This window comes from Helianthus annuus, chromosome 1, assembly GCF_002127325.2.
Source record: "Helianthus annuus cultivar XRQ/B chromosome 1, HanXRQr2.0-SUNRISE, whole genome shotgun sequence".
Classification (NCBI taxonomy): Eukaryota; Viridiplantae; Streptophyta; class Magnoliopsida; order Asterales; family Asteraceae; genus Helianthus; species Helianthus annuus.
The window spans coordinates 77766749-77838837 of NC_035433.2; the positions used below are offsets into that span (position 1 = coordinate 77766749).

Sequence of the window (72089 nt, forward strand, 5' to 3'; positions counted from 1 at the left end):
ATCTGTGGTTTCAAACTTTAACTTTATATTGACTGCCTTTTTTAATCGTTCCTTATTTGGCTTTCTGGGAGAATAAATTTCCCAGATCGGAGGCGGACACTTGTTATACTTTACACTTTGTTTCTTACCAGTATCCGTATCTTCTGACTTTTTATCTTGAAAAGCTTCAAGACCTGCAACAGTAGGATAAACTCTGTCAATCAAATAATCACAAGTTGTATAACTCAGTAGCAATCGTTTGATCTCTCATTTTCAATCTTTTCGAGTTCCAAATCCTGCTTCAGCTTTGCACAATCTTCAATATACTCATTGATGACCTTCTGCTTTGTCATTAGTGTTGAACTCATCATTGTCTGAGCAGCTCCCATTTCTAGGTTTGTCTTGTTCAAATTATCAACCGTTCTGTTCAGCACATCATATGATTCTTTTACATACTTCACATCAAACAACAATTTTTCTTTCAACTCTTCTAACTCACTATACTTCTTGTCTTTTTCTTCACACTGTTTGTATGATTCCAAACATTTCTGACAAGGTTTTGTGACTTCAATAATCTTTTCAATTTCAAAAATCTTTTCAACTATCTTCTCTACTTCAACAATTTTCTCCACCACCTTCTCTATCATTGGTTCTTCATCAAATTCTACTTTTACTTCACACTTTTCATCTTCGACCTTTTCTATCAAATTTTCTTCAACTTTTTCTTTCTCGGCTTCCATTTTTTTTCTTTTTCTTCAGCAATCTTTCTTGCTTCCAATTCTTCCAATTCTCTCTTCAGACGAACAGCCCTTTTCTCTTTCAACATCTCAATTTTATCTGCAAAAAATAAATTAAAACTGAATGAGTCTAAGCTTTTTCTAGCATTATTAATGTAATCTTCCTCATCATCAGTATCTTCATCACTTTCTGATGATCTGAAAATCTTCGTTCTTTTTTACTTAGATTTGACTGCTACTTCTTCCAAGATTTGAGCAACAAATGCTGAATCAGCCGGAACGTATTTGTCCCAGCTAAAACCCTCTGCTACTTTTTCATCATCTTGATTAACAAGATAAGCTTTCTTCTTTCCATCCTCAATAGCACGGGATGATGACGGTTGTTGAGCAATCTGATGAAAAATTGATTTTTGATAATAATCGTTCTTTCCAAACGGATCTTGTCTTCCGGTTGCTTCTTTATTTTTACATTCTAGTTTAAAATGCCCCTTTTCTCTGCAACGAAAGCAAATAACCTTTGATTTGTCAAAACCCTATCGGAGATGCAGCAATATCACGAAAATCATCTCTTCCGGTGATTTGTGTGAATTTTTCTGTTCTTCTTACAGCACTGGCTAAACACCACTTGATGTCCATCAACTCAAGTTCCTCAGAATCAATCTGGTCATAATCCTCTTTAGTAAGCATTGGATTTCCGATTCTTTCAGTAACTAAACTTTCATAAGACTCTAACATAGTAACAAGTGATGCCATGTGTTGCTTAGCCACTTCTGGAGAGAGATTTTGACCATTTTGAATATTCAATGTAACATTGAATTGCAGATTTGTTGAACTCTGTCTTTGAGAACTTGGTGTTGTGAAATTCGGATCAAAACTTGAATACGATGACGAATATCCACCACTCTGAGTTGTAGTTCTAACATTTGTTCCAGAAGAACCGTCAGCACTGAAAGCAGTTTTAATCTTCGGACTTGGAGTAGTCTCAAATTTGCTTCCTCTGTAATATAAACTAACATCTTGTTGAGCATTTGGATTATTCATGATTGCAGTTTTCGGAACATCCAATTCATGTTCTTCAATCTTCTGAATGAACTTACTCAAATTCATACTTTCAGATTTTCTCATATGTTTCAAAATCAACAAGTACGTTCTCCATTTATTATGTGGTAGTGCATCAGCAAGCTTATCAACCCATTTGTCGTCTTCTTTCTTGATCTCCAATCTTCTCATTTCCTAAACAAGATGACAATATCTATCGATAATCTTCTTAGTCGTTTCATCTTCAAAAGCTACAAACATATCAAATGATTTCTTTAATAATGCACGTTTATTTTTTATCATACCAGCACTTCCCTTAAATTTCTAAATCAACGCCAACCAAATTGATCTAGCAGTTTCCTCATGTTGAAGCAAAACAAAAATATCTTCTTTTACTGCTTGTTGGAGAATGCTAATCATCATTTTTTCACTGGTGTATTTTAACTTCTCTTGCGTTGAATATTCACTTAAAGGTTTTTCATTTCCACAATCATCTGTCGGTTTAACGTAATCTACATCTAACGAGCACCATGCATCAAACTTATAAGCTTGCACCCAGTTTTCAAACCTATTCTGCCATCCTTTAAAATCCTCAATGTACATAAGCTTCGGAGGATTTTGAAAACTTCCCGTTTCATTTTCGATTTCAATAGTTTGTGACTGGGGCAGGTGGAGTAGTAGCAAACGCGTTGTAAAACTCTTATTCCATGTCTCGGTAAAATGTTTCACAAATTCTCAAAGTTCAAACGAAATGCAAGTTCAAACGAAATGCCTTTGATACGAATTGAAGTATCTCAAACGAAATAGATGTTGATGCGAAATTGCCTTCAAGCGAAATGACAACTTCAAGCGAAATGGCGACTTTAAGCGAAAAGGAGATTCCTTTCGTGCGAAATGAAGTTACTTTCAAACGAAATGGGCCAATTCTGTCTGATTCGTGCGAAATGATGTATATAAGGTCCAATTCGTGCGAAATGGAATGCTGATTCAAACGAAATGGACCATTTCGTACGAAATCATGCTGATGTCACACTATCGAGCAGATTTTTGACAATTTGATCAAGATTTAGGTCGATTTTAAGACTGATTCTTTCAAGGATTGATTAAAACTGTATTACGCGTGTTATATGTGAAATTCAATCCATTTTAACCATAAAATCTTGTTAATTTTGAAAAAGAAGGTGTAGAAGTCAGAATTTTTGGTAAAATCAGGCTGATTTGGCAAGAACTCTTCCTCCTGAGCTCTGATACCACTTGTAGGATCGTTTGCACGACCAAAACGAGTCGTTTAGAAGAATTCTAATCAATATGAGAGGCGGAAACAAACATATTGACTTCGAATCAGCTTGATTTACACACAGAATCACTTTTAATGTATTGTATATTGATATAACAGCTTATTACAGGCAGTAGACACCTCGGTAGCACTTCGGTACCGGAATCAGAACTCTTTCAAATGAATGGTATGCACAGGTATTTATAGAAGTTGCATTTCGCACGGAATGGACAAGGTTCATTTCCTGAGAAATGGCCATTGTCCATTTCGTACGAAATGACCAAATCCCATTTCGTGCGAAATGGTCCCACAACTCTAATATCCTGTTTTCTAGCCTATCAAGTTCCATTCTTTCTAATCTAGACACAAGACTCGATACAAGACGAAGTCGACAGACATATGCACCAACATTTCTCTTTGTATCTCTCCTACATAACAACCACCATCCATCACCACCTCCACCACCATCAATCTCCACTACCGCCACCATCTATCTCCATTTCCACCACTGCTCAACGTCACACCCAAATCACCATCACCATTCGACTCAGAAACTCCCCTTCACCCTGATTTTTTAGAACTGAACCTAATCATATATATATATATATATATATATATATAGGGAGAGAGAGAAATACCAAAAAGGTAAGCAACTAGTTCGTTTTATGTTGGGGGTGCTAAACAAGTCGTGTTGGCGGGTTCAACCTGATCCAGACCCGAAAAATTTAGACAAACCCGAACATGACTCGAATATTCATTGGTTGACCCGAATACAACTCTTTTAACCCCGACTTTTTTTATTTTGTAAATTATTTTATTAAGATTAAAATTTTTTACTAAAACAATACAAATGTATATCATACAGTTACATTTTAATTATAAAATCTTATGTAAATTTATCTTTGTAAGTTGTAATTATGGCATAAAATACACACCCAATTTAATTTTGTGATATAAAACATATTGAAGAAAATATAAGTCTTATAACATTCTATACGACTCGTATAGATGGAGACAAAAAAACATTCTCTAGCGTTTGTGTGCAACATTATCATATATGACTCGTATAACCCTATACAGATCTGTAAAAGTGTGAAAAGAAGATTTTAGGAGTATGAAATAAAGAGAGTGTTTCACTAAATATAAAATAATTACACTTGTCTAACATTTATAAAGTATTATTCTTCCTTAGGGTGGTAGGGGACGGTATGGTGAAGCTGTGCGGGGAGAGGTTCATCATGCGGGCACGGTGCTGCCGGCACCCTTGCAGTGTTCGGTAAGTTGTTTCCACGGTGACTACTCACCGATGAGAGAGAGGAGGGAGAGGGGGTTAATGGCGGGCCATACTCTCTTCCAACCAATCACACATTTATTTATTTTTTTAATGAAAATTTTTATTTTGGTGAAGCACCTCAACCTTTAGTGATTGAGTGCAAAATAGGGAGCAAATAGTGGAGTTGATATGACATGAGCTGATTAGATAGATAGAGAATTTACCATTCCCTATGTGTTTGAGCACTCATTTTACCCTTAGGGTGTAAGGGGTGCATGCCTAAGGCTAGACGGTATGGGGGTCGTCCCCCTCCGTCCAGGATCGTCGCCGACCCAAACACCACGCCCCTCCCCCCGTGTCCTCGTCATCCCCGTCGCCCCCTAGCCGTTTGAGACGCAACACAAAAGGACAAAAATTGTGGGGTTTCGATGCTTGATGACCGTTATAATATAAAAAAATTTATTTCCAATTTCAAAAACCTTTCAAACGGCTACTTCCCACATTTTTACCTAAATCCAACCCAAAATTATAAATATTCCCCATTTTTCACATTTTTTCATCCACTACAACTCATCTCTCTATCTCTCTCATTTTTTATAAACATTCTTCCCTTTTTATAAAATACTATTCTACCATGGATCCCTTCAACCCGAACGTCCCCAACAACCCGAACCCACCGAACATCCCGAATGTTTTTTCGGTGCCGGGATACTATCCGACGACGGATCCGAACCAATTCGGTCAATTTTCCTCAAACGCTTTTGCCGCTTTCCAAAAACTCACTGAATGTTTCTGCACACACGCAACAAAGTCAAGCCATACAACAATTGATGATGAGAAATGCTTTTAATATCCAACCCATGCAACCCGAACCGAACCCGACGCAACCCATTTGATCCGAACCCGACGAGGATGTTATCGAAGTTGTTCCCGAGTCCCAGCCGCAAAAAGGCAAACGAAGAAAAGGCAAACAAGTTGCGGGTCAGCAAAGCCAACCTTCCAAACCAAAGCCGAAACCATGGACGCAACTCGAGGAAAAAGTCTTAGCGAAGGCTTACATAGGCACGTCCACACACACGATTAATGGTACGTAAAAATAACTTGTATTTTTTTAGCACCCCTTCTACCCTTAGGGTGTAACGGAATTAGGCAAAGTTTACTCCTACCAAATCATGTTGTGCCATATAATTTGTCTCTTATTTTTGTCTATTGCCCAGAAAGCATAAGGGGCGCATGCCTAAAATGAGATTAGACAAAACATTTAAAAAAAGGCTGTGTTAAATACACCTAAAAGTCAACTTTTAAAGAGGGGTAGGAGACAGAAAAATGTAATAGTAATCATTAATTATTACCTAACTATTTACTACTCAATCATTAGCCTCTATTATTAAATTTTTTTGCTGCAAGTTTTATAAAAATTGAAAGACAACTTTAAAGACGTATTTTTTTTAAAAGAATTGATTTGAATTATATAAAAGAGTAAACTGCCATTTTGGTCCCTGTGGTTTGGGCACTTTTGCCATTTTAGTCCAAATCTTAAACTTTTTTAATCTGGGTCCCCGTGGTTTCATTTTTATTGCCATTTTAGTCTAAAATTCAAAAACCCCCCTTTTTTTACTGTTGCAACCTGTCTATTTTGTCATTTTACTCACCTGCCCAACTACCCACCCCAAATGTAAAAGGTTTGAGATTTGGACTAAAGTGCCAAAACTGACCAAACCACAGGGACCAAAATAGCAGTTTACTCTATATAAAATATAAAACATAAAGTTAAAAAATTATTTTTTGAATATTAAAATATTCTTTTTGTTAAATCTACTTTGGAAAAAAAAGTTAAAAAATTATTTTAATAATCAGTCAAATTTATATACGGTAATTTGTGTATTTCCTTTCATCTGAGCCCCCGACGTCTTTTTTTCTAACCAAAAGGGTTGGAAAAAAGACGTTGAGGCTCAAATGTTAGAAAATTCTTTTTGGACTAAAAGGGTAAAAGTGATATAACCACAGGGGCCGAAATTGTAATTTACTCTTATTTAAATCACATGTTATTTAAAGATTTTTAGAAGATTTTTGAACGAAGTGACACGTTTACTGTTTTAATGTCTGCACGTTTACTTTTTTATTAGAGACTTTTTATTTATTTATGATGAACTTTTTCACTTTCGTGTTTATAAGAAAGTGTATCGATTATTTATTTATTAATATTGATATTAATACTAATAATAGTATAACAAAATACAAAATAGTAACAAAAGTATTATAAAATAAAATAATATAAATAACATAAGTATTGCTTTTGATTTTAGAATAAAATAATGTATTAAAGTACTTAATCATTATTAATTTTGACTAATTTGGTATACTAATCCATATGTTGTGTGTATTTATCACATCCCTAAAAAACCTGTGATTGGTTGATTTGGGTATGGGCCCCAGCACTTCTCCCTCTCCTTCTCTTAGCCGCATGCGACAACTGCTCGCCGAAATCACATCTTCATCATCATTGCCGATCGGCACAAGGGGGTGGCGGTGGACATGCCTCTCGGCATGTGGGTTGTCGATGGGTTTGCCTAAACCCACCCGTTCACCCTTATATATATTTTTTGGGAAGAACAAAAAGCTAAGAAGCAGTACAAAAGCGTGTTGGAAGGATGCGGAATCTGAATCACGGAAACAAACAATCAGAAACTCAGACCATACGATATGATACGACTCTGCTTACTTTTAGAGATTGGATAATTGAATTTCTCGGTTTCTTTGAAATATATTATTTATTCTTTTAATACTAAAGTATTTAACTGTTTTTATAAGGAGCAGAAAATTAAACTAAAAACAAAATCCATGAAAGGTGGGAAAATATCTTTGGTAACAGGTTATTTTCTTTGAATAATTGCTTTAATAGATATTGTAATTAGAATACAAATAAACACACAACCCTACACATAACGCAACTACATAGAGCATGTCAAATATCTTTGAAAAACTATTTGAGCCTTTCCTTGACATCTGACATTATTGTCTTCATTTTCGCTATCACACTATGTGTGGTGAGCGCTAAATAGCCTAGACCACTGTCACATCACCCCCATGGGGCATCATACGCCGCGCCGCACCACCTTTTAACGAGAGCCAAAGCTTAGGGTGTTGCCCTCTTAACGAGCGTCAAAGAGAGATTGAACATGTGGAGGAAAGTGGGCGCCAAACACCATTAAACACTTTAATTGGTTTAGTTAGTAAGAGTTCCACTTCCTATATGTCAGTCACTTTTTAACTTTTTAATTAAATCACTATACATAATCTTAAACTCACAGTTTTCGCCCTAATCATCCTCCCAATCACCACTTGCAACCTCTATCAAAGTTATTAAATTATAGCCCATTTTGGGCTTATAGAATTCTAATGATGCAAGGATGGAAATTATTTAAGGTGTTTGTTTGTGATGGTTTTGGAGGTATATACGTAATACATGTGACTTGTGAGTGGGCTTTGCTAGCTTTTTATGTTATTTTGCATACAACTTAATGAATATTACTTTGTATAATAATAGTTTATAATATTAAGTAGAGGCCGGAATAAGGAGTAGAGTTCGAGTTTAAGATATACTACTTTGAATATAATATACAAATATCTAAGATTATCGAATACTGCAAAGTTGTATTTTTTATAATTGGAAAATATGTAATTATGAAAATATTCAAAATGAAAAATACAATGTATGTATTTTACATTATCACAATTCTAAATATCACTGATTTCAAGTAATATAATTTAGAAGATAGATTAATACTCAGGTCTTTTATTTCATTGTTAGTTATTTATGTTACTTGTAAATTACCACATTTATTAATTATTATTACTATTATTATTATTACTATATATTAAAATTACTATATATTAAAATTATTATTATTACTATATATTAAAATTACTATTATTATTACTATTATTATTATTATTATTATTATTATTATTATTACTTTACTATATATTAAAATTAGAAAGCAAATGAACAGTAAGTATATTATATAATAATAATAATAATGTATTAACCAATAATACTAATTATTATTTTAGTTGGATAAGTTTGGTGTTAACCAATATTGGTATCGAAAATACAGGTATGGTCCGGTTCATTATCGGTACATGAAGGTACAAATCGGCACCAGCCTGATACAGAAAACGCCAAAAGTCGTTACCGAATTGAGTTTGAAAATCTTTTAGTTCGGGAAATTTGGTACTGCTACACGGTACCATTTGCTCATCCCTGATTATGGGTGCCGTACAAAAACAATGGTATCGTACAACTTTTTTCTCTTGATTTTCTTCAACTTCTAATGATTTTTTTTTTTAGTTTCAGGGGTAGGGATGAGCTCGGTAGCAACCGATACCGAAAATACCGGTTACGGTACCGGTATATGAAGGTAAAAATCGGTAGCGAACCGGTACTAGGAACGCCAAAAGTCGGTACCGAATTGGTACTTAGGATCCTTCGGTTTGGGAAATTCGGTACCGGTAACCAGTATTATTTGCTCATCTCTGACCACGGGTTTCATACGAACAACATCATTAACGTACAACTTTTTTGGTTGATTTTCTTTCGATTATTTTTACTGTTTTTTACATTTTCTTTTTATTTTTGTTAGTGGTTCCGCGTGCAACGCACTCGTAGTGATTTTAAAACACATGTAAACACAAACTAAATAACAAAAGAAGTTCGCCGCAACGCGGCTAGGATGATAAACCTAGTTACATTAAAAAATATGCTACAAGACACAATATTCTTTAAATTATCACAAGTTTACATATTAACTCCAACATTCTAGCTACGTATATAGCCACACGTCATAATACATTATAAAAGATATGGATAAAATAATGTCTCATAATGTTTCAAATTTAAGCAAGTGGACAATATTGGATTTGACGTTAAACAAAGACTTGGAAAACGATAGTAATGGCCACTTATTTGACTTATCAACATTTTAAAAGACATTTTGGATTGTAAATATCATTTACAGAAAATGTAGTAAAAAGAAAATTAAATACGCACACATCGTTTAGGAACAAACAATATTCTGAAAACAACGAAACCTTTATAATTAAGTTATGAGTTAAATGTCATTTTAGTCCATGTGGTTTGAGTCATTTTATCAGTTTAGTTCAAATGTTTTATTTTTCACCTATGGGTCCAAAAAGGTTTCGCAGTTGTCATTTTAGTCCACTGGGTTAACTTCATCCGTTTTTTCTATTAACGAGAAGGGCAATTCGGTCATTTTATATGGTCGAATTCCTCTTCTAGTTAACAAAATTACAAATAAAATGACCGAATTGCCCTTATCGTTAACAGAAAAAATTGATGAAGTTAACCCAGTGGACTAAAGTGGCAACGATGAAACTATTTTGGACCCACAGGTGAAAAATGAAACCTTTAGACCAATGTTTTCAGAACCGGATCAGACATCGAACCGGACGCCTTACTGGTTCATTGGTCGGACCGGTTCGACCGGTCGGACCGGATTTACGAACCGGATGACGTAATAAATATTATATATATATATATGTGTGTGTGTGTTAAATACAACAAAAATTTTCCAATAGTCGTAGAATTTCCAAATTCAATGGAAAACATCCCACTAATATTCAACAAAGACAAACACATTAATATCATTTAAAAAGCATCATCCAAATTCAAAACAACAAAAAACAAGTTTAATCAAACATAATCCGGTTTATGCAAAACATAAAAAAAAGTTCACAGACTTCAAGCATTAAGAGGAGTTACTTCAACAGTATTCCCATCTCCATTCCTATCTTCAGGTAGCGTCAAGTCATCATCATATACACATACAATTTAAAATGTAAATATTAAAAACTCTACAATAGTTATCAAATATCATTGTATTTGTATGATAAAGAATACTAAGTTACTAACCTTCAAATTCATTATTTTGAGATGTAGACGGTTCAAAGTTATGTGGAGGCTCTTCATCTATCATATTTTCCAATTCATCATAATCAAGCTCGCCTCCCGGCTCTTCATCCATCACCCAAAAACCAGTTTTATCAATGCTCTCATAATCAACCGGGTAGTATGACTTGTTTTTCTGATTGGCCCTAATGAATATAATTTGATGGACTTAGTGTTTTTATAGATAAAATATCATACACAAAATATAACTAACAAAGATGCAATTAGATCATACCTATTTTGTAGAAGCAAGTTGTAATGAACATATACAAGGTCGTTAAGCCTTTGATACTCCAATCGGTTCCTCCTTTTGGTGTGGATTCTTTCAAAGACGCTCCAATTTCTTTCACATCCGGACGAAGATGTAGTTTGACTTAAAATTCTAATTGCAAATGATTGCAACTCCGGGACATCTCCACCAAATAATCTCCACCACTCATCTAAAAATAAATTACAATAATATTATACTTCGTAAATTGATAAAAGTAAAATCATAAGTACGACTAGAAATAAAATTTAGGTTACCAGGAGGATCACTCTTCACGGAAGCTAAAGCAAGTGGTCGACTAAATTCTCCTTGTCGATCACGAAATTCACGTAATTGTGTTGAAAGCTTCACGGGATCAAAATTCATTTTCTGTTCAATCTTATCCATCACACTTGAAAGCGCCGCCTGCGTCTCCGAAGAAGATTCTGGATCATACTAAAATATTGGATTTAACCAATAAGAAGCAGCATGAAGACTCCTGCGCAACATCCTATCCCATCGATCATCAATAATATTAGTATACGTTTCATAATTAGTTTTTTTCCTACGAAACAAGTCTTCAACACCTTTTCTTGCCCGCTGCATTCCTTCATACACATAACCTAATGAAGGTTGTTCATCAGGGTCACAAATGCGTAAAAGCTTCAAAATGGGACTCATCACCTTCACGATAGGAAACAATTATTCCAAAAAGTTTGATTTAAGATAGTTGACCTGACATCCTTAGCTTTTGCCAATTTCAAGAATTTCTTAAATTCACTAGATGTGACCATAGCTTCCAAATCAAGCCTGTGGTCATATAAGCTTCTCAAAGCAATGAATGTGGTACCGAATCGAGTGGCGCCTGGACGAATGATCTCTGTCCAACCTGGTCTTTTCCTCAACCAATTCAGAGGCCACTTATGATTATAAATGTAAACCGTCACCCTAGATGCAAGTTGAACCACTTCATCAACTTCTTTTATCTCAGAAATATCCTTCAAACTCAGATTAATACAATGCGCTGCACACGGAGACCAACAAAGCAAAGGATATTTCTCCACTAACATTCTTCCTGCAGCCTTGTAGTTGGCAGCATTATCAGTAACAAGGTGAACAACATTCCTATACCCAACATGTTCAACTATCTCCGCAAACAAATTGCATAAATTATCAGCATTCGTCTCAATATCCGATGCATCAACCGATTTGATGAATGAAACCCCTTTTGGACAGTAAACTAAGAAGTTAATAAGAGGTCTTTGTCTAGCATCTCGCCATCCATCGCTCATAATAGTGCAACCGGATTCCCTTCTTTGACCTTTAATTATCAATGAAACTGAATTTTTAGCATCCTTCAATAGGCTTACACGCAATGCATGATACGAGGGTCCCTTATATCCATGTCCCATAGACGCGATTTTGCTCATTGCGATAGGGAAAAGAGGTGAATTTACAGCATTCATTGGTATGCAAGAATGATAAAACCACATGGCAACGGCTAGGTCTGTATCATGTAACCTCTCTTTACTTTGCCACGCTGATACAATTGAAGGTTGTGAAACATCATGTATACCTCGGGGAAAATAGGATGACTGGTTTTTTGATGTAGAAGAAGCTTTCCTCTTTGACTGAGTGGATTGTTGGCTAACTGTAATCACTTCATCACTTTTGTTCTTTTGCTGACTTTCTTCATAAATATTCTTCATAAGAAATTTAACATCAACGGGAACCTTTTTACATGCTGCAATATTCCCTTTTACTCCACCTTGGTGTTGCTTCAACCTATTGATGCCCCCTCCACGAATATTTTTTTCACAAAAGATACAAACTATAATTTTTTCCCTGATTCATCTCGACCCTCAGTACCATATTTCCAAGCTTTATCTTGCTTCATAAGAACATTTGTATGAATAGTAGGTTCCGTTTCATCCGGATCCGATGGATAATCCGAGGAAGCCATGTTCTACAAAAACTTACACAAATTCAGCAAATAAAGATTGATCATTCAAGGTGAACATCATTGACTGTTATTACTTATTACAATTACAAATTCAGCAAATAAAGATTGTTCAACTAAAACAGGGTCACTGATTGTTCAACTAAATCAGGAACTACACTACATCAATGAATTCAGGAAATAAATTTCATATAGTTAAATTCAGCAAATAATTTTCATACAAGGAGTAGGGTTTTGTTTATTTGAGGTAAATAAGGTAAAAAAAACAAATAAAAGGGAACTTACAGGTCGAACCGCCCAAACCGGTTGAACCGCGAACCGGGGATCGAATCGAACCGGACGATATTTTAACAAGTTCTAAAAACAGCCAAACCGGATCGGATGAGGTGGCGAATCCCGGTTGGACCGGTTGAACCGACCGGTCCGATCCGGTTACGAAAACCATGTTTTGGACTAAACTGACAAAATAGCACAAATCACAGTGACTAAAATGACATTTAACTCTAAAGTTATATAGTGTACGAAAGATATTAAACTAGCACAAGAGAAAAAATAAAAGATTTACTTAACTATCTAATGTATCACAATCACAATTTCATATACAACTGAATTAGGTGGTTATCAATATATTTTAGGTTTTGAAATGAACGTTGTGTTTATATATGTGTGCTAACTTCTTAACAAAGAATTAAATTTAGGGGGTGTTTGGCCTAGCTTTTTTTTTTTTTTTTTTTTTGTTATGCTTATATTTTAAAGTAGCTTATAGTTTATTTTTTATCATTTTTTATGTGACAAATGGCAAATAACCGGAAATTCCGTACAGTCTAATCACTATTCTTAGTATATAATCTCATGCAATTAGCGTAATTTAATTACGTAACGGTGTCATAAATTAGACGACAATGTTAGGACAAGAAAACAATGATATAACATATATTGGTTTTTCGTTGTATTGCGAAACCAATTAAACAATTTCCTAAAAGTGTTGGTAAAAAGTATTGCGCGCACTATTCACGGTTACACTATTCATGCCAGCAAAACCGTGAAAACAGAACGAAACAAGGAAAAACGACACACGGATGACATAACTGAGTCCGTTTATATAAGAGAACACTAATACGAAAACATATCTTACAAAGATATAAGACTTTCCGGTACAACGCCCTAATCGCTAAATCGTCCGTTTCACTAAAAATAAGACAATTTTAACTTGTCCAAAATAATAATTTAGCATTTCCGGGACTCCGAAAATATGACAAATGATGACAAACATATGGAAACAATATGAGGATATTAATGGAGTATTCGAAACATAAGCTCTCGACACTGCGTTGCAACCCCCACAACTTGTCCGTTTCTGCACCGACAAGCTAATAAACGACATTACCAACATCAAAAACAACCAAATGAAAGCTTTAGTGAACTAGTTAAGCTTATTTTGGGATTCAAAATAACTTCATACATCTTTTTAATGCGGAATGTCAACTTACGGCAAACTTCCGTCGGTACGCCACAAAAGTGCCGTAAACTAGCCAACGACGAAACAAAAAGCATTCAAAGTATCAAAACATGATTTCTACTAGTTTAGTGAACTAGTTAATGTTAATTTATGTTTCGAATCACTAATTACCCTCTAATGGTGAAAGATTACCTTAATCACCATACTTAGCCTAATTACCAAAATATCTACATGTTTAAGACATTTTTATAAAAAATGTTACACTTTACCCCCCATATGTGCCGCAAATAAGGGGTCCCACATGGCCTTAATACTTTCCTAAATATCTAGATATTTTATTTATGTGCAAGTGGATCAATTTGGTGAATGATTATAACACTTAGTCTTATTATTTACTAACCACATTATCATCACTTTTCACCTTATTTTTCCCACACATAAGAACTCTTTCAATCTTCATCTTTTCACCAAGAACACCTTAAAAAAAAACCCATTTATTTTTATCACCTCCTTCATGATCAAGATAGATTTCTTTGGAACTTAAGGTGATCTAAAGCTTTTGTAAGCAAAGGGAAGGGTTTTCATCCATTCAAGAACCTTAAATCATCAAGATCATCATCTTATTAGTTCTTAATAATCTTCTAAGATCATCCCTAGCCTAGTGCTAGAAGTAAGCTTCTATATTTTTTATTTACATATATTATGTTTATGATTGTTATTATTGCTAATAATAACCAAGTAATCATATGTAATAAACATGAAAAATACAAAGAAGCAAAGATAATAATCATGATATATTTATGTTTGTTTATATTGTGATCTAAGACTAGTAATATGCATATTTGATCTTGTTATGATGTTTATGATACAAATAAATTGTTAGAAGATGTTGTAAAATATAATCTAACAATTATACATGTTTATGTTAAAGGGTGTTTAACATAAAGGTTGAAAGTAATGATCATAACCTTTGATCTTGTGAAAGTATTAAAGGTTTTTATTTAAAAACAATACTTTCACAAGATTGTAAAAAAGTAACATACAACTAGAGACTTTTTATAAAAGTTGTTAAAACTAGAATTAAACTTGGTTTTGAACTAGTTAACATATGAAATGATCATGGTTAAAACCCTACATGATTTGGACATCATCTTAAAAATTATGTTATAAAAGTCTCATATGTTTAGTTAAGATGTTGAGTAAATTGATGATTATTTGAAAGATATAGAAAATGATATGTTAATAAACATGGCAAAGTTCAAATATCAAAGGAACTATGGCCAATTTTTCTTAGAAAGCATATGCTAGAAAAATTATCATTTTTAACAAAGTCTTTACAAGATTAGAAAGTGGTCTTTCTAAAAACAAAAATAGATATAAATATATATTTTTGGGAAAATATATATATGTGATCTTAACAAGTTATGTACTATGTGTTTATTATTTGTATTAGTTATGTACAAAAGTTAGGGATTTGATAACAATGATACAAATAAATACAAGACACATTTACAAGTAAAGACTTACAAGAATACATATATACACACTTGAATACAATTTACGGATCATTTGGACATCGGATACAACTTATGGACAATTCGGACGACGGGCGAATCTTTGAACATATCGCCATTCCGAGGAGTTACTACGACGTTTGGACGATTTTTCGACACGAAATATAAGTATGCTATCGATAACAAATTTCGGATGTTTATAAACTTATAAAAACTAGTATGTTTTTATTTACTAACAATTATACTTAGAAAATTTTTATAAAAAAGGTTTAAAAAAAATGAAAGGCTTACACTTACAAGTGGGCTAAATTATAACAAATGGGCTATTTTATTTAATGGACTATTTTCTATTACAAATGGGCTTACTTACACTTAATGGGCTATTGTTTTACAAATGGGCTTATTTTTCATAATGGGCTTAACATAAATTCATGGGCTAAGCCTAAACACCAAACATATGGGCCAAGGCCCAACACTATTTGAGGCCCAACACTATTTGAGGCCCAACACTATTTGAGGCCCAACACTATTTATGGCTCAGCTCTATTTAAGCCCAATAACTTAAAAACATGGGCTTGGCCCAACGTTACCATTATTGGAAACGCAACTATACAATTGATACATATAAGACACGAAATTCAGCGGACTAGATCCGACTATACAACTCACAAGATACAAGATAACATTTATATATATATATTTGGTGAAAAATATATATATAACATTTGAACAATTCATTCATCGAATACACAGTTAACGAACAGTAAAGACATACAAGTCTTGCACATATTGAAGACACAAGACTTGTACTCAAGTTCTTTACAAAGACCGAAGTTTCTAACAAAAATAAGAACATTTGTAGGTCGCAACGCTATTCAGGACGACCGCACGTGAGATCTTATTTACATCTATTCACAGGACGCGATACTGTGAGTTCATGTCCCCTATTCATTTAAATGTTTTACAACTTTACAACTATCGGGGAAAATACATGTTCAACGTATGTTAAAGTTAGGGAATGAAACACCTTAGATCATGTGCGAATTAGGGTTATACATCTAAGCACCATTAATCCAGTTTGACCTAGGTACAAGTGGTTAGATCTAATGGGTTTTGGCGAGTCCCACTCTTGGTCGTGGACCCATACAGAAGAGTGCGTTTGTGTCCCAGTCGATAGGAGTCGACATAAAAATCGTCTAGGGTTGGATTGCTTCCTTTTTCGTCACACATATTAATGTCCTTGCAAAACATTAATGATCAACGATTTCATTGACGCTTTACATACTCCATCATTACTTACAGATACATCTTATATCCAGTTTGGATACCATTACAATTGAGACAAATACATCTTACATACTGTTTTGATACAGATACATTTTATACAACTCACATTTTATGGATACAGTTTATACAACTCACATTTTACAGATACATCTCATACAACTAAACTGCATGAACTCGCTCAACTTTTTGTTGATGTTTTCAAACTTACATGTATTTCAGGGAATTAGTGGACCAATGCAACGATTTCAGTTCAAGGAAAACAAGTATCAATACTCCATGCCAACTATTGAAGGGTTTGCCTGTTATATACCGCCTCTTTGCGGTGATATAGTGGTCAAAGTCTTGACATTTTAAGACTTACATTTTGATGTATAAAACGATGACAACTTATTTTCATTTGATGGTTTGTAAACAATACATTCAACTTATGTTGCATTCTTTTGAAACAATTATGACAATGGCATTGGAGCTTGTTTTTATTCATTTAGAATGTTCACTTATATTGTTATGCAATGAGAACCGATCAGATCACACCTCGCGCTTCCGCTACGAGCGGGTGTGACATTTTATCATTTAATAAGCTCTTTTTAAGTGTTTAGATTAGCTTATAACTTATTTTATATCATTTGCCCTTACACAAAAAAATTCTTCAAATAAGCTAAAAAACTATCTTCAAACAAGCTTCTTCAAAATTAGATTATATAAGCTAATAAGCATAAGCTTAAAAAGTTTTTTGTAAAAAAAAAAAAAGTTATAAGCTTTGTTAAAAAAGCTAGGCCAAACACTCCCTTATCACGTATAAGAAATTATTAATGGTAACTAAAGTTAAAAGTAAAATAAGCAATTTACTATGAATTTGACGGTCCATAGTTATTACAATTGAGTCCACACCATTTTTACATTTTTTTGTGCAAAGTTTAGGTAGGCATTCATGCTTTTTATATATAAACTTCTAAATGAAATGAAACTAATTTTTTTTTTTTTGAAACTTAACTTTCATACACACCACACCGACTCGAAAACCGAGCCGGGAACAGAAATGAAACTAATGAATCAAAAAAAAAATGATAAAAGTTTACTTTATACGTAAAAGATAATTTCGTATATTTTATAAATAAGAAGTAATTCAACCTACAATTTTTGTAACCATCACATGATCAAAAGAAATTCAAAAAACACATTTCAAATTCCAACTTCGTATTTTCAAAATGTTCTACCGGGGAAGAGGTCCATTTCAGACTAAAACGAAGAAGAAGCGGAAAGTGGTGCAGTGACTAATCCCCAAGCGAGCCAAGTATGTGTGGGAGGGTGGAAAGTGAATTAGGGAAATAGTTGCGCGGGGAGGGCGTTGTAAAAACACCTCCCCCACCAAGCAATGACTGCAATTTTATTCTCTGGAGGGCATTCCCTTTGCTCATTCCGACCCTCTTATGTCCATGATCTTGAAGAACATAAAAGATAAAAGATAAAAATACGAAGAAAAAACTTCAAATTTGTAAGCCCTAATTCTTATTGGTTTTAAATTTCTGTAAACTTTATTCTGTACTCCTATCTTTAAATTATTCGAGAACAAGTGGGTACAAGAAGGGGATTTCAAAGTTCCAAACCCATATATTTCATGTTCTATCATTTTGTGTTATTCATGCTTTCTTGTTATATTAGTACATGTAAAGTATACAAAAAGATTTAGAAAATAAACTAATATATATCATACCTTTTAGCTTAGTATAGTCTTGATTAATCTTTTAAATAAAATATATACATCAATTTCAAGAATAATAATTTATGATGATGAAGCATATAAGCATATATACCAAAGTTGCCAAAGATGTAGGACTAATAACTAATTGCCTAACACTTTTGTTTCTCATCTTTTAAAAACATAGATTAGAATTAGATCACACTCTTTAGTCTTTTACTCTTTGTGGTATGTTGATAATCAAGCATATATTCCCTTAACTTTATACTTAGTATATTCATTAAAGTTTCGATACGAATGTCATTCACATCGTTGATCCTCTTCCATTATCATGCACGTGATGGCACTTTGGTCATTATACATCTCAAATCCTTTTTTTTCACAATATGAAAATCCTTATTTCCTTATCCCACCCCATTTCATCTGCCAAACACAATATCTCTGAGCAAGTGTTTATTCAATTTGTAATACTAATGCTCGGGAAATTTTGACACTTGATGTTTTTTGGGTATTAACGTTGAAAAAGCGCAATTCACACAATTTTTTCGATTAACACGAGGTTTGAGTCAAATTAAAAGTTATTATGTAAAAATAGAAAACGGTGTGTTAATCGTGAATTGTGGAAGAGAGATCCAACAAAGACGTGTGGTGTTGGGTATAACCTTGATTTTGATTTCAAGTTTCGTATATTGATTTTGATTTAGGGTTTTAGCAACTTGCTGATTTTGATTTCAAGTTTCGTATATTAAAGTGTTTCGAGTTTCGTTGAGACAAATTTCTTCAACTCCGTCTTAATTACTCGGAATCGATCAAAGACGGACAACCTCGGCCATAATTGGATTTAGTTGGTTAACTTTGAACGAAATGGACTTAAAAATAAAATATAATTTCTATGTCTATAATATTAATGAATGAATATCAACTTTCAAAATCCTTTAGTATAGGAACATGTATTTTGTATTTATATTGGTATTTAGGTACTTTGTTATAAACATTAGTAAATATATGAAAATTGATTTCTTTATAATTTATTATGCCTGAGCACTTTCCGAGCACTCACAACTCTCTAGTCAACCAACCTAAAAACACATAATAACTTCTGTAACCATAAGTGTAATTCAAAAGTAGAAGTAACCTAACATTCACCGTTTTTTTAACGACAAATTTGGATCACTTACGGAACATTAGAGTATCATCGTGCCACCAGCTGAACCACCCGATCATATCCATCTCCACTAGGCAATAATGCCTATACACCAATTCAGGAGTAAACCCAATAAATTTATAAAAAAAAACCACTTGTTGGAATCGAACCTAGAACCTAATAGTTCATTCACCGTTAGATAAAAAAGAGTTAATTGCCATTTTAGTCCCTGAGGTTTGTCAAAATTTGCCATTTTAGTCCAAATAGTTTTTTTTCGCCCCTAGGTCCCTGACTTTTCCCTTTTGTTGCTATTTTGATCACATACGCTAACTCCATCCAAAAAGCTCATTTTTAACCAGGGGTATTTTGGGGATTTTCATTTTAAATCTTTTCAATTGTCATTTTGATCCAATTCTAAAATATAAAAAAATCATAAAAATCCTAAAAAATAAAAAAAAATCTAAAAAATAAAAAAAAATCAAAAAATTCTAAAAAATCAAAAAATTTCTAAAAATAAAAAAATTCTAAAAAACCCAAAAATTTCTAAAAAAATCAAAAGAATTCTAAAAAATCAGAAAAATTCTAAAAAATAAAAAAAAATCTAAAAAATAAAAAAAAAATCTAAAAAATAAAAAAATCTAAAAAATCTAAAATATAAAAAAAAATCTAAAAATAAAAATAATTCCAAAAAATCAAACAAACATATTTTAAAGTTTCAAATTAAAAAAATGACGATATGTTCCTCGTCCAGACGAATATATTTTCAAGTTTTATCTATTTTGTTGAGTGAATGTCTGTTTTAGTAATTTTCTATCAATATATCTATTATATAATGGCTACTTTTTTCTTCATATTTTGATTAAGTGAGGAAGTGTCATCTTTATGATAAAGTGAATTATCACTAAAGTAAATTATGTAACATAATATAATTATTAGACTCACTCACTTTGGAGAAGTGGTAAGATGGTGAAACATAGTAGTTATAAAGTTTTATTTTCAATCAGCATTTTGATGGACTTTGATTTGTATTGTCTTTGGTTTTAGTGGTTTTATCTAATCATGACCACTCATTCACTCAACAAAATAGATAAAACTTGAAAATATATTCGTCTGGACGAGGAATATATCGTCATTTTTTTATTTTGAAACTTTAAAATATGTTTGTTTGTGTTTTTAGATTTTTTTTTTTAGATTTTTTTGATTTTTTAGAATTTTTTAAGAATTTTTTTTTTAGAACTTTTTTATTTTTAGATTTTTTTGATTTTTATGATTTTTTTCATTTTTTAGAATTTTTTTATTTTTTGGATTTTTTAGAATTATTTTGATTTTTTAATTTTTTTTTATTTTTTAGAATTTGATCAAAATGGTAATTGAAAAGATTTAAAATGAAAATACACAAAATACCCCTGGTTAAAAATGAGGTTTTTGGATGAAGTTAGGGTATGTGATCAAAATAGCAACAAAAGGAAAAAGTCAGGGACCCAGAGGCAAAAAAATATTTGGACTAAAATGACAAATTTAAACAAACCTAAACCTGGGACTAAAATGGCAATTAACTTAATAAAATAACTAAACATCAAATTCACCGTTTTTAACTAAAACTAAAAAAAGAAAAGAAAACATATTTAATGGCGTGCAAGTTGCTTACGTGTCCACTAGCCAAGCTAACGTGCAGATATTTTGATGGTCAACATGAAAAAAAAATGGGGTGTGATAAATATACCCATCACAAGGATTAATATACCAAAAGTCAAAGTTAATAATGATTTTGTAATGATTAACTACTTTATTGTATAATTTTATTATAAAGTAAAAAGTAATAATTATGTTTTATTATATAGTCAAAAGTAATGATTATGTTTTTTTATGTTATTTTATTTTATAATATTTTGTTATTTTTTTATATTTTGTTATACTATTATTAGTATTAATATCAATATTAATAAATAAATAATCAAGATTTATTATAATGTATTTACGTGTGTAGAGCTATTATTCACCAACATATAGATGGATTTATTAGTAAATAAAATAATGACGAAATGTTTAATAATTGTTGTTTGAAAGTAGATACCTAGATATACATACATTCACATATATACATAATCGGTTCATTAGGAATAACATAAAAATAAGGAAAAAGGAACCATGAATCTTCTATACTATATAAGACCACCCGTAGTGGGGCGGTATTATAAAAAAGTTGAAAAAAACGCCCATCCCCCCCACTACACTAGGCGTTATAAGACATTTTTGGAAAAATTGCATGCAAGCGTTATAAATATAATGCTGAAGTGATCAAATGGATTTTGCATGTGGTCCAAGGTTTGACTACCCAATGAGCAATTGTTTGGTTTTTTTTTTTTTTTCATTTAATGATTGGAAGGGGCATTATTAGACATTATTCCCACTACACCACTTTTGCAATAATGCCACATGCTGACTGGGATGACACGTGTCGGATAATGCCCCATGGTGGGGGCATTATTTTTCTTAACCACTACGGGTCATGTCTTATGAAAGAAATGACTTTTTTTATTATTGGTATATAAAATTAGATTTATTAAACCCGTGTAATACGCGTAGTTTTTTAAATATATACTTTTTTATTATTTACTATACAAAATTACATTTATTCGACCCATAACGTTAAAATTAGTGCACTTTCACTTTTGCCCCCCGATGGCCACACATATACTTTATATGCGCATACCGCAAGCGGGACGTTAATACACAACTCTCTAACCTAATAAAAAATAAAGTGAGATGTTACAATAAGTAAATACTACCTCAAAATTCATTTTGTTAGAAAACCAATCTTGATGACTAAATGTATTAACGGATTACATTACTCGTGTAAGACATGTGTTTATTCAAATCGTGCAATCCACGAGTTTTTAAAAGATGTAACTATTTTATTACTTAGTATATAAAATAATATTTATTCAACCAGTGTAATACACGGGTTCTAACCTAGTTTTACATATAAAAAACTTAATTTTACACAGTGTTATTATTATTATTATTATTATTATTATTATTATTATTATTATTATTATTATTATTATTATTATTATTATTATTATTATTATAGCTGCCGTCGTGACTACCGTCGCCGCCGTCACCGACTTCCAACGCCACCACCACCCACCTCCACCCCAGCTTTCTCCTGCCACCACCGTTCATATACGTTTTATAATCAACAAAGACATTTATCTTATTTTTTTCAAAGCACCGTAGCTTTATAAATATTATTTAGAATTGTTTTTGCTGATACGAAGCACCATAGCTTTATATATTAACCATCTTAAAACATAAAAGTTTGATTGTATAAAAAATACTTTATGTTTACTTAAAAAATAATATAAAAGTTAATTAATGATTTGGGTAATTAATGAGAGCCATTTTCTCTCTCCTACCATCTTCTCTCTTCTCAAAAGTTGACTTTTGGGTATATTTAACAACACCCAAAAAAATGGTGTTCAAAAAAATGGTGTTGAGCTTCAGAATCGACACTATGATGATTCAACGGTTAATAACCAACTAGGAAACCTCGCCGAAGGTTGCAGTCGAATTAGCATTTCACCAACTTCATGCTCAATCACATCATTTTTACGTCATTAATATCACACATTTATTGTTTTATATTACAAAAAAAAAAGTATAATATAATAAGGGAAAAGGGGGATGTCAGATGTGTGAATAGAAATTAGCTTCCGTTATTGATTTGTAACCAACTTTTTTAACTCAAAAGTTTTATATGATATTTTAAATATACCATATATGACGAACTTTACTATCTTTATTTTGAGTATATAATATCGTTTTTCTTTTAAATTACGATGCATTGTTGAATGTAACGGGGCGCAGTGGCGAAACTTGAAAATTTCCACCGGGGGTCGGAGGTCACCGAACCTAAAAATTCTATATAAGTATTTTTTTTTATAAAATCGGGGGGTCGAAAACGTATATACCAAAAAAATTCTATACAAAACGTACATACATAACACTACTGAGCGAAAAAATCAGGGGGATCGGGCGCCCTCCCCACCCCCCGCCCCCCCGGACCCCTTGAAAGCTACGCCCCTTGACGGGGAGTCTAAACTAATTCTAATTGTGCATCTAAGTTATTTAATTGTAATGTTACATCCAAGCTGTAAGGTTCAACACATGAATAAATTGTGTGAATATGATATGTGTTGAACTCACCTTTTATTTAATGGACACGTATATTTTCTTCTTAAAATACACATGTAACGACACTTTGGTGGTGGTTTTTTTTGGCCAGAAGCATTTCTGGCCACTTATGTCTTTGTCGCACAGATGCATGCAGCGTTTGAGGTCTGCAGCTCGTTTGTTTTCCGGAAGAGCTTCTCACATTTTACCTCTTCCCCACCTCTTCACCAAGCAGACATGTCCCCAAGTCTTCAAACCTCTTCTCCTCTTCTCCCTCCGGCCGACACCACCTCCTCTGCCACCACCTCCACCTCCGACACCACCTCCACCTCCACCTCCGACACCACCTCCACCTCCGACAAAACCCCCAAAACCCCCCAAATAACTCCGTCACCATCATCTTCATCTGCAAACAAAACCCAGAAAATAGAACCACCACCACCACTGCCACCTGATACATCACCACCACCACCATAGAGAGAGAGAGAAAGAAGAGAGGAAGAGAGAGAGAGAGAAGATAGAGAGATCGGTGAGAGAGAGAGAGACCGTAGAGAGAGAGAGAGGGAGCGGCAGGAGACGACGGCGGTGGTGGGTTTTGATGGCGGTGGTGTGATGGCGGTGGTGTGATGGCGGAGGTGGTGCGGTGGTGGTTGGTTTGCGGTGATGCTTGGCTTCGCGGCAGGAGACAGGGGGCGGTGGTGCTTGACGGTGGTTGTTGGTTGTGGTGGTGGCAGGTGGACGGTGGTAGATGAGGTGGTGGCGGTGGTTGTGGTGGTGGTGGTAGATGAAGGCAGAGAGAGATGAATAGTCTGTGTGTGTTTGTGTGTGAGAAGAGAAGAAAAGAGAAAGGTTTTTGTAGAAAAAAAACAAACTCTCTTCTCCTTACAGACTGCAGACATTTGATCCACCTTTTCTCCTGCAGATGCCTGCAGATGTGGTCCGCAGACTGCAGACCTTTTGCCGCAGAAAAAACAAACAACACCTTTGTGTCTGGAAAAGCATCACATATAGACATTGGCACGCACATGATTAGTACATGTTATATGCACTCTATTGTGTATTGTTTATTTGCTAAATGTCTTGATATTACTTTATAGTGTAATATATCTATTTGTTCATAATTGTTTAGGCTATGAAAATGACCAAGATGAATGAACTTATCCAAAAAAACATTGTAATAATATATTGATGATCCCCTTTAAAGTTGATGATATAGCAATGGAAAAAGAGTTAAAATTGGATTGCTAAAGTTAATCTTTATTGGAGCTCAAGAAAGATGATGGAGTTAATTATTTTGAGTAATTAATTTTATTTTAGCCTCACATTTATAATTCACAATATAAATAAGTCAGGCTAAAAAATAAGTGGGCTGAAGATGAGTGATTATTGGACTTAAGTAGTTGAGTCAAATGAAGTATGGGCTGCAAGTCTTCGATAGTTACTAAATCAGCCCGTGATGTGTGGGCCTCGATCGCTTAAATTAACGAGAGAAACAAGAGACCGTTGATTCTTAATTTATTTTATCTTTCATTGTTAGGCTACACGGTATGGGGCGCCACCCCCATATCACATCAGCCAATTTTAGACAATAGTGTCCCCATGACCATACCCTAGGCGCTCGCTATCATGGGGGCTTTATTTGGGGTTTGTGGTTGCAATCGCGAGCAATAACGAGATGTATGGGTGTGAGGGGATCGCGCGCGCGCGCGCGCGTGGGAGGGGGGGGGGGTATTGATGAAAAGGGGGCTTTAATGTTTTATCCCATAAATTGGTTGTTAAAGGGGAGTGCATGTTATTCGTAGTTAACTTAGTTAGGAAACAGATAGGATTTTTTATATAAACCGTGCCCTGAGTTAGTGAATCAAAATATGTTGTCTATGTACATAAATGAATTCCTGTATCAAACGCCGAGCTAACAAGTGGTAATAGAACTTAGTTGCATGATATTAGTATTTAAACATTTGCACGAGTTATGACTATATGCATGTAATGTGTATGTATTTGTGTGATTGATATTTGATTCTTGTGTTTATTCGACATATGGCTTATCGTACGCCATAAATCGTGTCTGATACTTGTTTAGTTAAGAATCGAATTGTTGGTGTGTAAGCACATGGACTATGCTCTAAGCTAATCATTGGATCAATAAACTATGTTTAAGTTGCCGATTAACACCGTCATCATAAATTAAGTCTTGCAGCTAAGTAATTAGGGTCACATAGAGCCTAAACATAACTACTCAATGGAGTAAAGGAGTACTCTATGGTAGTCAATAGATTACGCGTCAGCAGAACTTAACTGACCTTGTTTGAGAGCATATTTTTGTTGTGCAACTAGGTGCCCAACCGCCGAAGCATGTCCTGAGGTCGAGTGTTATAAAAAGATTATGAAAAAAGACTCGATTTTGTAATTTATTTTATATCTCTAAAGAGGTTGAGTTGTCTCTGATTTTGCAAATAGTTTGCTTACATTTCTAATTTTGTTGAAAGGTATACACTATCAAAAGAGATTCAATTTTGTCGATGGATATTGATCTAGAACATGGTATGCAAAGTTGGAACGAACTTCTGTACCATCGCCGCTGCACCACTTCACCGCCGATGGAACAGAAACTTCATCAATTAAATTGATTGAATTTCATGAACCGAACAATGCCTAGGATTGTAATCATGATGATCAAGCCCACTGATCAAGGCTTTTGTAACAGTATGCATCTTGACTCACTTCGACAAGAACAATCAAAGTAACTCAGATTCAAACCCGTTTGATCACTTACCCAACCCGACCATACTGAGAACTGATGAAACCAACTGTTGGTGGTTGAACCTATGGTCATGTTCTCGATCCAACCTTTGATAATCGATTAAACTGCAACAAACAACCGGTTCTGGGTTGGATCGGTTGAACCATCAGGTTGCATTAGTCTAGCCTGTTCATATTAAAACATGCCCTTTTATAGACAGGCTAGATCAGGTTGATTCGGGTTGACCTGTAAGCATCATTTGACCCATTTCGTACCTGTATGTATTTTAAGTTTAACAAAACTTTTTTTAATTGTAGGTGTTACGGATAAAAAGACGACCAAACAAATCAACCCATTCATAAGTAAACTGACCATTACAGTACGATTACCCATTTTCTTTCCGATTCAAATATACACAAATTAAGACAGAACGTCTTGCCAAGCTTCTTAACAAACACATGAAGAATAATAAAAACAAACTTCTTACTAATACTTTTATTGTTATAATTCCATCACCCACAGCATGCACATTAAACACCACCCGCAATCGTTGAAACATGCCCTGGATGAGTTTCGGTAATCATCCCATGGCATATTTCTGTGTCCAGCTACGAGCAGTGGCTTCGTATTTGGACTTGTCGGTCTTGTACATGTGAGCGATTTCGGGCACCAATGGATCATCAGGGTTTGGGTCAGTTAACAGGGAGCAGATGGAAAGCAACACCTGCAAATCACATCATCACTTATTAAAATTTAGAATCAATTTCATATATACCCTTACAAACTCTAAAAATTTCATATATACCCAACCAAAACTAAAAATATCATATATGCCCTTACAAAGTCGTTAAAATATCAAATATACCCAATTTATTAAAAACAATCTAATAAATGATCATTTTGCCCTTATTTTTTTAACTTCAAGTTTTCATATATGTTCATCTTTTAACTTCATTTTTTATATAAGACATTTTTAGCTTAAATTTATTTTTACATATTTTATTTTTTTATTTTTACCGATAAATAATAGTATACTCCATATATTTTATTTAAGCTAAATAAGTTATGCTAGAAATGAGTAAATACAATATTTGAAGTTAATGGTCATATATGAAAGTTCAAAGTTTTAGAAAAATAAGGGTAAAATCGTCATCTATTAAATTGTTTTTAATGAATTGGATATATATGATATTTCAACTACTTTGCAAGGGTATATATGATATTTATAATTTTGCATGATATATATGATATTTTGCAAGGTTATAGGGGTATATATGAAATTGTCTCTAAAATTTACATCCATAAACATGTATAGATCACCATCCTTCCAAAAGTTCTAAACTTATGGCTTTTGGATTCCGTATAGACATGCATATGCGATTTGGAAGTCCTGACATTTCATCTTATAATTTCATTAAAATAACTGTTTTGTAGAAAATATCAAACCTTGGAAATTGTTAAAGCTGGGCTCCATTGCTCCTTCAGGATATCTAAGCAAATGCTACCGTTGCTGTTGATGTTCGGGTGGAAGACTTTAGTCCTAAAAGCTACCTGAATATCAAACATAGCTTATTCATAATTATTTTGCCTACCTTAAAAAACATTATTATTTTAATTCAGAACCTATTTAAAAGTCAAGCTTTGAAAGTGGGACAAGTCACGATGCATTGTGTTGTTCATGCTAGATTAAGAAGAGCCGTAACTCACAACACAACGATCAGTAGTTTCTCCTTGATAACTTCTTTTAGAAAAACCAGTCAATTCGAATTTGTATGGTTAACATCCAAAATAATAAACATACCAAGAAACAGAACATAAATCACGCATTATAACTACCTTGGGAGGCTTGAAAGGATAGTCAGGAGGAAAATGAATGGAAACAAGAAACACGCCTCCGGAATATGGGCTATCAGAGGGCCCCATGATGGTTGCTTGCCAATGGAACATGTCTTCAGCAACAGGACCTACAAAGTACGATACACAACAACGTATCAGCTCGTCACATCAACAATGAAAATATCCTGGAAACAAATAACTCCATGTACAAATGACAATGATTATAAAAGAATAACCAATAGACTATAAAAAAATAATACCCAATAGTTCTACAACAATCCAAACGCTCAAACGAAAACCACAAGTTCACCTACGCGTACAGATCACACATAAGAATTGTAACCCTAACTACTTTATTCAAACAGGCAATTACAAAGTGCTTTTAACTAATTACACGCGTCAACCATGGTTTTCAAAAACGTTTGAGGCGTGCGCCTCAAGGCGCGCCTCGGGGCGAAACGGCCAAAAACCGAGTCTGAGGCGCGTCTCATGGTGTTTTTAATGTATATGTGCCTCAGAGGGGCTGAGGCGCGCCTCAGGGCATTTTGATAGCTTTTTTTGATGTTTTTGACTTTTTGTGTCAATTTCAAGCATTTCATGTCTTTTTTAAGTGTGTTTTTGATGAATTTGATGAATCTGATGATGAAATTAGTTAGTATTATTATTTTTATAATATATATAATTATTTAATTATTTATTAATACCGCCTCGGCCTAACGCCTCGGGGCTTACGCCTCGTGAGGCGAAGGGAAAACGCCTCTAAACTCGTTTCCGTTCTTTTAAACCTTGGCGTCAACTAGTTGAAATTACACTATGTACAGATATAAAACATACTCTAACATGTTGTAGCAAATCAAACAAAGCATAATTGCACTTCGCAACACGAATGAAACAACATATACATAATATAAAACAGATTTTAACATGTTGTAACAAAGCACTTATAACTACTTACACATACTAAACTAGTAAAACTGCACTAAATACATATACAAAACAGATCTTAACATGTTACAACAAATTAAACACCTCACAACATGTATAATAACAACATATACAAAAGTTACAACTAAATATACCAGCGCTGCATGACGTAGGAGGATCCTTCTGCAAATCCTTCAGCTCCTTCAAAATACGCTTCGACGCCATCACCAGAACAACCTACAAGCCCTAGATCTTGACAACACAGCACCGAACCAACAAATCGCCTACACAAACCCTAATTTGACGAAACAAGTAAGTCAACGGCGTAATTCAAGCAATTATTCAACGATTACAGGTCTAACAACCGATCAGCAACAATAAACGAAAGATCTGTAGTGATTTGGTCTCAAATAGACACAATTGAATCGGAAATTGAAGATGAATGGAGATGAATTGTACCTGAAAGATGATGAGATGTGAAAGCGAAGCAAAAGTAAGGTGTTGAATTTGGATAATAAAGAGAGCCAATCGTATGGAAGAGGGGAAAATTAAATGATTTTAGGGTTTTGATTTATTTGTGTGGGAGATTGGGGGTGGTGGGCCCCGCAGTTGGCGTGGAAGAAACGCAGGGTATCGCCACCTTTTTTTTACCAATGTGATTAACACTTTTAAATCACAAAATCAAGATTATGCTTGTAACATGTGTACTCTTTAGTGAAACAAATGCCGTGTCCTTGGCATGAAGTGAAATATGGTGGCTATTCAGATTGAAGGGTATAGGGGCCGGCTCTGTCTCGGCGAGCCTCGACGCCGGACCCTCACACCGCCCCTCTATGTCTTGTCTCGTCTTCTCCGTCGCCCTAAGGTCGTATGCAACGTGTCTCTTTCTCTCTCCTCTCTCTCTCTCAAATCAAATAAGTTTATTTTTTTAATTGTTTTTATAAATAGTGTGGGGCCCCATTCTCCACCCCCTTGGTCCATCCCCTTTAGGCCCATCTTCACTCCCGATGACGTGGCGGCCCATCCTTATGGAGATGACCCTCCCAATACCCTCCAGTCTTAGTAAAGGAATTTGACATTACAAAATTATGTAATAGGGCTTGAAATCTTGCAACGATTAGATATTTTAATAGAATTAGATAAAAAAAATAAAAAAAAACATAAAAAAAATTTGTTGGTCATCCATTTTGAATCAGACGTTTTAAATAAAAGCTCTTCGAATTAAAAAAAAACGCCCAGGGGTGGTTAAGATGGCATGGGGGCGTTTTTTTTAGGGGAAAAACACCCACCCCCCCCCCCCGGGGTGATCTTAAGGGAATCTTTGATTCTGTATTTAAGTTTAGAGTTAAATGCTTGGTTGGTCCCTGTGGTTTACAAAAATTACAGATTTGGTCCCAATGGTTTACTAATTACACGCGTGGTCCCTGTGGTTTTCAAAAATGCACTCGGTTGGTCCCTAGCCCTAACATCAGTTATATTTCTCAGTTAAGTCCATGTTAAATGACCAAAATACCCTTGCTTATTACCAAATACATAAACAGATCAATCTCTCACCTCTCTCTAACTCTCTTTCTCTCTCTCTCTCTCTCTCTCCCTAGTTCTTTATTCTCACCACCACCCACCACTACCACACACCTGCGGCCACCGCCACCTAACCACACCGCCGCCTAACCACACCGCCGCCACCACCTTACTCCCTCTCTCCTCTCTCAACACTTCCTCTCTGCACTCGGTTCTTCAAAATCATTCTACTCAATCGAAAATCCATCGATCTGTCTCGGTCTAGGTTCTTTACCCATGTGGGGTTGGTGAATTTGGTCTCGAATTGTGTGAATTTGGTTGAGATTGATCTGTCGAATGCTGTGCATATGAATGACACTGCGGCAGCTGCGGTTGCGAGTTGCCGGAGTTTGGAGAGGCTCTGGTTGACGAGGTGTAAGGGGTTGAGTGATATTGGGATTGGGTGTGTAGCTGTTGGGTGTTTGAAGTTGAGGGTTTTGAGTTTGAAGTGGTGTTTGGGTGTTGGTGATTTAGGTGTGGCTTTGATTGGTGTTAAGTGTAAGCAGATTAGAAGCTTGGATCTTTCTCACTTGCTGGTATTTAACACTTCCCTTAATTTTGATATTTTGATAGTTGTTGGGTTATCATCCTCTGTTTGTCATCCTTTGAATCTATGTATTTTATGGACTGTTTGAAAGTGAGTGCTTGCATTGCAAAGCGTACCGTATTACCGAGAGACCATTTTCAGGGGTTTTAGACGTGATTTAGGCTGGTTCCAGATATGGAGCTCCGAATTTGTGTCAGCAATGTGTTTTTGGGTGTTTTGAAGTGGGTTTTTTTAGAGAGAGAAAGTGTTGAGAGAGGAGAGAGGGAGTAAGGTGGTGGCGGCGGTGTGGTTAGGCGGCGGTGTGGTTAGGTGGCGGTGGCCGCAGGTGTGTAGTAGTGGTGGTAGGGTGGGTGGTGGTGAGAATAAAGAACTAGAGAGAGAGAGAGCAGAGAGAGAGAGAAAGAGAGTTAGAGAGAGGTGAGAGATTGATCTGTTTATGTATTTGTTAATAAGCAAGGGTATTTTGGTCATTTAACATAGACTTAACTGAGAAATTTAACTGATGTTAGGGCTAGGGACCAACCGAGTGCATTTTTGAAAACCACAGGGACCACGCGTGTAATTAGTAAACCATTGGGACCAAGTCTGCAATTTTTGCAAACCACAGGGACCAACCAAGCATTTAACTCTTAAGTTTACTTTTTTTAACGGTAATTTTGTTTTAATCTCTTACATATGTGGGACTTAAACCTAAGACATTCATCTTTCAAATTCAGATGATTCTTTACCAATAGACCACCACCCTATTGATAACTTTGTTTAGCTTATTTATTTGTTTGTATGAAATGCAAACACACCCCCTTTATGATCTACTTTTAAAATCCTTCTATTGCTTGTTTTATTGGACCAGAACTCGTAGCACTTGGTGAGGATAACCAGTTAGTGTTAGCCCAATTTTGTTAAATATATAGCACTAGGTTATAACCCCGTGTATTACACGGGTCGAATAAATGAATTTTATATATACTAAATAATAAAACAATATATTTTTAAAAACCTCTTTTGTTGCACGGGTTGAATAAATATAATTTTATATATTAAATAATAAAAAGTTATATCTATAAGAACCATATTGTACGGGTTGAATAAATATAATTTTACATACTAAATAAAAAAGTTATATCTTTAAAACCGCTTGTTTTACACAAGCTGAATAAATGTAATATTGTTTACCAAATAATAAAATAATACATTTTTAAGAAACTTCATTTATTACACGGGTTGAATAAATGTAATTTTATATATCAAATAATAAGAAAGTTACATTTTTAAAAATATGTGTATTACATGGGTTGAATAAATGTAATTTCTGTTACTAAACAATAAAAAATATATATCCTTAAAAAGAATATTTTAACATCTGAGCCTACAACGTCTTTTTTTCTAACCCTTTTGCCCCTATCAAAAGTGTTAGAAAAAAAACGTTGGGGTCCAAGATGGTTAGAAAAAAAGATGTTTAGGACTCAGATGTTAAAAAATCCTTTTGGGGTAAAAGGGTAAAAGTGATATAACCAATGGGCCAAAATCGTAATTTACTCTAATATCAAATTAGATAACTAAGTTTGAATTTGAAGTAAATGGATAAATATAAAAGTAATAATTAAACTAAATAATATTTAGTAGGAGGATTATTTATAATTAATTAAAAGAGATTAAATTAAAATTATAATTATCCATAAGACATGGCCTAATATGATGACAAGTGTTCTCAAATTGGTTTCTTTTATTATATGTATAGATACGTTAGGTTACTGGCATGTGTATTTTTTCGTTCGTATAGCAAACTTTAATCAAATTGAATAAACGTCGTTTACGTGTTTCATATATGACCGAATAGACCCCACATGAGGGTATTTTGGTCATTCTACTCTTATATGGGGTCCATTTGGTCAGATTTAACCACAAAAATACCCTCATCTGGGGTCCATTTGGTTAGATTTAACCACAAAAATTAACTGAGTTAGGGCTAAAGGACATAACTTGCAAAGGTTTGCAAACATCGAGTACGTTTTCTGTAATTATTGAAGACAAAGGACATAGTTGCAATAAGTAACATACATAAAGAACGATTTTTGTAATTTACTCATATTTTTATAGATTTTTCATAACTTGTTGTTTATATACAAATGTGAATATATAGTATTAATTAAATCTGTTACAAATCGCATTTTCAGGTTAACACCAAACGCTTTTACGTACTTTTATACTCTTTATGAATTATGGATATTTATATGCGTAATTATTATGAACATATAACTATTAACATACGACATGGTTTCGTACAAACATTAAAGTTAACGCGGTTAACTTTCTACGCAAACCGGATAGTTTGGACACATGGGCGTAGGATAGTAGGGGCGGGAGGGGGCGGCCGACCCCCCGAACTTTTCGCTCAGTAGTGGAGAGTATGTAGTTTTCGTATAGAATTTTTTTGGTATATACGTTTTTGACCCCCTGGTTTTATATAAATATTTTGGTATATACGTATTCGACCCCCCGGTCGGAAATCTCAAGCTTCGCCACTGTTTGGACACAGGAGGAACTGAACTCATAACAACCCGAAGTTATTTAGGATAACTTGTTACCCAAGATAGTTGCGTAAAACTTGAGGGTTTGGAACCAGAAATTATAACTAGGTTATTATATATAAAAGTTATTATATATAAAAATTTATTATAAAAAATAAACTTGAGATGGAAGGCGGGCACACGAAGGTGCCACCCACCTCCACTTTCGCCCCTACACCCACTCCCACGTGAACCCAACCACGCGAACCACATAACAAACCCCACCTTCGGCCCTTAATTACCTCCCCACACGAAACACATGTGGCCTTCAGGTCCCCCGTTTACTTTCGGCCCACCACTGTTTGGCCCAAACCCAAACCGCCCCAAGCCTATTCCTTAATTCCGTGCATGCGTTCTACCCTAACCTAAACCCTATTTTACGATCACACACACACCTCTCACATTTCTCCCTCTGCTCCTCTACTGGTCGATTAAGGCAAGGCATAGAGGTCCCCAAATCTGTTCGATTTCAAGCCATCAACAACCCTCATCACACTCTTTTTCGGTAACACACTTTCACGATTATAGTTTTCTATTTTTCTTGATGTTCTTGATGTTCTTGATGTTTATGATGATGCTTGAAAACTAAGTTTGTCAGAAATCATGTTTGTTTGGTGTTTGATCGCTTATGTGTTCGGTTAGTTATTAGGGTTTTGATTTTGTAAAGATCTTGGTAAGATTGTTGACGGGTTTGTTGGTTCTTGATGAATTAGATTATGTATAATCTGAATTATGATGATAACCTACTGTAGATATTTTATACATGTCGTTTTTTATTGCAAAGTGATCGGGATGTCGCGCCCCGGTCAAAGATAGTATTTATAATACCCAAATTACCCTTAACAATGCGTTAGTGGTAGTGAGGGGTCGAACCATGAAGAGTTTATGGTTTGCGATAGACGTGAATGATTTTAAAGGCTGTCACAAATTATGAAGCTTACTAATTCTTTAATTTGGTTGTTTGTTGAGAAAGATTGTCGGAATGTACCGACTAATTTTATACTAAAATGATTAACTACTAAAAACTTGACAATTTCAATTACGTGAAAACTTGATTAAAACATTAATGAAAAAAAAGGTTCACACCTGGTTCGACAATCGTAGGACCAAGGGTTGCTAGACATTTTTTAACTTAGTTCAATTGAATTAGATCATTAACGGTTTTAGAATCACGAAGCTTAGGTGCCAATTGCTATCAACATACAAGACGGACCGCAATGCACTTCCTTACATTGGACAAGTAAATCCTATTGAAAGACAAGGCATAATTGCACATACTCATTTCATAAAGTCAAATTTCATAACTCACTCGACAATTTATAGATTCAATACAAATGCAAGACAATTATCTAACGATTCAAATGCAATTCAAATTGTCACAAAATCAAATATTAAATAATTAGCAAACCCTAGAAATCCTTACAAAAGTCTACACCAGGGTGAAACACAAGAGAATTAGCCGCTAATGATGAACAGAACGTGATCACCGGATGAATTAAACTTGATCTTGAACATCTTGATGCCTTGAAGATAAGTATGATGAAGGTTAGGGTCTATGGTGGATGATGATGAACAATGGATTGGTGAAATGATGGTGAGAATGGGGAATTAGGTTTGGATGATGGATTCGGATGATTCAGATTGATGGATGTAGTTGGGATTGATGGATGATGAGGATGATGGTGTTATTAGCTCCAATGTGAAGTTCAAAATCAAGAAAAAGCGTAAGTCCTCTCTAATGACCCAAAAAATTGGGTTTTAATTAATTAAAAACGCAAATCCAATGAAAAACCCGTCAGCCACCAGGAGGGGGCCTCGCCGATTGTCCCTAGAAAACTTGAAAACTGCCACCGCTCTATTTCACGGCCTACTGAATTCCCATCGACGCAAGAGCGTCGCTGACGGCCCAGGGGGCGTCAGCGACGCGATGTGTAGCTTGACTTTTCCCGTTTTGTTTATTTTGCGTCCCCGGTTGATCCCGTTTGCTCCCGATGCCCCGAATAGCTCCTTAAACTTCGTTAGACCAGCAAAACACAATTCTAATCAAAAGTAGACCATTCGAAACTAAAGTTATGTAAAAACATAAACTTAAACACAATAAGACACCGTTTTCAACCATGTATCACAAAGTATGAGATTAAAACTATAAAAATCATTTTAGGAAGTTGGGTAATGAAATAGCTTATGTCCAGAAAGTTACAGTTGACTTGTGTCGATTGTAACCGGGTCAAAATTGAACAAAAAACTAGTGTTTCTTGAGTCTATAATGTATTTCCAGGAAATATCTTTCAAACTCTACTGGAATTGCATTTTTTCGACGTCGTTTGATATTTTAAATGAATTATTTCGTAACAAAGGTCCAGGCTGTGTTTTCTGTAAAAATTTGCAGCCCATTACGAATGTCATAACTCAATGTAAGTTATCACCTAAAATTTTTACTGTAGATAGTTCCAGGTGTTGGTGAAAATCTCCCACTGGAATTTCGTTAAAAGGGTTAACGAGGATTTTTAAATAATTTTTGGCGTAAGCTCTCATTAGGATGTTATAAATCAAACCTTGGTGTAAAACATGATTTTTAGTGTATTTTCAATAAGTATTCAGGTCATGTGAAAAATAAACAAGTATTCGGGAACTAAATGACATGCTGTGTTAAAATATCATAATTTTCTGAGTTCGTTTAGTATTTTAAATAAATTATGGAAAACTACCTAAAATCTGATGTGAAACTGCTATGTACTGAAAGTGAATGTATTTATCTTGTATATGCATACATGTTGCTACAAGGTGTCAAATGTTATTAGAAACATTAGCAGGTGTCAACGAATATGTTATATGGAGTAATATGATCACATGCACAAACTTACATAAACGAGTAATTGTATGACAACGTGATTCTGTGACTATGTGTTAGACTACGTGTAGTAATTCATAAATTAAACTAACTGAAACGTTAAACATATCAGGAAGAGATCGATCATCCCTGATTACCTTTCACCTTTACTGCCGATCAACCTAAGGTGAGTTCACAACCTTTTCCAAAAGCATGCATTCCTAGTTGGAACGGTACTTTTTACGATAGCCCTGGTTGGGGCTACGTGCGCGTTCCTTGTTGGAACCATTGAACATACTATCCACTGGAGGTGGAATAGTACACTTGGACTAACGAAAACTCTATCATGAAAATCCCTACATTTTTACTGATTAGATTGCTAGTGTGGCATACGCCGGGTATTAGTTGATAGCGCTATTAGGTTTGACAAATCTCACACCGTGCTGGAAGCCGGCCGTGAACTTCTAACCTTCACTTTTACATTAATGTTGATAGACATTAACGAGGGCATAAATGAAACGTCAGCATTCGGTACACAGTTTAGTCACGTGATGAATAAACCAAAAACATTTGTGAACTTTACTTTTGCTAAACTAAAATTTGTGAATTCGCCAACTTTATTGTTGACACGTAGTTACATGCTTTGCAGGTCAGTAGGTACAGCTGAAAACGGACGTTGTAAACTGATGGAGTAGTGTGGTTCGTTAAAATTTTATGTTTTGAAACATTTATTTAACTTGTGGTTTAAAATTCTTGTTGGGAATTTTTACTTTATTTCCGCTGCAACATAAACTGTGTTTTGGACCATTAAAAAAAAACTTGATCGCTAATCATGTTATTAGTGATGTTTTTATAATTTTAAATGTTTGGTTCAACATAATTAGTGGTTAGATCTTGATCAGTCACACGCCTCGCTGTAAAACTCCACATGTGGAATTTGAGGGTGTGATAAAAACCCTTTATGAATAGTAATAGAATTTTTTATGTTATTATATTAATTTCCAAATCAAAGAACATTGATAGTGATATTCATTTTTATAGTTTTTGGTTCTAGTAAACTAACATCGTATCGTTATCGTATCGTACTTAATCCAACACTAAAAGGCTTGAATGTATTACATTCTACCAATTTAAATAAGTGTTGATGGGAAACCACCTAAATTAAATACTTTAACATGTGTTTACATCATAATATTTTTGACAGTGTGTGAAAGCTTACTAAAGTGATTATATTTAACCAATTTTATGTATTGAAAACAAGCATTGTAGATTATCGATATTTCACTAAATTGGTAGAATTAATCGTAAAATTGTTATGGTTGGAACGTGTAACACCTCGAAATTTTGAGTCCAATAATGTATTGACATGTGTCTTGAGTTCCACGTGGCATTTAATAATTAATAAAGGACTAATATTGACAAACCTTGAAAGTATGCAAATTCGAGGGTTATAAATGTCAATTAAGGGTAAGTATACTGTATAGTAACCCTAAACGATGCTCGTACCTTCAAACGAATAAATCATGGATCGTACGGAAGCGAAACGCGGAAGAAAGTGAGAGATTACAAGCTGCGGGGGTTAACTGTGTCAACATGTTTAATTATACCTCTGAGTGACCCTTTGACGTACCCGAAGCCTTGTAACAGTAAGATACACTCACTAGAATATAATATATAAATTTCCGCGAAGTTCCGTTTTAAAACGAGAAAGTTATGATCAAATTCGTACAAAAAGGGTTAAAAGCGTCAACTATGTAAATTAAGGCTTTTCAGATAATAAGTAAACTATCCGGGGGCTTAACAACGCGGGTAAATAACGCGAGGTCCTTAATTGTAATTAACCAAGGGCCATATCGCAAAGTTACCCCTTCAAACCCGAAAGGTCAGGTTATTAATTACCAAAGATTCGTTATTAATTACTAAGATTTAGTAATCATTTCAAAAAGATTTAAAAAGATTTAAAAACAAACCCTTACGGACCGCAAGGGGTCTGCCTAACGGACCGTAAGGGGGTGAAAGGGTAAGCTGGTTTCCGCCCCAGGCTTACGGACCGCAAGGCCTAAGCCATACGGTCCGTAAGCGATGCCCAGCGACAGAAAGTTGGCTGTTGGCTGTTTAAAGCGGTAAAACATGTAGGAATGGGTTTCCCAGAAGTATGGGCGCCCCCTACTCGACCCATAACACCTAGTGACACCTGCCCATCATCCATACTCATTTATAGAGTGTGTTGTAATGATCTAAAGGCAAATTGAACACTATAAATAGGCATGTTGTATGCATAAGTTTCACCACACCTCAAACACTCTCTCTTGATCATCTCTGGAGCTTCCAAGCTTTATCTTAGCATCCTATTTCGTGTTCAAGCTTCTGTAAGTTGTTTAAATCCTTTGTGGTTTAGTTTTGCTTAGTAATATAGCTAAAAATCAAACCGTCGTAACTACGGTTTGACTTCAAGATAAATCCTTAATGGCTCAGTCTTATGTCGAATCAAAGGTGGTTATGTGTTGATGTTTATGAGGGTAATAAACCTCTAAAAGGGCTCCCTCTGATCACCACTCTAAATAGTTCAAATGTCGAGTCAAACGAATGCTTAAAAAGTCAACAGAAAGCTATTTTTGCGATTCTTGCATAATCTGTAATATAAATGATATGCAACCTGTTTAGACACTCATAAAACATGATATTAAGTATATAAACTTGTCTACGCTCGTTTGATTCGGCCATTTGCTATATTGACCCGGTTCGGAACCGAATGTCGCAAAAGTTTGACTTTTGCTTTGACTTCAGTTCTGACCCGTTTTAGTGCAATGTAGATATGCCTTAGGACTCTCTTAGGGCCAGGTTACATGATGGTATAAACCTCTGTGACCGGTTCGTTGTTTGTCCGAGTCTTTTACGCATTTCCGTTAATTACTTAAAAGTTGATCGTAACGCCCTTTTTAAAATAAAACGAGTATTTCGGATACGTGAAGGGACCATAACCTTGCTTACTAAATTCTAAGCATGTCCCTAAGGTTTCACGCCAATCCGAGGTCTAGAATGGGAGTTATGCTAAATAGCGCATTTATAAGAAACTTTTGTAATAAACGGCGCAATTAGCATAACGCCTACCTAAACCAAGACTTCGTCACCAAAACTTTTACCCACTGTAGTTAAATAATATTTTGGGATTTTTAAATATTTTTAATTAATTTTAACCTGCTCATAACCTGCGGTTATGGCTACGGTTCGGTAAATACCGAATATGCCATTTTCGGCCAAAACTTGAGTTCTACAAGGTCTTTTGACCCGATTCCAGTTGCTACGGATTTTAAATAATAAATAAGATATTTTGGACTTATTAAACTGATCAGGAACCTCAGGTTTCCTGTAGAACTCAGAAATCCTTTTAAAAGTCTTTAAAATGACCGGAAAACCCCTACGGGGCGTATAATGAACTAAAACTCGTTACGGGCATTATGGAAGGTATCCTACTGATACCACAACCCCTTTAAAGTATATTGACTTAGGAAAACAGTGTAGGACTCCTACGGTTACCCGTTGCGCCTATTGCGCGCACGGTTCGGCTTATGTAACTAGTTTACATAAATTAGCCGATACGGGTCAAACCATATCATTTTGACCCCAAAATCCAGAGTGTGAATATTAAACCCATATAAAACAAGTCCCCGAGCTTGTTGGGTCAGAATCACATTCCATTCTCGGTTTTCGCCTTTCACGCGATTTAACCGTATCTATCCCTTGAAACTGACCGGTCTAGGCTACGGCTAATATAAAGACAATAGGTTATTTTAACCTTCGTTCCAGAATAGGAGCCCCAGTAAAAGATATTTGTGATTTAATCGAATAAGGACAATACTTGCAAAGGTAAATACTTTTAACTTATTTTCTCTTATACGGGCTTGGGTTACGGTATATAAAATACCATCGCTTAGGTGGTTAATTGAATAGTTTGATCGGCTCATTTAAACAGTCTTGTTACTTAAAAGCCTTTGGGGGGTTAATGACCATGTCCCGGATATCCATGGCATCATTTTACGAAATGGCCACGACCTCGACACCCGGGTGTAGGCGTACACCCGGTTGATGTCTATACTATTAAAAGACGTAGCCGATGGTTTACCTGCCTCGGTTTTACGCAAATGTGGTGTGTCTATTGATCTTTAACCCAGCACGATCCGGGCTACTGAACGCATAGAAGGAACATGTAATTCGTTCACAAGATTATAATTTTAAATAATTCTCCCAAGTTAAACAAACATGTTTATGCCACGTGCATCCAAACCAATTTTCAATCATTTTACAAAATGAGTCAGTTGATTGTATTTACCAGTGTAAACTGACGTATTTTCCCAAAAAGATTAAGTGCAGGTACTACACGTAATTGGCTGGTAATAGCTCCCTAGCATCTAAAGAAGTCTCGCAAGCTTGATGTCTTATCTGTTGAACAATATTTTTACCTACTTTGATCCCTCCTGTGGATACTATTCAACTACTTGTGATACATTTGATATTACAGTAAATGGTTGAATTATATTTATCTTTATGCTTCCGCTGTGCATTTATATATTGTGGTTTGACTATATTGTTGCCAACTACGTCACGGTAATCCCCCACCGGGCCCACCGGTGATACACGTGGAAATCGGGGTGTGACAGGTTGGTATCAGAGCCAACATTGAGTGAATTAAACACTACCCTAATGTGTTTAATCTCAGTGACACAATTGCACATACTTGAGTCTAGACGAGAACATAGGACAAGTTCGAATTGTTATTCCAAGTTGTCTTTTTCTTTTATTATTGTTATTTAAAGATTTGAAAGCAGGAAATATGCCGCCAGTGATTTTCCGAGGAAGAGGAAGGGGAAGAAGAGGCAGAGGAGAGATCGTTACTCATCACGATCACGAAGCCGGACCTTCAAATACGCGAGCTCCTTCGACCACAAGGAGTGAAGAACCGCAAAGGCGAAGAGACCTTTATGAACCTGCGAGGCATTCCACCTCGCATAGCTCAACGCCATCATACCGGCACTCATTCGGGCCAAACTCCGAAAATGATGCCAACAACCCGCAACCCTCCTTCATACCTCTACAGCGTTCGGTGTCACACCGAAATTTTGACGACCCTACTCCATACTTCAGAGGTCAGTTTAATCCAGCTGACTACATCCAGGAACCTTCAGGCTTTGTTCCATTAGGGCCGCAAGATCACTTCTCAGAAGATCATATGGACGAGGATACTGATCCGACAGAACCTGCTCGTGGTACGCCCACGCATCCAATAGAAATCTCTGATGGGTCATCCTTTCATGGTGCACCCTATCAGGGACCAGATAGCTTCATGGCGTTGTTTAATCAACACGAGTGGTACCACACGCCACAGACATCACAACAGCCGCAACATCCACGAGATCCCTCCGAGGATCCACATTTCGTGGCAGTTACGCCACCACATCCGCCACCGGTACAGCCAGTAATGCCTGATCCGCCAAGGCGTAGGAGGACAAATGCCCGTATGTCCACACGAGGAGGAGGGGATTTCCACTTCAGCACCCCTCGACACTCTAGCAGTGTTGTAAAAGTCGGATTCCAAGGCCGAGTACTCGGCGAGTACTCGGTCCTCGGAACCCCTCCGAGGCGACTTCCTCCTAGGCGGACTCAATTAGTCGGCCTCGGTCAAACTCGGTCAAACTCGGCGCCTAGCCGGCCTAGTCGGTGCCTAGTCGGACGTAGTCGGAAAGAGTCGGACGTAGTCGGTCTAGGCGGTCAACATGGTTTTTTGACTTTAAATTAGTCAAAATCGATCAAAATCAGCCTACTCGGCCTTGTACTCGGACTACTCGGCCTTGTACTCGGACTACTCGGACTTGTATTCAGAATATTTGAACTTTAAACATGTTTTCATTTTAAATTATACTCAGTTGACATGAATTATGCTTATTTTAACATATGTATAATATATAACAATTAATTTTCTTTATAGTTTCCATGTCCGCGTACTCCCCGAGTACTCTCCGAGTACTCCGATTACTCCCAACTCCCTAGTCAGCCGACTAGAGACCGCCTAGCGACTTTTACAACACTGCACTCTAGTAGTAGCCACTACCCGCCACTACAAGAAGAAGGACCTTCAAGTCCTGTACAGGAGGCGAACTCCGCACCAGCTGCACCAACTTCGCCACCATTTGGGTATGACCACCCAATACCTGCTTACACGGGTCCAACGGCTTACAACCCGTTCGAACCGTCATCTCAAGCACATTACAACTACAACTATGAGCGCGACCCATATGTGGTGTCGGCCAGGTATAATGCACGCTATCCCGACGGAGCTCATGGGAACATGGGAGTACCGGACTACTCAGCTCATGGGTACCCAGCACCTCCCAGACCTCCAGTTCCGCAACAGGCGCCACAACCACGTTTCTCTCCTCCCGAACAAGAAGAAATACTCCACCGTTTGAGCCGTGTGGAGAGAGAATTCGAGGAAGAACGTAAGAGCCACCGAGGATTCCTCAAGGGCTTAGCAAACCTACTGAAGGGCAAGAAGAAGAAACGTGACCATTAGTCCTTATGTATGTTCTAATGTAATGGTTATTTTAAATAAGTCCCTGCGTGGACGTTTATCGTATTTCAGTCCCTACGTGGACTTATCTTTAGTCCCTGCGTGGACACTTACCTTGTATTAGTCCCTGCGTGGACTTGTCTCTTATTTTAACCTCTATGTAGGTATGTACTGTTTAAAAGTCCCATTTAGGGCGGTGTGTAATCGTATTAAAAGTTTGGAATGATATATTATGAATTTCATTTTATTACTATATTTGAAATAAGTCAAAACCATTCCTTTTAATTTGATCTGCCTAAATAAAGAATCTTCAGAGTGAAACCTAGCCAGGTGTCTTTTTAGATCCGGCCAAGATGGTAAGACCTAATTAAAAGATTCAGATTCCCTGTTAACCTCTGTAAGCATGTTAACAATCATGACAGATGTGATTCGTTAAAGTCGCACACGTCATTCTAATACAAGAATCCCTTAAAGGATTCCAAAGCCCAAATTAATGATATAATAAATCATGGGTTAAATCATCAATAAAGATGATCACTTGTTAAGCATCCATAAGTGATGTAGTGCCTAAGGGCCAAATTATCAAACATCCGTTAGTGATGTAGTACCTACGGGTCAAACATATTGTCATAATAAGGCAAAAGACAGTGGTGGTTTAGGACTCCTTGTCAGAAGGAGTAAAAGGACTACGGTTCAAACCTTCATACCTTGATTCTCTGTAATCTCGGCTAATATTATAACGTCCTAGTGACTAGGCTTTTATGCCGCTAGCAATATTAATTGTGATTAGGATAAGTATGTTCAAATCCTAAATATAAAGTGAGTAGCAAATTAACCAAATATGGTCTTCGTTACCATGGTTAATGAATTGCCATAAAAGACAATTCAATAATAAACTCCTAAATAAAATTTTCATTATCTTCTGCAGCGGATACAAGCTACTATGGCAAATCCAAATGGAGGAAGTAGTCATACAAATGAAGATGATTATGATAATGCCCAAATAAATTTAACGGGCGCTCAACTCAAGGCTCTTGTCGACAACGCTGTGCAAGCAGCTCTGGATCGACAATATACAGAATCTCGCAGCAGAACAGTTTCCAAACCACCATCAAAACCAAAGACACACTCAAAAACCCGCAGCAAACCACTATCCAAACCCAAGAAGGACGACGATAACCACTCGTCCAAGCCCAAAAAGGACGACGACAATCACTCGTCGAATGAAAATAGTGTTCGTCGCGAGAGGGAGTATACTGATGCTTCCCGTGCCAGGGGCTGCACATACAAATACTTTGTATCTTGTAAACCCCGAGACTTTACGGGGGAGAAGGGTGCCGTCGAGTGTATGACATGGTTGGATGAGATGGACACAGTGGTGGACATCAGTGGCTGCGCTGAAATGGATGTAGTGAAGTTTGTGTCGCAGTCGTTTAAGGGCGAGGCCCTAGCTTGGTGGAGGGCGCTGGTTCAGGCCTCGGGAAAAGCTGTGCTTTACAGCATGACGTGGGAGGAATTCGTTTCTCTCATTAAGGAAAATTACTGCCCTCAGCATGAGGTGGAGAAGATAGAGTCCGATTTTGTGTCATTGTTGATGACAAATCTGGACTGCCAGGCCTATTTGACGAGCTTCAACACGATGTCTCGCTTGGTTCCTTATCTAGTCACCCCGGAACCAAGGAGGATTGCTCGTTTTATCGGGGGGTTAGAACCCGCGATAAAGGCTAGTGTGAAGGCCTCTCGGCCAACGACCTTCAGGTCTGTGACTGACCTCTCTTTGTCCCTTACGATGGACGCCGTCCGACTAAGATCGCAGAGGAACAAAGAGGCCGAAAAGAGGAAGCGTGAGGATGATACCTCGCGAAGGTTGGGAAAGAAGCACCATGGGAACGGTGATGGCAAGAGAGGAACAGAGGCGAGAAAAGATGGGCAACAAACCGGAGAGAAGCCCAAGTGCAAGAACTGCCAAAAATTCCACTTTGGGAAGTACATGTTTGGGCCAAACTCACAGTCCCAGTCAAAGACGCATACTTGTGGACTGTGCAAGTCCAAAGATCACAAGACTGTGGACTGTAAGAAGATTAAAGACGCGACCTGCTACAACTGTAGTGAGAAGGGGCACATTAGGAGCAACTGCCCCAAGCTCGCCAAGAAGACCGAGGAAACCAAAAAGAATAACGCCAGAGTCTTCAAAATGGATGTGAAGGAAGCGTTGCAGGACGACAACGTAATAACAGGTACTTTTCTCGTGAATAATATATTTGCAAGAGTACTTTTCGATTCAGGCGCTGACAAATCCTTCGTAGACCAAAAATTTTGCAAACTGTTGAACATGCCTATCAAAACCCTAAATGTGAAATACGAAGTAGAGTTAGCAGACGGCACTGTAGAAACCGTCTCCACTATATTAGAGGGATGTATGATATCCATTAAGAACCATTCTTTTCCTCTATCTCTACTTCCCTTTAATCTAGCTGGTTTTGACATCGTTCTGGGCATGGACTGGTTAGCGCACAACCAGGCCCACATAGTCTGCAATAGAAAACAAATTGTGCTAAAGACCCCGACTGGTGAATCACTCACCATTCGAGGGGATACGCAGTACGGGTTGCCTGAGAACGTGACTATGCTCAAAGCTTCAAGATGCTTAAAAAGGGGCTGTGTCATCTACATGGCGCAAGTGATTATCGAAGAGCCCAAACCAAGGATAGAGGACATTCCTGTCATTTCGGAGTATCCAGAAGTTTTCCCCGAAGACCTACCTGGGTTGCCACCAGATAGGCAGGTGGAATTCAGAATAGATATCATCCCTGGAGCAGCTCCCATTGCTAGAGCACCCTACAGGCTAGCACCGACTGAAATGAAGGAATTGAGGACCCAGCTGGATGAACTGTTAGCAAAAGGTTTCATCAAGCCTAGTTCGTCTCCCTGGGGAGCACCTGTCCTGTTTGTGAAGAAAAAGGACGGATTGATGCGTCTGTGCATCGATTATCGTGAACTTAATAAAGTCACGATAAAGAATAGATACCCATTGCCAAGGATCGACGATTTGTTTGATCAATTGCAAGGAGCTAGCTATTTCTCGAAGATCGACTTAAGGTCGGGCTACCATCAGTTGAAGGTCAGAGATGAAGACGTGCATAAAACAACATTTAGGACTCGCTACGGTCACTACGAGTTCCTAGTGATGCCTTTTGGGCTCACAAATGCACCGGCTGCGTTCATGGATCTCATGAATCGCGTCTGTAAGCCGTACTTGGACAAATTTGTCATCGTATTCATCGACGACATTCTTATCTATTCAAGGAATAAAGCCGACCATGAGAAACACCTACGATATATTCTCGAATTGCTGCATCACGAGAAACTCTATGCCAAATTCTCTAAATGTGAATCCTGGCTACGAGAAGTCCAATTTCTTGGACATGTCGTAAGTGAGCGTGGTATCCAGGTGGATCTCGCTAAGGTAGAGGCGGTCATGAATTGGCAAGAGCCAAAGACGCCCACAGAGATCCGTAGTTTCCTGGGATTGGCAGGATACTACAGGAGATTCATTGAGAATTTCTCAAGGATTGCTGCGCCCTTAACTTCTCTAACCAAGAAGAAAGAAAAGTTTACTTGGGGCCCTAAGCAGCAAGAATCCTTCGATATTTTGAAACAAAGGCTGAGCAACGCTCCTGTGTTGACGCTACCGGAAGGTACCGAAGAGTTCGTAGTTTACTGCGACGCGTCACACACAGGCATGGGGTGTGTGCTCATGCAGAAGGGCAAAGTGATTGCCTATGCTTCACGAAAGTTAAAGGTGCACGAAAAGAATTACACCACCCATGACTTGGAGCTGGGTGCCGTTGTATTCGCACTAAAATTGTGGAGTCATTATTTATATGGAATCAAGTTTGTGATCTATTCAGATCACAAAAGCCTTCAGCATTTATTCAATCAGAAGGAGCTAAACATGAGGCAACGCCGTTGGATGGAAACCTTGAATGATTATGACTGTGAGATCAGATACCATCCCGGCAAGGCGAATGTAGTCGCTGATGCCCTGAGCCGGAAAGAAAGGATGAAACCCATCCGAATCAATGCTAGGAGAATGGAAGTAAAGAATAACTTGATTGAAAGGATATTAGCTGCACAGCGAGAGGCGGTGTTGGAAGCTAATTATCATAAGGAAAAGTTAGGAGTAACTGAGGAGCAGTTAACTCTTCACAAGGATGGACTTTTGAGATTGAATGGGCGGATATGGGTTCCTATTTATGGAGGACTACGAGATGTTATCCTCCAGGAAGCCCATAGCTCCAAATATTCTGTCCATCCTGGAACAGATAAAATGTATCAGGATTTAAAGGCAAATTATTGGTGGATAGGCTTGAAAAAGTCTGTAGCCGCCTATGTAGCCAAATGCTTGACTTGTGCGCAAGTCAAGGCTGAGCATCAAAAGCCATCTGGCTTGCTACAACAGCCTGAACTTCCTGAATGGAAATGGGAGTGTGTAACTATGGATTTTATCACCAAGTTACCAAAAATGAGCAAAGGAAACGACACAATATGGGTTATAGTCGATAGACTGACTAAGTCAACTCATTTCTTACCCATTAAGGAGACTTATAACTCCGACACTTTAGCCCAGCTGTATGTTGATAAGATTGTGGCCTTACATGGCATACCTGTATCTATTATCACTGATAGGGATACTAGGTACACGTCACATTTCTGGAAGAGTTTCCAACAATCTTTGGGCACACGTTTGAACTTTAGTACGGCTTACCATCCTCAGACAGACGGTCAGAGTGAGCGTACTATTCAAACGTTAGAAGACATGCTGCGAGCATGTGCTATCGATCTAGGTGGTAGTTGGGATAAGAACCTACCCCTAATCGAATTCTCCTACAACAATAGCTACCATACCAGCATAAAGGCTGCGCCTTTCGAGGCATTATACGGTAGGAAGTGTAGATCGTCTGTTTGTTGGGCGGAAGTGGGAGAGGTCCAATTATCAGGACCAGAGATAGTTTTCGAGACAACCGACAAGATTGTCCAGATTCGGGAACATCTCAAGGCTGCCCGTGACAGGCAGAAAAGTTAAGCAGATCCGAAGCGTAAAGATTTTTACTTTGAGGTAGGTGAAAAAGTGTTACTAAAAGTATCACCCTGGAAGGGGGTGATGCGTTTCGGTAAGAAGGGTAAACTGAGCCCGCGATACATAGGACCTTTTGAGGTTATCGAACGTGTCGGGTCGGTTGCCTATAAGTTGAAATTACCGGAAGAGCTCAATGGAATTCATAATGTGTTCCACATCTGCAATCTAAATAAGTGCTTCGCTGATGAATCATTGGTGATCCCAAACACAGATGTGCATATAGATGAGAGCTTGAAATTTGTGGAGAAGCCTTTGTCGATTGAAGACCGACAGGTGAAAAAGCTCCGAAGAAAACATGTGCCGATAGTAAAGGTTAAATGGGATGCCCGGAGAGGTCCCGAATTCACGTGGGAAGTTGAATCCACGATGAAAGAGAAATATCCCTATTTGTTTGAGTAAATCTCGGGTCGAGATTTATTTTAAGGGGGTGAGGATGTAACACCTCGAAATTTTGAGTCCAATAATGTATTGACACGTGTCTTGAGTTCCACGTGGCATTTAATAATTAATAAAGGACTAATATTGACAAACCTTGAAAGTATGCAAATTCGAGGGTTATAAATATCAATTAAGGGTAAGTATACTGTATAGTAACCTAAACGATGCTCGTACCTTCAAACGAATAAATCATGGATCGTACGGAAGCGAAACGCGGAAGAAAGTGAGAGATTACAAGTTGCGGGGGTTAACTGTGTCAACATGTTTAATTATACCTCTGAGTGACCCTTTGACGTACCCGAAGCCTTGTAACAGTAAGATACACTCACTAGAATATAATATATAAATTTCCGCGAAGTTCCGTTTTAAAACGAGAAAGTTATGATCAAATTCGTACAAAAAGGGTTAAAAGCGTCAACTATGTAAATTAAGGCTTTTCAGATAATAAGTAAACTATCCGGGGGCTTAACAACGCGGGTAAATAACGCGAGGTCCTTAATTGTAATTAACCGAGGGCCATATCGCAAAGTTACCCCTTCAAACCCGAAAGGTCAGGTTATTAATTACCAAAGATTCGTTATTAATTACTAAGATTTAGTAATCATTTCAAAAAGATTGAAAAAGATTTAAAAACAAACCCTTACGGACCGCAAGGGGTCTGCCTTACGGACCGTAACGGGGTGAAAGGGTAAGCTGGTTTCCACCCAGGCTTACGGACCGCAAGGCCTAAGCCATACGGTCCGTAAGCGATGCCCAGCGATAGAAAGTTGGCTGTTGGCTGTTTAAAGCGGTAAAACATGTAGGAATGGGTTTCCCAGAAGTATGGGCGCCCCCTACTCGACCCATAACACCTAGTGACACCTGCCCATCATCCATACTCATTTATAGAGTGTGTTGTAATGATCTAAAGGCAAATTGAACACTATAAATAGGCATGTTGTATGCATAAGTTTCACCACACCTCAAACACTCTCTCTTGACCATCTCTGGAGCTTCCAAGCTTTATCTTAGCATCCTATTTCGTGTTCAAGCTTCTGTAAGTTGTTTAAATCCTTTGTGGTTTAGTTTTACTTAGTAATATAGCTAAAATTCAAACCGTTGTAACTACGGTTTGACTTCAAAATAAATCCTTAATGGCTCAGTCTTATGTCGAATCAAAGGTAGTTATGTGTTGGTGTTTATGAGGGTAATAAACCTCTAAAAGGGCTCCCTCTGATCACCACTCTAAATAGTTCAAATGTCGAGTCAAACGAATGCTTAAAAAGTCAACAGAAAGCTATTTTTGCGATTCTTGCATAATCTGTAATATAAATGATATGCAACCTGTTTAGACACTCATAAAACATGATATTAAGTATATAAACTTGTCTACGCTCGTTTGATTCGGCCATTTGCTATATTGACCCGGTTCGGAACCGAATGTCGCAAAAGTTTGACTTTTGCTTTGACTTCAGTTCTGACCCGTTTTAGTGCAATGTAGATATGCCTTAGGACTCTCTTAGGACCAGGTTACATGATGGTATATAACTCTGTGACCGGTTCGTTGTTTGTCCGAGTCTTTTACGCATTTCCGTTAATTACTTAAAAGTTGACCGTAACGCCCTTTTTTAAAATAAAACGAGTATTTCGGACACGTGAAGGGACCATAACCTTGCTTACTAAATTCTAAGCATGTCCCTAAGGTTTCACGCCAATCCGAGGTCTAGAATGCGAGTTATGCTAAATAGCGCATTTATAAGAAACTTTTGTAATAAACGGCGCAATTAGCATAACGCCTACCTAAACCAAGACTTCGTCACCAAAACTTTTACCACTGTAGTTAAATAATATTTTGGGATTTTTAAATATTTTTAATTAATTTTAACCTGCTCATAACCTGCGGTTATGGCTACGGTTCGGTAAATACCGAATATGCCATTTTCGGCCAAAACTTGAGTTCTACAAGGTCTTTTGACCCGATTCCAGTTGCTACAGATTTTAAATAATAAATAAGATATTTTGGACTTATTAAACTGATCGGGAACCTCAGGTTTCCTGTAGAACTCAGAAATCCTTTTAAAAGTCTTTAAAATGACCGGAAAACCCCTACGGGGCGTATAATGAACTAAAACTCGTTACGGGCATTATGGAAGGTATCCTACTGATACCACAACCTCTTTAAAGTATATTGACTTAGGAAAACAGCGTAGGACTCCTACAGTTACCCGTTGCGCCTATTGCGCGCACGGTTCGGCTTATGTAACTAGTTTACATAAATTAGCCGATACGGGTCAAACCATATCATTTTGACCCCAAAATCCAGAGTGTGAATATTAAACCCATATAAAACAAGTCTCCGAGCTTGTTGGGTCAGAATCACATTCCATTCTCGGTTTTCGCCTTTCACGCGATTTAACCGTATCTATCCCTTGAAACTGACCGGTCTAGGCTACGGCTAATATAAAGACCCGTTAGGATTCTAATAGGTTATTTTAACCTTCGTTCCAGAATAGGAGCCCCAGTAAAAGATATTTGTGATTTAATCGAATAAGGACAATACTTGCAAAGGTAAATACTTTTAACTTATTTTCCCTTATACGGGCTTGGGTTACGGTATATAAAATACCGCTTGATTGAGCATCGAATAATTCCATCACTTAGGTGGTTAATTGAATAGTTTGATCGGCTCATTTAAACAGTCTTGTTACTTAAAAGCCTTTGTGTGACAACCGTCAATTTTGCATGCATCTGTACAATTAATTAATTTTAATTATGAGCTTAATGACTGTGCTTGATTACAATTGACACTTTAAACTGCTTACTGATTTAGATTACAAACATACATGTGCATTCTTACATACAGTCACTTCAATTATTTCATACAGACTCTTAGTGACAACCTGATGCACAAAGCACAGTTAGTACAGTGAGCGAATAACTCAGACACATGCTGACAATGCCAGCACATAGACAGACGCTATTTTTAGGCCAGTATGGGCCAGGGATAAAACACTACACCAGTATGGAGTGTAGGGAAGTGAGGACCATAAGACTATGTCACTAGGTGATAGTTTGAGTGCCGGAAAGTGCCTAAAACGCAATTTAATTACAGAATCCCGCATTTTCAGTAACAATTCAGCTTTTAACACACTCATATTATACATAGTATTGACTAAATGGTCCTGGACACTTTCCTAAGTGTTGGAATTAAATTCGTTACAAAAAGATGCACAAAAGACGCTTTACGGGTCAATTAAACGCTTTAACGGAACGATGCGAAACCGAACAACCAGACATTACCCGGGACATTAAAATATTGTTAGAAATATTATTTTATTATTGTAAATTAATCATGGTCACAAAAATCCTCATGCACCATGCAAACATGACATACACCCACTATACTTGTAAATACCCTTAACCCTTTTATAATTACCTCATAATTAACAAAAATTTACACTTTTCCCCCCCCATAACCGAAAATCTGCCCTAATCATTAAGATATAGTTTGTTTAAATCTTTTGTAAAGAGAATCTTGAGTTCATTGGCCAAATTTCATGTCATAATTCTCCTACAAGCTAGATGCACATTTCCAAGAAATATTCATCATTTCCTCAAGATACACACCTCTCTCTCTCCTCCCTCTAAAATGGCTCATACCCCCCCCCTCTCTCCACAACTGAATTCCATCACTACCATACATCAAACCTTCATTTCTTCTCCATCAAGCTCACATTCAAGTGGTAAAGATCCTCCGTAGAAGTGAGAAGTTGGAGTGCTCTCAAGAAGCCTTGTTCAAGCTTTTCTCACCATCATTCTTTATCATCTCATCCTAAGATTTCAACCCTAGCCTTGTGCTAGTAGTAAGTCCATTCATACTCTTGTTCCACTTTGATTCTTGTTCGATTGTTGAATGTTCATCACACACAAAAGCTTAAACAGCTTGCTGAGTTGGATTTCCAGCCAACTTCAACAGGCTGTAACGAGATCATTTTAAAACAAAAAACGGAATTTCTAAAGCCTAAAATGAGTATTTTGGAATAACTAAACAAATGGCGCTGGAATCATAATTTTTCGAGACCGTTTACTATTTTTAAAAGGTTATTTTTGGACAGCAGCTCAAGCTGCATTTTTACTGCAGAAAAAGTGGGTTATTTTCGGAGTCACAACTTAAAACCTGAGTAAAATCAACTCATGAAATTTTTACAGTAGATAGACACCATTGTCAGGACGACCCTCCAACTGGAATTTCGTCAAACGGACTTACGGTTGATTTTTAGTGAATATTTCCGTAAACTGCGATCAGAAGGTAACAAATCTGATTGCAGTCGAGAAAATGATTTTCTATAAAATATGGGTAACGAATTGGACTTTGATATTTTTACAAAATAAACTTTGGAACATGTGTGACATTCTGTGAAAATTTGGTAATTTTTAGAAAAGGTTAACTATTTTATAAAAATCCTCGAAAATAGTCTGGTTTTGAGTAATAAAGCTGAAATAAAGTAAGTAACGTTTTGTTTGTCGATATGTCGGTTTGATGATTGAAAATGAACTACGGGATATATGTAAAAGAAAATGATATGCTATTAAAGCATGGACACCTCCGTTTACAGAGGAGACTCTGCCGAAATTTTCCGAGAACCCGAACACTTAGTAAAATATTCGAGAAAATAAATACGAAATAGTTGTCTAACTATTTTTCTAATAAAGTTAAAATAATTATTATTATTTTAACAACATAATACCAAAGTAACGTAACTCAAAACACTAAACTCTAAGCCAAGGCACGGCCCGTCCGTCTAATAGACGTTAGACCATTGTAGGTAGTCGTGTTTGCTGAGGAGATTTGGGTTACGAGTACCGAAGACGCAATACTGTGAGTTCATGTCCCCTTTTTCTCTTAACCGTTTTCAGTTTTATACTTCGGGGGTGAAATACATGTTACAATTATTACAGACATTTACAGACTTTTACAGACATTTACAGACATTTACAGACTTTTACAGACATTTACAGACATTTACAGACATTTTTATACATGGTATGATTAGCTAAGGAACGTACTGTTAGATCACGTGAATGGATAGGCTATTATCGTAAGACCATTAATCCTTGTATAAGGACCGAGAGGCATGAGTGATAGATCTATTGGGTGTTGCGAGCCCCACACATGGGCCAGCGTGTGGCTGCATGTGGTGACTATGTCGTTCCGCCGGAAGGACCGGTATGAAATACGCGTTACAGGTTTGAGTGCTTCCTAGACCATGTCACTTATTAATGTATTAGCTACACATTAATTGATCTGTTTTTCCTTATTGCTACATACCAAGGACATACATTTTTACAGACATATTTCACAATCTATACAGACACACATTAATGATTTATACAGACTCACATACACATGAACTCACTCAACTTTTGTTGATGTTTTCCAAACTACATGTATTTCAGGAAATTAAGTATGGATCTGGCGGGCGTTGGAATTTCAAGTCATGATTAAGTATAAAGATGTTATCCATGGTTTTTAGGTTTGGCCAGTATGTCTTAATCCTGGACGAGACACGTCTTTCAAAACTTGGATTACAACTATTATCTTTGACGAGTCCTTAGCAAACTTTTACACAATTCATCTGGTTTGTAAAACTTAAATTTTGAAGTCTACGTTTTAGACAATGTTGTTATGTTTTAAACTCATTTTATGGATGACAAATCTTTGGTATTATCATATAGATTGTTTGATATGGTTGAATGCAATGATAACAAGTAAGTCACCCCATAATCACGCTTCCGCAAAAGTCAGGGTGTGACAGCTTGGTATCAGAGCTTCGATCGTAGCGAACTAGGATTCATTCTCGAGTCTAGACTACGATCAATAGGGCTCTCACGAAAACGCTTTTACAAACATGTTTTCATTGCATACACAAAACGCCCAGATCCAGGGAACAAACATTTTTACAAACAAAAGGCACAAATACACATTCCAAAATATATGTTTATAATTCAGTCTTAGAGGCTGAGGGATTCAATCTTAGAGATTGGGGAGGTTCAGTCTTAGAGGCTGGGGAAAAATTTAGTCTTAGAGACTGGGAGATTTGGTCTTAGAGACCAGGGATTTAGTCTTAGAGACTGGGAGATTTGGTCTTAGAGACCAGGGATTTAGTCTTAGAGACTGGGAGATTTGGTCTTAGAGACCAGGGATTTAGTCTTAGAGACTGGGAGGTTTGGTCTTAGAGACCAGGGATTTAGTCTTAGAGACTGGGAGGTTTGGTCTTAGAGACCAGGGATTTAGTCCTAGAGACTGGGGAAGTTGGTCTTAGAGACCAGGGAGTTGGTCTTAGAGACCAGGGAGTTGGTCTTAGAGACCAGGGAGTTAGTCTGAGAGACTAGGGAGTTCGGTCTAAGAGACTGGGTGAGATAGTCTAGGGAAGACTAGGATGACTACTTGCTTACATTGCTATCGCATACATGCTTAATTGTTGATTATTGATAAACGTGCATATGTGGAAACTGTTCTAATACATACTATGACTACCATGCACCGATACACATGTCGCCTTGATCAAAAAGCGAGTTGTCAAGCATTGACGACCCTACCGCCACCGCCACAGATGATGAGACTGTACCTGCGCCAGAGATAGTTACGTCAGACCCTGAGAGTGACCCTGACATGTTGACCAAGAACGAGGACGACTGCCAACCATCCGCGCTGCCAGACTCTGGTGATGAATTACCCTTGCTGATGGCTTCCTTGACAAGAAACTTCCTGTCATCCTTGTTTCGGTCCACGACCACCTCATCATTTGGACACTTCGATGACGCGCACATCGTGGCTCCGATTCTCGACACCGTACCCCTCATGATTATTTTCCCCAAGAATCTACCTCTTTGACAAATTGTTTGATGACGACGTTAATTTGCTTATTGATGATCCTTCCGTTGATACCCAGGATGATGGAAAGTTAGATGAGGACGTTGTTACTAACTCTACGTTTTGGGATCCCTATTATCAAACTATCCTCTGATTCTAGTATACACTCGATTTTAGACTCCTTTGAGTCTGCGACATTTACGACTTTACAAACGGGCAGGTTACCGCTTTTTGCTCCAGACACGGATGACGACGCCGCTTTGACTACTGCACTAACACTTGCTCAAGATCACATACCCTCACACTCCACAGGACCTGCCCCTGAGGCAACTCCAGTTCCTTGCGGGCCAGCTTGATGTTGCACCTGCTAAACCTGTTTAAACGTGACATTATTTCATTTGGACTACTACACCTTGCACTCCTCTTACCAGATCCAGTACCTACGCCTATCGAATCTCCTTTTGTTGAGACATTCCTACCGTACCTGCACCCGCTGATGTTGCATCTATGAAGACCGACGTCCATTGCACTGACATGCCTACCGTTCTCTTTCAAGACATACCCGCACCCTGGGAAGGCGCTCCAGGTCAGCACCCGCATAACGATTCTTCAGCTACGGCAACATTTTTCCTAAACTTAACAAGATGCATCGTTCGCTACATTCACCTCTACAACGCTGGACAAGTCATTTCAATGGATCCCTATGCTACACTATGTTGATTTTAGACCCTTGTAATCCCTCACATTATGGGGGCTACATACGGGATGAGTACACTTGTCACATGAGCTACAGTTTGAGGATATGATTCGCAGAGTGTTGGAGCTTGAGCTGACACCACATTTGGTAACTTCAAATGCAAAAACATTGCATAAATGAAAACATGATTCAAGTATTTACATCACAAAACAGCATATTGCCTGAAAAGTTTATGTAAGACACCACGCCCTCCACCCTGTCTATTGCCAGTATACATTGAACCTCCACATATATCAAGGTTCCTTTCGCGCTCTCGACCGTTGCTATCACACCGTTCCCAGGATTCTGATACTCATTTCTTTACTATCGAGCAGCAGAGCAGACAATTACTTCGACGTGTACACAAGCCCGAGGAGGAAGTCCACGCGTGTTAACGGTTTACTTTCTTTTCCTCCTCTTCCTCAGTCACCAGTATAGTTGGTTTCTGGTGGTAAAAACACTAATGATAAGCCGGGTTTGTGGAGACTTTAAAGACCAGTTCTGACTACGTAATTTTGACGCACTAATATACTTCTTGGACAAGGGTAGGGTGACCCTGCGTTCCTTCTGATATGATACGTTTTGTAAGACACAGTGATTGGGACGGAGGATGACCAAAGCCCAATCATCTTTAAACATGCAATAATACTTATGGCTAATAACTAATGAAAAACTCGGTCGCTATGTTCCCACTAAGCACGCTGTTTGATGTGTGTAAAATGCAACATATAAATCACATCAATTAAGGCATAAAACTAACCCTTTTTAAGTACTAATGTTGGAAAAAGAGTGTTTTTGTCTTCCTTTTGTATTTTCAGGATGAAATGAGCTCAAAATCACAAAAGAAGCAAAAAGACAACTAATTCTACCATAAATACAAGAAAAGGAACAAAAGTGGACTGCCCGGACCCTCAACGACACCTCCCAAGGCAAAGGAGAAGAAACAGAGTCTGAACACGCCCCGTGTCCAGCGAACACGGGGGCGTGCCCAGGAAGCAGCAGAAAAGACAAACCAGTAGAAGCTTCCATTGCCCACCACGGGGCCGTGTCCAGCGAGCACGGGGGCGTGGTGAAAGTACAGCAGGTGCATTAATTGTAATTCGCAATTACAATTAATGAAGTGAGAGAATGTCAGACGGGCACGGGGCCGTGTCCAGCGGACACGGGGCCGTGTCCAGCCTTCTGTTCAGCCTACAAATAGAGGAGCTTGGCTTCATTCTCTCTCATCCCTTGGCACACCACCTCTCTCACACTTCATCCACCACCCACCACCACCATAACACCATCATCCACCACCATCATCCATTGTCCATCGTAGAGTGTGTGAGTCGTCTCGGGATCCAAGATTGATCGTAAGAGTTCTTGACAATCAAGGCCATGTTTGCCTAAGTCTCTTACATCACTTGGTGAAGACAAGTGTTTAGTATAATACTTTTTATTTTTAATCTTTTGCACTTTTTATTTGGTTTTGTATTAATGACTTTAATAACTAGTTACTTATGTTGAAGGTGATCTTTCCTTATCGTTTGTCCGTGGTGTCTTGGCATTATTTTACTGTCTATATAAAATAAAAGATTTTCACCATTCATATCTCCACGGTCTATATGGAGGTATGTTGGCTACCTGGTCGGGGGTTAAGGGAACGGTTTGGTAAGGGTCTTGCCCTTGTTCAGCGTTTAGAGGTCCTGCTTGGGACCTGGGTCAAATTTAGTAGGATCTCCTTCAATGCCCATAGGTATTGGATGGCGGGGATCCAAACTCTTTGACCCCCTCATAAGTTAACTACTATTAATAATATAACCCGGCTATTTAGGACTGTATCCCTGCTGACTCAGACTACTTAGCCGAGGGTAACGTCACCGCCAAAAGCGGGGCCTACCACAATTTGCATTAATAACTTAATTCATTATCTTTCAATAATCCGACCCTTTAGGATTGTATCCTTGCTGACTCAAACTACTGGGTTGAGGGTAACGTCGCCTTCAAAAGAGGGGCCTACTACAATAACTAAGATAATCTCTTAAACAAGTGCAAAAGTGCGAAAATAATCAAAGGTTATATTAATACACGTGTCGGATCCAAGTGATTCATCTTGTCTATCTGTTTTTATTTTATTTTTATTTTCAGCATTTAGTTAGTTTTTACTTTTCTTAGTTTAAAACATTTTTCTAACCTTTTTGATTTGATTAGACGTTGAGGATAAACCGGTACTAAAAGCTCTTGTGTCCTTGGACGACCTCGGTATCTTACCAACACTATACTACGTCCACGATGGGTGCACTTGCCCATATGTGTATTTAGTGTTAGTGAATATCGTGTTTTATAAATTTAAAACTTGGCTAAAAGTGTAAAAAGGGCTTAAATATATATCTAAAAATATAACACACTTCACGCACATCAAGTTTTTGGCGCCGCTGCCGGGGACACAAGGATTTTAAGAAAGTTAGGAATCAACGGCCTAATCATATTTTTATTTTTCTTTAATTTTTTTAGGTTTTTTTTTAGATTTTTAGCTTCTGCAGAGCTCAACACGGGGCCGTGCCCGCTGAACACGCCCCGTGCTCAATCATTGGAACTGGCAATCCTGTTTTAAGTCAGACAGTAGGCTGAACACGGGGCCGTGTCTACTCAACACGCCCCCGTGCCCAAGATTCAGTTGCTGAAAACAGAACCGTTAGATCCCGGCGTTTGGTAATTTCTGACACAAACATGAGTGATAGTAATTCTTTTTACTTTCGGCACTCTTATGGTTTGTGGTGTCGAATATGTGGAGGCGAACATGAGGAATTAAAATGTTTTTTCCTCACTTATAGGCCCCACTATATAGACCCACCGATTCCTTGTAACCTTAAGAGGGGCGAAAGTAAAAATAAGCACTATTTCTCCCTCGAATGCGCCCAGCCAGATATTCTAGGAGAAATGCTCCTTGACAAGCTATTTCAACTAGAAGAACTACTTCTCAATTGGTCAAAAGAACTCAGGAAGGATTTTTTAGATCCATCCCAAGATGATGACCATGAGGAAATGTTGGAACCGCATTCCGACAACCTCGTTGCTCCCGAAAATACCTTCTTACCTAGAAAAGACGCGGACGATAGTCGTCCCTGTGCCGATTGTGCCGTGAAGGACTCCCCATCGACTTCGTTCGATGCGTACATAGACCTGAGCGATTCGGCATACACCTTCTTTAACGAGAGCCCGGGAAAGGGTTGGACTTGTCCACCTAGAATGAAAATAGGAATTACCCTCACCGACAACCTCTTGCGTTCTCGCCTTAGTATAGGACAATTAAGGTATCTTAGGCACTTTGGGGTTGTTCCAACAAGTCAAGAGCCACCCGATATAGATTAGCTCCTTAGTAAAGACAAAACTCCATAAAACAGCCTGCCGACACGGGGCCGTGCCCGGTCAACACGCCCCCGTGCTCACTCAGAAGATTCTCTGCTGATTCTGTCAGAATATGGACAAAATGTGTCAGGATTTTCTCTGCACACGGGGCCGTGTCCAGCGGACACGGGGCCGTGTCCAGTGTGCTGTCGTTTTCTTTAAATGCAGCCTGAATCCTGCTCATTTTTTACCACTTCACCAAGCAGAGATTCCTGGGATCTTCACATATACCATCCTAGGTAAGTGCTAAAAGAAGGTTCCTAAGGACCATTTTGTCTTTTCCACTTTTGTTCATTTCTCCTTCTTCCAAAAATTTTTCAAACCTTACCTCCATGGAAGCTTGGAAACCCATGATTCCAACCTTCTATGAAAGGTTTGTAGGAGCTTTTTCTACGGATTCTTGTCTAAAGTTAGTTCTATAACTTTGTTTTAAATTATCTGAGCTTAAAACACAATAAAAGTGTATTAAAATAATTTAAAAACCTGGAATCGATAGACAAAAGAATCCTGCAGACAGCTGAACACGGGGCCGTGCTCACCGAGCACGGGGCCGTGTTCGAGGTACTGTTTTGCAAAAGTTTAGTTATCTTCGGTTTATTTCGCAGAAAATGGCCAGCAGAAACAGCGGAACATCTTCAAGAAATAACCGAAATGGAAGGAGATCGTCCACGGCAGAGGATTCCCTAGTAAACTACGTTTACGCTTTGAGGGAAGCCATAGACGAAATGACGGGGGTAGAGGAAGCATTGGTGGACCGTATTAATCATCTGACGGTAGGTTTGGAGGGCTGCCTTCGAGAAGTAAACCTTCTGCACCAAAGGTTAAACCTTCTCGCTTCCCCGCCTTTGGTTCCAGTGATAACCCAAAGGGCGTGGAATGTAGTACCCGAGGTCATCATTCCAGCCGAATGGCACGCCATGCACCAAGTACTTCAACCAAGGGTGGTGCAAGGAGTCCCGGTGAGCGTTCCTCCTCGAGACACGGAAGAGAATGAAGCTACCTTTTACCTCCCAAGAGAGATAGAAGAATGGCTTTGAGTAACAACCGAGGAGTCATCGGCTAGGGAGTGTTACTACATCGGGAAGCTATTCCCGAAATTTTCCTAAATAAGTAGAACCCTTATGATAACCTTATGTATCCCTTAGTTATTTAGCTAACTTAATGTAATGTCTCTCTATTAGCAATGTTATGATGGTTTTTAAGATTGATGGTTGTTTTGAGAATAAAACACACTCATGGTGGTAATGGATGAAAAAGGGAACGAGAAAAATGGAACCATGCACGAAGAACAGGGCAACCCGACAAAAATCTCCATCACAGAAGGCTCAACACGGGCCGTGCCCAACCAACACGGCCCCGTGCTGAGCCCCTGCAGAAAATCACCCAGTTCAGGTAACTGGACACGGGCCGTGTTCAGCGGACACGCCCCCGTGTCCAGGCTTCTGTTTCAATTCTGTAATTTTTGTTACTGGCACTTGACCACGGGGCCGTGCCCGGTCAACACGGGGCCGTGTCCAGGATGCCAGTAACATAAATCTTTGCTTTTTAACCCACTTTTATACATTCTAATCAACCAAAAACATTATTTTTGGACACATTGAGGACAATGTGTAATTTAAGTGTGGGGGGGATGCTAAAACCCTTGAAATTTTGCAAAATCCTAAACACAAGCCTTACACAAAACTCTATTGGAACCGCTAAACACCCCAAATTTTTTCAAAAACTTTTTCATATTTTTTTTATTTACTTGTCTTAGTTTAAGTTGGGAATAACAAGTTCTAAAAAGGTTATATTTTTACAAGTTTACAACCGATAGCGTCGTGATAAAAAAAGAACCAACATAAGAAAATTATGAAACGGTATAACAAGTCTAGTTAAAAATTCGATTATATATGCTTGGTCACATTAAAAACCCATTCCCACAAAAGTGAGTTTTGAGCCTTTATTGAGCACAAAAGTACACATATTTAGATTAAATGCTCATTTTTCGTTTCTTGTGTGAATAGCCGCTCGGTCCTTACAAATCTAGAACTTGCCACGACGATACATTCCCGGTCCTTACCAACTTAAACCCAAGTAAGTAAATGATGGAGGCATTAGGACTAACCATTTTTCTTTCAAAACCATTATTTTTTATTTTTTTTCATCACCTACCAAAAATCCCCCTAGATAGCCCCTTTGAGCCTAAACCTTTCATTTCATTCCCCCAAAACCCTTTTTACCCACCAAAAACCTTTTTATTTTTTTTTATTTTTAGTAACAAGTTCGCTTTTTCGTAAACTCACCTTTTTATGTGACGATCGAAAAAAAAAATGATGATGATGAAGTCAAAAACAAACAAAAGCTATAAAAGCTTGTTTGGAGAAATACTTCAAAATAAAAAGTCACTAAAAACAAGGTACTTCACGAAAACCGACGCTTGTTACGATTTTCACCCTTTTTTACTAACCACTAACCAACCACCCACCTTTAAACCCAAGCCTTCACCCAAAAAGTCCTCTTGATATTTACAAAGGTAAAAAGTTAAAAAGGAGGAGGATTGATTGCTTGGCAAGCCTATGGAAGACGTGAGTTCCGTGCCGCTCTCGAGTGATTCACTAAAAATATACACCTTCGGCCGAGTGTTGAGTGATCTCCCGTGAGGTATGTGAACTTGTATATAAATGGAATTTTAATAAGGCATGCTATGCCCAAATAAGTAATTCATCTTATGAAACGTTCAAAATAAATCATAACGAATAGGATTGTAAATAAATAAAAATAAAACCTATAAAAACCTTGGATTCCCGACACTCTAGGACAAGCTAAAAAAAAAAACTTCTCTTCTACCTATTCCATTTGGGAGTGTAAGCCACATTTAAAGAGTTTTGCTTGAGGACAAGCAAAAGTTCAAGTGTGGGGGTATTTGATGTGTGTAAAATGCAACATATAAATCACATCAATTAAGGCATAAAACTAACCCTTTTTAAGTACTAATGTTGGAAAAAGAGTGTTTTTGTCTTCCTTTTGTATTTTCAGGATGAAATGAGCTCAAAATCACAAAAGAAGCAAAAAGACAACTAATTCTACCATAAATACAAGAAAAGGAACAAAAGTGGACTGCCCGGACCCTCAACGACACCTCCCAAGGCAAAGGAGAAGAAACAGAGTCTGAACACGCCCCGTGTCCAGCGAACACGGGGGCGTGCCCAGGAAGCAGCAGAAAAGACAAACCAGTAGAAGCTTCCATTGCCCACCACGGGGCCGTGTCCAGCGAGCACGGGGGCTGGTGAAAGTACAGCAGGCGCATTAATTGTAATTCGCAATTACAATTAATGAAGTGAGAGAATGTCAGACGGGCACGGGGCCGTGTCCAGCGGACACGGGGCCGTGTCCAGCCTTCTGTTCAGCCTATAAATAGAGGAGCTTGGCTTCATTCTCTCTCATCCCTTGGCACACCACCTCTCTCACACTTCATCCACCACCCACCACCACCATAACACCATCATCCACCACCATCATCCATTGTCCATCGTAGAGTGTGTGAGTCGTCTCGGGATCCAAGATTGATCGTAAGAGTTCTTGACAATCAAGGCCATGTTTGCCTAAGTCTCTTACATCACTTGGTGAAGACAAGTGTTTAGTATAATACTCTTTATTTTTAATCTTTTGCACTTTTTATTTGGTTTTGTATTAATGACTTTAATAACTAGTTACTTATGTTGAAGGTGATCTTTCCTTATCGTTTGTCCGTGGTGTCTTGGCATTATTTTACTGTCTATATAAAATAAACGATTTTCACCATTCATATCTCCACGGTCTATATGGAGGTATGTTGGCTACCTGGTCGGGGGTTAAGGGAACGGTTTGGTAAGGGTCTTGCCCTTGTTCAGCGTTTAGAGGTCCTGCTTGGGACCTGGGTCAAATTTAGTAGGATCTCCTTCAATGCCCATAGGTATTGGATGGCGGGGATCCAAACTCTTTGACCCCCTCATAAGTTAACTACTATTAATACTATAACCCGGCTATTTAGGACTGTATCCCTGCTGACTCAGACTACTTAGCCGAGGGTAACGTCACCGCCAAAGCGGGGCCTACCACAATTTGCATTAATAACTTAATTCATTATCTTTCAATAATCCGACCCTTTAGGATTGTATCCTTGCTGACTCAAACTACTGGGTTGAGGGTAACGTCGCCTTCAAAAGAGGGGCCTACTACAATAACTAAGATAATCTCTTAAACAAGTGCAACAGTGCGAAAATAATCAAAGGTTATACTAATACACGTGTCGGATCCAAGTGATTCATCTTGTCTATCTGTTTTTATTTTATTTTTATTTTCAGCATTTAGTTAGTTTTTACTTTTCTTAGTTTAAAACATTTTTCTAACCTTTTTGATTTGATTAGACGTTGAGGATAAACCGGTACTAAAAGCTCTTGTGTCCTTGGACGACCTCGGTATCTTACCAACACTATACTACGTCCACGATGGGTGCACTTGCCCATATGTGTGTTTAGTGTTAGTGAATATCGTGTTTTATAAATTTAAAACTTGGCTAAAAGTGTAAAAAGGGCTTAAATATATATCTAAAAATATAACACACTTCACGCACATCACTGTTGATCAGCATATTTGTGTTACAACTATAATGTTACATGTTTACTTGTTACGTTCCTATTTACAAGTTGTGCAATAATTGTGATGATACGTGATTGAATGTTACAACGAATGCGTATATACATATATGTAATATACCTCTGAGGTCCTATTCGTTAAATAGAGACTTGTGTACTCGAGTCCTTAACAAGACCTGACCTAACCAACATTCTTCTAGGAAGATGTCGACTCAAGGGAACACCAATACCAGCAACCCTCTGCCAACGACAGAGGCAGAATTTCAAGAACGCCTCTTACAGGTCATCGCACAGTACGAGGCCCTTCGCTCTGAGCGCAGCGGAGGTACCTCGGGAAATAACCCAGTTAACGGCTGTACCTACAAGCAGTTCTTAGGCTGCCAGCCCCTACATTTCGACGGCACTGGGGGTGCCGTAGCTTTCGTGCGCTGGGTTGAGAAAACGGACACTGTTTTGCGTGCGAGCAAATGCGCCCCAGAGCACCAGGTCACGTACATTTCCGGACTGTTCCAAGATGGGGCTCTGTCATGGTGGAAACTCCAGGTTCAGACGATGGGCGAGACTACTGCGTATGCTTTATCATGGGACGAGCTGAAAGAGCTAATGTATAAAAAGTACTGTTCGAGAACAGAAAGCCAGAAGGTGGAAACTGAGTTCTGGAACTTGAAGATGGAAGGTCCAAAAATAGCTGAGTATGTGGAGAAGTTCCAAGTTCTGTCGCGTATCGTTCCTTACATGGTAGACCCAGAGTTTAAGAAGATTGAGCGTTTCATTTGGGGATTGGCACCCCAAATCATGAGCATGGTGACGACATCAAAGCCTGCAACGATCGCTGAGGCCATTAATCTAAGTGTGGCCTTGACTGAAGAGGCAATCAGGATGAACAAATTTTCAACCTCTGAGGAGAGGAAGGAGACTCATGTAGAATCACCGGGAGACAACAAGAGGAAGTTCGTAAACTTCAAGAAGAGTACTCAGACGAATAGCAACAACAAGGTCAAAAAGAGGAAAGAGTACATGGGTAAACTACCTAAATGCGGCAGGTGCTGACATCATCATACCGGGCGATGTAAAAATGGGAAGTGTGACAGCTGTGGCAAAGTGGGACACAACAGGGAAACATGTTGGAGTGAGACGAATCGTGGAAAGAAAGGAAAGGGGAAAGATAAGGGATGTTATACCTGCGGGGATATGAGGCACTTTAGGAAAGATTGCCCAAGGGAGATTAAGCAAAATCATGGGAAAGATGTCTAACACCGGAGCCAGAGAAGCACGCCAGGAATCGAAGCATGGATATCGGTACGTCCCATACTACTCAATGTTATGCATCTTTATTGCCAAATACTGTTGCAAATTCTACGATTCGCACCTCTAAGTGTTCGAGAGTATAATTGGTTTAAGCAGCGAGTAAGTAGATATTCCAATACCCATTAGAACTAGCTTAGGGGAAGCTGGTGGAAGCCAACACAGTAACTGGAATCGGCAAGATAGAACACGGGAAGCGTAAGATTACACTTGATCTACTGCCAATGAATTGGGGGACTTCAACAAGGTAGTTGGAGGGATTGGTTGACAAATGATCAATAGGAGATTGATATCCGCACCATGATGGCGAACGAAGAAGTGATCTTGACTCATGAAGCAGGATACGCCTCTGCAAATTACAAATCGCTTGAAGGCACAAAGAATGTTACGAAAAGGATGGGTTGTTTTATGGCTCATGTCGGGGACAAGGGAGCCGAAGAACTAAAACTCGAAGATGTCCCTGTGATAAAAGAATATCCTGAAGCCATCCCCGAAAACTTGCCAGAATTATCTACTCAGTGACAAGTCGAATTTTGCATCGATTTGATTTCCAGGCGCCGCGCTTGCAGCCAATACACCTTGGCAATTTACACCTTCAGACATGCAAGGATCGACAGTGTAGCTTCAGTAGCTGGTAGAGAAGGAAGATAACAGACCAAGTTTCCCATTTTGGGTAACCCCAACTCTGCTCATCAAGAAGAAGGATGTGACTTTCAAATGAGCATCAATTACTAGGGGCCGAACGAGCTAACCCACGAGAGTCGGTGACTCTCGCTAAGGATTAACGAATTACGTATTTAACTAACTGTGAGGATCCAACTACTATTACATGACTGTTTGACGATCGAGTGTCGTTAGCGATGAATTCAGGGAGAAAGTATACCGGGGAAATCGTGGGACGATAACTTGTCTTTAGACGCACACAAGATGGTGTTTCCTACACAATGCACAAAACCGAGTTACACAGAATATGAAACCTTGAGGATCTAGAAAACATATGATTAGGACCCTTGGGAACCCAGGTCCAAACGTGTAAAGGTTGTTACTTAGACACCATATCTATTAACTCAATCGAACACCACTAACCTGACATATATGCCATTTCAGTTAACAGAACAGAAAGTACTTGAAATTCTTTCGTTTAAATCTTCATTTTTGCTTCTAGCCGAGTAGATGTTTGCATCTCTATTCCCCTTAAAGTAGTTGTATCGCTTTGATTTTCTTCGCTGAGAGCGAACACACATTTGCTTCGATATTTGGTCATTACCTCATACTCATTGTGTCATTACTTGAAAACTCACATATTACGCATGCACCTTTTGCTACGCGTGCGGTTTCATTTCAAACGCTTCATTGAAATTCGAATATTATGTTGCTAAATCTAACTACTGGTTTGTGATTCGAATGGCCTACATTATTGTAACGGTTGACTCTTTGCTATCAGGTCAACACACCTTCTCGAAAACTTCTTTTGTTTCAAGATACATTCATGGTTTATTTTTGTAACCATGTTGGGATTCCCTTGTTGATACATACGTTTATTGTCGGGTTACGCTGAAACTAAGTTCAATTGTTTGAACTTATCCATTTCTCACGTTTGATTTGAGACACAATATGATGTATTGGGAGCATCATATTCAAATATTCTTGCAAAAGTTCTTTCATTACGAGTCGTAGTAGATTCGGTCGGTCTATGACTCCACTAAATCGTTTGATTGACTTCGACACCTTGAGGTGATATTTTCACAAAATTGAAGCTTGCGCTAAGTTGGTTTCTCATTTCATACACGGATTTTAATTATTCAATTGCTCTAAATCCGTCTCGTTTATCACAATTAAAGCAGTCTCAACACAGTTGTGTGTTAAGGCAATGGTACATAGATTCATTTCATAAGCCCAATGTACCTCCTGACGATACTTTCATTGACAAATCGAATACCTTGTGGTATTTAATATTTTTTTTCACCTTCGATCAAAAACAGTGGCTCTTTGATATTCTTTGTTCAACTGGAAACTTTACGACATTGTGTAAATCAAACCTTCAGGTTGTCTTTGTACACTTTCATTTGATTTCAGGCACGATGAACTTGTTCAGTCACCATTATTATCTCTCGTCATTTCAACACCTTGTGGTGTCATTACAAATTTGCAGCTTGTGCTAATCATGGTCGATCGTTTTACACAAAACTACATATACTTTTGTTTGAACTAAGTCATTTAAACATTCCTGATGCAACTACGAATCAAGACAATGATACACCAGATTCACTTGTATTTCATTCAGTGTATTTTCGCAATTTGAGAATGTCAGCACACAAATTCTTATCATTTACTCATTCGAAAGCTGACAGGTCATTTTCATCTCCAAGTTGTTGATTTTGAGTTCATGTAGCGGATGCTATGGTTTGTGAAAATTTGCATACTATAACCAATCATTTGAGAATCCTATTGGACAAATGATATGCAACCTGTTTAGACACTCATAAAACATGATATTAAGTATATAAACTTGTCTACGCTCGTTTGATTCGGCCATTTGCTATATTGACCCGGTTCGGAACCGAATGTCGCAAAAGTTTGACTTTTGCTTTGACTTCAGTTCTGACCCGTTTTAGTGCAATGTAGATATGCCTTAGGACTCTCTTAGGACCAGGTTACATGATGGTATAAACCTCTGTGACCGGTTCGTTGTTTGTCCGAGTCTTTTACGCATTTCCGTTAATTACTTAAAAGTTGACCGTAACGCTCTTTTTAAAATAAAACGAGTATTTCGGACACGTGAAGGGACCATAACCTTGCTTACTAAATTCTAAGCATGTCCCTAAGGTTTCACGCCAATCCGAGGTCTAGAATGGGAGTTATGCTAAATAGCGCATTTATAAGAAACTTTTGTAATAAACGGCGCAATTAGCATAACGCCTACCTAAACCAAGACTTCGTCACCAAAACTTTTACCCACTGTAGTTAAATAATATTTTGGGATTTTTGAATATTTTTAATTAATTTTAACCTGCTCATAACCTGCGGTTATGGCTACGGTTCGGTAAATACCGAATATGCCCTTTTCGGCCAAAACTTGAGTTCTACAAGGTCTTTTGACCCGATTCCAGTTGCTACGGATTTTAAATAATAAATAAGATATTTTGGACTTATTAAACTGATCGGGAACCTCAGGTTTCCTGTAGAACTCAGAAATCCTTTTAAAAGTCTTTAAAATGACCGGAAAACCCCTACGGGGCGTATAATGAACTAAAACTCGTTACGGGCATTATGGAAGGTATCCTACTGATACCACAACCTCTTTAAAGTATATTGACTTAGGAAAACAGTGTAGGACTCCTACGGTTACCCGTTGCGCCTATTGCGCGCACGGTTCGGCTTATGTAACTAGTTTACATAAATTAGCCGATACGGGTCAAACCATATCATTTTGACCCCAAAATCCAGAGTGTGAATATTAAACCAATATAAAACAAGTCCCCGAGCTTGTTGGGTCAGAATCACATTCCATTCTCGGTTTTCGCCTTTCACGCGATTTAACCGTATCTATCCCTTGAAACTGACCGGTCTAGGCTACGGCTAATATAAAGACCCGTTAGGATTCTAATAGGTTATTTTAACCTTCGTTCCAGAATAGGAGCCCCAGTAAAAGATATTTGTGATTTAATCGAATAAGGACTTGCAAAGGTAAATACTTTTAACTTATTTTCCCTTATACGGGCATGGGTTACGGTATATAAAATACCGCTTGATTGAGCATCGAATAATTCCATCGCTTAGGTAGTTAATTGAATAGTTTGATCGGCTCATTTAAACAGTCTTGTTACTTAAAAGCCTTTGTGTGACAACCGTCAATTTTGCATGCATCCGTACAATTAATTAATTTTAATTATGAGCTTAATGACTGTGCTTGATTACAACTGACACTTTAAACTGCTTACTGATTTAGATTACAAACATACATGTGCATTCTTACATACAGTCACTTCAATTATTTCATACAAACTCTTAGTGACAACCTGATGCACAAAGCACAGTTAGTACAGTGAGCGAATAACTCAGACACATGTTGACAATGCCAGCACATAGACAGACACTATTTTTAGGCCAGTATGGGCCAGGGATAAAACACTACACCAGTATGGATTGTAGGGAAGTGAGGACCATAAGACTATGTCACTAGGTGATAGTTTGAGTGCCGGAAAGTGCCTAAAACGCAATTTAATTACAGAATCCCGCATTTTCAGTAACAATTCAGCTTTTAACACACTCATATTATACATAGTATTGACTAAATGGTCCTGGACACTTTCCTAAGTGTTGGAATTAAATTCGTTACAAAAAGATGCACAAAAGACGCTTTACGGGTCAATTAAACGCTTTAACGGAACGATGCGAAACCGAACAACCAGACATTACCCGGGACATTAAAATATTGTTAGAAATATTATTTTATTATTTTAAATTAATCATGGTCACAAAAATCCCCATGCACCATGCAAACATGACATACACCCACTATACTTGTAAATACCCTTAACCCTTTTATAATTACCTCATAATTAACAAAAATTTACACTTTGCCCCCCCATAACCGAAAATCTGCCCTAATCATTAAGATATATTTTGCTTAAATCTTTTGTAAAGAGAATCTTGAGTTCATTGGCCAAATTTCATGTCATAATTCTCCTACAAGCTAGATGCACATTTCCAAGAAATATTCATCATTTCCTCAAGATACACACCTCTCTCTCTCCTCCCTCTAAAATCGGCTCATACCCCCCCCCCTCTCTCCACAACTGAATTCCATCACTACCATACATCAAACCTCCATTTCTTCTCCATCAAGCTCACATTCAAGTGGTAAAGATCCTCCGTAGAAGTGAGAAGTTGGAGTGCTCTCAAGAAGCCTTGTTCAAGCTTTTCTCACCATCATTCTTTATCATCTCATCCTAAGATTTCAACCCTAGCCTTGTTCTAGTAGTAAGTCCATTCATACTCTTGTTCCACTTTGATTCTTGTTCGATTGTTGAATGTTCATCACACACAAAAGCTTAAACAGCTTGCTGAGTTGGATTTCCAGCCAACTTCAACAGGCTGTAACGGGATCATTTTAAAACGAAAAACGGAATTTCTAAAGCCTAAAATGAGTATTTTGGAATAACTAAACAAATGGCGCTGGAATCATAATTTTTCGAGACCGTTTACTATTTTTAAAAGGTTATTTTTGGACAGCAGCTCAAGCTGCATTTTTACTGCAGAAAAAGTGGGTTATTTTCGGAGTCACAACTTAAAACCTGAGTAAAATCAACTCATGAAATTTTTACAGTAGATAGACACCATTGTCAGGACGACCCTCCAACTAGAATTTCGTCAAACGGACTTACGGTTGATTTTTAGTGAATATTTCCGTAAACTGCGATCAGAAGGTAACAAATCTGATTGCAGTCGAGAAAATGATTTTCTATAAAATATGGGTAACGAATTGGACTTTGATATTTTTACACAATAAACTTTGGAACATGTGTGACATTCTGTGAAAATTTGGTAATTTTTAGAAAAGGTTAACTATTTTATAAAAATCCTTGAAAACAGTTTGGTTTTGAGTAATAAAGCTGAAATAAAGTAAGTAACGTTTTGTTTGTCGATATGTCGGTTTGATGATTGAAAATGAACTACGGGATATATGTAAAAGAAAATGATATGCTATTAAAGCATGGACACCTCCGTTTACAGAGGAGACTCTGCCGAAATTTTCCGAGAACCCGAACACTTAGTAAAATATTCGAGAAAATAAATACGAAATAGTTGTCTAACTATTTTTCTAATAAAGTTAAAATAATTATTATTATTTTAACAACATAATACCAAAGTAACGTAACTCAAAACACTAAACTCTAAGCCAAGGCACGGCCCGTCCGTCTAATAGACGTTAGACCATTGTAGGTAGTCGTGTTTGCTGAGGAGATTTGGGTTACGAGTACCGAAGACGCAATACTGTGAGTTCATGTCCCCCTTTTCTCTTAACCGTTTTCAGTTTTATACTTCGGGGGTGAAATACATGTTACAATTATTACAGACATTTACAGACTTTTACAGACATTTACAGACTTTTACAGACATTTACAGACATTTTTATACATGGTATGATTAGCTAAGGAACGTACTGTTAGATCACGTGAATGGATAGGCTATTATCGTAAGACCATTAATCCTTGTATAAGGACCGAGAGGCATGAGTGATAGATCTATTGGGTGTTGCGAGCCCCACACATGGGCCAGCGT

At 37.5% G+C, this 72089-nt stretch overlaps 3 protein-coding genes and 1 long non-coding RNA gene across 6 annotated transcripts; 1 reads left to right on the forward strand and 3 right to left on the reverse strand.

The window, feature by feature from the left end:
• Nucleotides 1-9961: 9961 nt before the first annotated feature.
• LOC118482061 lies at nucleotides 9962-12347 on the reverse strand. Of its 2 annotated transcripts, none has more exons than XM_035977515.1 (4): nucleotides 10797-12347; nucleotides 10507-10711; nucleotides 10236-10417; nucleotides 9962-10110 (listed from the first exon to the last, which is right to left on the reverse strand). In XM_035977515.1, exons 1-4 carry the CDS (start codon nucleotides 10924-10926, stop codon nucleotides 10082-10084), a joined length of 546 nt encoding a protein of 181 aa, XP_035833408.1. In that variant the 5' UTR covers nucleotides 10927-12347; the 3' UTR covers nucleotides 9962-10081. The 2 variants fall into 2 exon arrangements, with proteins under 2 accessions (XP_035833408.1, XP_035833407.1); XM_035977514.1 differs by having other exon boundaries at nucleotides 9962-10114; nucleotides 10797-12341.
• On the reverse strand, nucleotides 10975-12481 carry LOC110914259. Its single transcript, XM_022159083.1, has 3 exons — nucleotides 12388-12481; nucleotides 11259-12316; nucleotides 10975-11202 (listed from the first exon to the last, which is right to left on the reverse strand). Exons 1-3 carry the CDS (start codon nucleotides 12479-12481, stop codon nucleotides 10975-10977), a joined length of 1380 nt encoding a protein of 459 aa, XP_022014775.1.
• Nucleotides 12482-14356: 1875 nt separating this feature from the next.
• On the forward strand, nucleotides 14357-17221 carry LOC110869650. Its single transcript, XR_002553065.2, has 3 exons — nucleotides 14357-14607; nucleotides 16314-16380; nucleotides 16958-17221. It is a non-coding gene; the product is annotated as an uncharacterized LOC110869650 (long non-coding RNA).
• Nucleotides 17222-26833: 9612 nt separating this feature from the next.
• On the reverse strand, nucleotides 26834-29938 carry LOC110869655 (SUMO-conjugating enzyme UBC9). Of its 2 annotated transcripts, none has more exons than XM_022118900.2 (5): nucleotides 29720-29938; nucleotides 29416-29544; nucleotides 28337-28464; nucleotides 27947-28051; nucleotides 26834-27224 (listed from the first exon to the last, which is right to left on the reverse strand). In XM_022118900.2, the coding sequence occupies exons 2-5, from the start codon at nucleotides 29483-29485 to the stop codon at nucleotides 27081-27083; spliced, it is 447 nt and encodes a 148-aa protein (XP_021974592.1). In that variant the 5' UTR covers nucleotides 29486-29544; nucleotides 29720-29938; the 3' UTR covers nucleotides 26834-27080. The 2 variants fall into 2 exon arrangements, with proteins under 2 accessions (XP_021974592.1, XP_021974588.1); XM_022118896.2 differs by having other exon boundaries at nucleotides 29416-29555; nucleotides 29720-29929.
• Nucleotides 29939-72089: the final 42151 nt, after the last annotated feature.

Excerpts from the sequence above, each read along its gene's own strand:
- LOC110914259 (XM_022159083.1), bottom strand. The coding sequence starts at position 12,481 with ATGGCTTCCTCGGATTATCCATCGGATCCGGATGAAACGGAACCTACT. Across the intron at positions 12,317-12,387 it reads AGATAAAGCTTGGAAATATG|GGGGCATCAATAGGTTGAAG; the intron begins GTACTGAGGGTC and ends ATATTCGTGGAG. Across the intron at positions 11,203-11,258 it reads AATTGGCAAAAGCTAAGGAT|GTGATGAGTCCCATTTTGAA; the intron begins GTCAGGTCAACT and ends CCTATCGTGAAG.
- LOC118482061 (XM_035977514.1), bottom strand. The coding sequence starts at position 10,926 with ATGGATAAGATTGAACAGAAAATGAATTTTGATCCCGTGAAGCTTTCA. Across the intron at positions 10,712-10,796 it reads CGTGAAGAGTGATCCTCCTG|ATGAGTGGTGGAGATTATTT; the intron begins GTAACCTAAATT and ends ATTTATTTTTAG. Across the intron at positions 10,418-10,506 it reads AACTTGCTTCTACAAAATAG|GGCCAATCAGAAAAACAAGT; the intron begins GTATGATCTAAT and ends TATATTCATTAG.
- LOC110869655 (XM_022118900.2), bottom strand. The coding sequence starts at position 29,485 with ATGGCGTCGAAGCGTATTTTGAAGGAGCTGAAGGATTTGCAGAAGGAT. Across the intron at positions 28,052-28,336 it reads ATCCTTTCAAGCCTCCCAAG|GTAGCTTTTAGGACTAAAGT; the intron begins GTAGTTATAATG and ends TTTGATATTCAG. Across the intron at positions 27,225-27,946 it reads CAGCTTTAACAATTTCCAAG|GTGTTGCTTTCCATCTGCTC; the intron begins GTTTGATATTTT and ends TGTGATTTGCAG.